Source organism: Diorhabda sublineata, chromosome 5 (assembly GCF_026230105.1).
Source record: "Diorhabda sublineata isolate icDioSubl1.1 chromosome 5, icDioSubl1.1, whole genome shotgun sequence".
NCBI classification, from domain to species: Eukaryota; Metazoa; Arthropoda; class Insecta; order Coleoptera; family Chrysomelidae; genus Diorhabda; species Diorhabda sublineata.
Window position 1 is genome coordinate 8,030,177 of NC_079478.1, and position 64,835 is coordinate 8,095,011.

The 64,835-nt window shown below is 30.5% G+C and overlaps 4 protein-coding genes across 5 annotated transcripts; 3 read left to right on the forward strand and 1 right to left on the reverse strand.

The window, feature by feature from the left end:
• The first annotated feature begins 3,075 nt into the window (after positions 1-3,075).
• Positions 3,076-33,922, forward strand: LOC130444018 (1-phosphatidylinositol 4,5-bisphosphate phosphodiesterase). Of its 2 annotated transcripts, none has more exons than XM_056778979.1 (19): positions 3,076-3,145; positions 7,529-7,708; positions 8,561-8,758; positions 12,669-12,748; positions 22,074-22,310; positions 22,578-22,772; positions 23,454-23,662; positions 26,021-26,215; positions 26,750-26,855; positions 27,811-27,940; positions 29,527-29,665; positions 30,357-30,514; positions 30,700-30,939; positions 31,093-31,320; positions 31,721-31,915; positions 31,971-32,025; positions 32,083-32,251; positions 32,821-33,082; positions 33,572-33,922. In XM_056778979.1, exons 2-19 carry the CDS (start codon positions 7,538-7,540, stop codon positions 33,827-33,829), a joined length of 3,225 nt encoding a protein of 1,074 aa, XP_056634957.1. In that variant the 5' UTR covers positions 3,076-3,145; positions 7,529-7,537; the 3' UTR covers positions 33,830-33,922. The 2 variants fall into 2 exon arrangements, with proteins under 2 accessions (XP_056634957.1, XP_056634956.1); XM_056778978.1 differs by lacking the exons at positions 3,076-3,145; positions 12,669-12,748 and adding exons at positions 5,669-5,818; positions 17,012-17,091.
• Positions 33,923-36,299: 2,377 nt separating this feature from the next.
• On the reverse strand, positions 36,300-46,291 carry LOC130444266 (phosphatidylinositol-binding clathrin assembly protein LAP-like). The gene is made up of 4 exons (XM_056779334.1): positions 45,127-46,291; positions 43,630-44,165; positions 42,293-42,567; positions 36,300-36,606 (listed from the first exon to the last, which is right to left on the reverse strand). The coding sequence occupies exons 1-4, from the start codon at positions 46,158-46,160 to the stop codon at positions 36,481-36,483; spliced, it is 1,971 nt and encodes a 656-aa protein (XP_056635312.1). The 5' UTR covers positions 46,161-46,291; the 3' UTR covers positions 36,300-36,480.
• Positions 46,292-46,979: 688 nt separating this feature from the next.
• On the forward strand, positions 46,980-51,394 carry LOC130443786 (tumor suppressor candidate 3). Its single transcript, XM_056778616.1, has 6 exons — positions 46,980-47,164; positions 47,582-47,872; positions 47,995-48,135; positions 48,675-48,969; positions 49,879-50,044; positions 51,307-51,394. Exons 1-6 carry the CDS (start codon positions 47,090-47,092, stop codon positions 51,320-51,322), a joined length of 984 nt encoding a protein of 327 aa, XP_056634594.1. The 5' UTR covers positions 46,980-47,089; the 3' UTR covers positions 51,323-51,394.
• Positions 51,395-52,749: 1,355 nt separating this feature from the next.
• LOC130444056 (protein-L-isoaspartate(D-aspartate) O-methyltransferase-like) lies at positions 52,750-55,802 on the forward strand. Its single transcript, XM_056779029.1, has 4 exons — positions 52,750-53,133; positions 53,189-53,444; positions 53,731-53,941; positions 54,233-55,802. The coding sequence occupies exons 1-4, from the start codon at positions 53,079-53,081 to the stop codon at positions 54,392-54,394; spliced, it is 684 nt and encodes a 227-aa protein (XP_056635007.1). The 5' UTR covers positions 52,750-53,078; the 3' UTR covers positions 54,395-55,802.
• The last annotated feature ends 9,033 nt before the right edge of the window (positions 55,803-64,835 follow it).

The following is a 64,835-nucleotide window of genomic DNA, read 5'->3' on the forward strand; positions in this document are numbered from 1 at the left end:
ATGATCCGAATGTTCGGTAAGTTAGCAGGATCAATATTATACCATGTACATCCCAAAATACTAGTGCCCTAACCTAGCCAGCCGATTTTTGCCTCGATAATGTCAGAATAACATTCAATCATTATACGAGGGCTAGGACATAAATCATGGCAACGATTTTTTTGTATACGTGTCGTGTGAAAGCGTGTTTGCAGAATAACAGATGGTTCTGTGATTGCTGGTAGTAGCGCAGCATGAAATCAATCAGTAGCATAACATACTAAAAAGAAGGTCAACTTTTATGTAAATCTCGGCAACACAAATTTAGTTCTGCTACCTACCAATCGTGACGCTAGTGTAATGAAAATGTGTTATTACTGTCAATCGTGAATTTTGAATTCCCATCATGTTTCCTTTAGATTTCGATATACAGGTAGGTAATATTATCAGAAATGTAATTTATAATTATGATTTCTTGTTGAAATCGGTTTGAATGGACTATATATATTTACAGTCAGATTGCAGAGCATAGCCCTAAACGACGAAGGATCTTAATCGAAATAACTGAAAAATTGATTGTTAAGTATTCTTTTCTGTAATTTTCCATTTTCGTATTTATAAACCTTACGTTTAGTCGAATTGTGGTAGTGCTCAAGCCGTTTCCAACAATGTATCCTCGCACCTGTATCCATCTTTTAATCTGTCGTAATTATGAAAAGCACAACAAGCTTTAATTATGTTTTGCACAAATACAAATGTACGTTGAGTGGTTCTTGATATTCTCCATTTGTTTAGAATGATTGTAAAACAACGTCTTGCTCTAAAGAGGCGGTAATTATATATTCGTTTTTCTTTGGTCAAATTTTCCCCGCAGGATGGTCGGATATCCACAGAACTAAAAAGGAGGTAGACGGTAACGCAAGCAGCAAACTTCCTCTTCGATTAATATCGTATATCTTGGGGGCATATTTAAAAAAAAACGCCAGATAATCGGTAATTAGTCGGCACAGCGTGACTTAAACCACCAAAGAAAATATAAAACGGATTTTCCGTGATCGGTGTGCACGTTCTGTACCACTTTCGGAACAAAGTTGGTAGTCAATAAACCGGGTGGTAATTATTCGTTCCGCAAATTTTTCGAAAGTGGCGAATAAAGTCAGCGCTTTGACGTAATTGCCAAGAAGTGGCCGAGTGTTTGCCAACTAATTTTGGTTTATTGGCATAATGTATTCTAATAAGCTGAATGCCTCAACTATAACAAGAGGATTATCTATATCGATTTTGGTCCCGGCATTTTTCATTTATTGAAGAGTGTAGTTTTTGAAAATCGTTGAGTATTTGTCTTCCTACATCTTCGCCTTCAAACATCTATACTTGTGAAGCAAAATCGTCGCGTGGCAAATAATTTTCACATGGCGCTAAAAATATTGTTCAATTATCAAATGATTTATGAACATACGAAAATGGTTGAAAACTTTTTTCTCATCTAGTGGTAAGTTTGGAGACAAAGTAACGAACATAGTATGTTTCATTTCATGTACTAAATCATCGCCGGTAAGCTAACCTCAACGTGACGAATTCCATAGGTTTGTTCTTGGTAGCTGCACTGGCAGAACTAGTTCAGGAACTGTACACTAAAGCGTTCATTGTAGCAGAACCAGCGCTGTTCTTAGTAGTAGTGCAAGAGAACTAGTTCACCCAGTTCACTGTACTGCTTGCACTGGGTCTAGAGTCAGTCCAGGCATTGGAGTGCAATAAGTGTTATCTGGAAACGGTGGCTCTAGATCTTCGTCATCGGACGAATATAAAATATCAAAAAGTACTGAATCGTTTTCCATTATTATTAATACTACAAGACCTAAATCATATCAAATAGCCTCAAATATAACAATCAATAAATTCTATACACTCATGAACTGGCCTGCACTGGTTCAGTTCCAGTGCAGCTATCAAGAGCAAACCTCGTGTTTTCGATTTACTAGATCCGTTACCAAATATTGGCATGCTGATACGCTTCTTTCTGGACGCAACAAACGGGCAAGAAAATAACGGCGGATATGCCCCTTTTGGTCCAAGTCATCAAGACCAATTTTGCAACACAGGGCATATTATTTAAAAATATATTACGAATCAAAACTTTTAACGAAAAATAATTTTACCGAACTGACGCGTTCAAACGATCTGTGCTAATGCTGTCCACCTTTTGCCCTCCCTAGTCGCTTACTTCAGTGTTGCCGTGTCGAACGCTACGTTGCCAGTCTCTTTGCCCACATTGCTACTCGGGAAAGGGACAGTGACAACCATTACAATAAGTATATTTTAAGCTTACTCAAAGGTGGCTTACCCTTCTCCATTTCCCATTACAGACTCTAAATTAAAAAAACGAGAAATAGTCATTGGCTGTCTCACTTCATGGACCACGCTTCTACTCAGGGCTTCTAACAATATAGGAGTTTTACAACCTCGTAAAACACCATATACCTTGCAGGAAAATTACTATGCTGAACGTTGATTGCGACTTGAGAATATCGCATTATAGTTTGTCTGAAATTCGTGTTTCAGAATTAGGTTATCTATAACCATACCGATGAACTCTTACATTCATTAAATACTCGTTTTCCCTTCACTATATATTAAAACTAAATATCGTTCGAAAACAATAATTGTATCTGGTCGATAACGTTTTAATGAAAAAGTAGAAATAATTAGCTCGGAAATACCTAAAAATATGTAGGTTTACAGAGTTTCCCAAAATGTTTTTATTCGTAGTCCACTTTCAGAGTATCGCCGGTTTCGGTGGAGCTCCTATAGCTACATTTTCAACAAATCCGTAAAAAATCTAACGACAGTCTTCTTTGGATCTAACGGTTCGTTTCGATCATTTTGGGAATCACATATTATTCAGTATATTCATAATTTTTTGGACGTTGTTTTTTTATTTCCTTTAAGCAATTTGCAGTTGAACTTTTCTGAAATCTAGAAATCTAAAACCTTCGTAATCGGATATTATTATTAATAACTTCGATATACTGAAATCTATGTTAATCTACTTGAAGTTATCGTTACATTTTGTTTTAGCCGGAAATGGATAAAAACAACTAGTTTAGTTGCTGTTACGTTCTATTCTGTTTGTAATTTTGTTACAGAAAATTAAGGATTATAATCTGTAAGTACGTTTTTCACATATTTATGATCAATTCGAACAGAACAAAAATCCAATGAATATGAAAATTTCGTAGACAATTACAAATTACAGTTTATAGTATAAATTTTATCATGGAAAAAATTTTAATTAAAGACATTTTCACTCAAGAATATTTCTAACAAGTACAGAGTAGAATAATACTCATTGTGGGTGATATTGTTACAAACGGGACCTCTTTAATCCATACTCCGTAAATTTACCCCCTGTTCGAATTCGTGGAGCGTTTGGATTGCAGCAAAGAGAATCTTTAGGGTATATTTTATGAAATAAAGCTAATGGTATAATAAAATTTTAAATGTATATTCATCTGGAAACTTAACATTTATTGAACTTTTTTAAATGATTTCAATATGAAGTGTCTGAAGGCTCAGTACTGGGCCCTATTTTATTTCTTCGGTTTATAAATGACATCGTCTATCTAGAAATCAGTGGTAAAATATGTCTTTTTGCAGGCGATTCTAATCTTCTATATCTCAACGTTCCTAAAATTAAAGTTTTATCATATAAAAATACATTGCAGCCTTTTTTATTAAATAACACCACCATTGACGTTGTTGAATCTGTAAAATTCTTAGAGCTTGTTGTGAACAATTCCTTGAAATGGGAGTTACCTATCTAAAAAATTAAGTTCCTCCTGGATTTAAAAGAACTGAACTTATCCACCTCCTTAACAGTTTATTATGCCCTTATGGAGTCGCATCTCCGATATACTATTCCCTTCTGGGGTACGTGTGGTGCGGCTCTTGTTCACAGGATCTTAAGCCGTGTGACTTCTACCTCTTTCCTAAAGTCAAATCTGCATTAAAAGGAACAAGTTTGTTGAAACTGTGTAAGAAAAAGCGGCGCGAGTCCTGAAGGAACTGACAGAGAAATATTTCCTGCACTGTTTCGAACAATTGAAGGAATAGAATATACATAAAATCAAAATAAAATATTTATGCTCCTAAATGTTCTTGATTTTAGATCTCTTCTGTTTTAAAAGAAGTTTTTTTTAATAATTTTCGATATAAATAAAAATTGACATTTCGATTACGCTAGATTTCTAAAATAAATTTTTCTATCACCAATCTCGTTATTTAATAGCCACACCTCGTATATAGCTATTACTCAGCTGGAGTGAACAATTAACAAAAAGAACTCATGTTAACATAAAAAAAGTGAACAAGCTGGAAACATCTTCGAAATAATTAAACTTACTTCAGATAATTATTCTCGAACACGATTCTCGAAATTAATAAACATGGATAACTGAAGACACTATGTTTAGCAGATTCTGCTACATAGAGAACGAAATCTTTTTCCACATTTTCTCAAAATGTCCATGTGGTTTTAATAGTAAACAGTGTAGTCAGTACTTCCGTGTTAATAAATTTCAAATTTCTATTAAAGTAGACGGTGAATTCTTCGTCCCATACAAATACGCTTGGTGTGTCATCGGCTTCAATTTTACAAATATAATTTAAATACAAATCATAACGAAACAAAAATTTTTAGCGTTTTTTAAGTCGAATAAAAAGTTTTAAAATGGAGGTAATTAAATTGTTCAATGTCTTGATGTTGTAATACATTATTTATTACATTGTAACAAATTAAGAAATGCATTTAGTACATTGAACCTAAACAAATTATTTAAAAACTAAAAATAAATATGGACCCTGATCGTTTTTGCCAGATCATATACTAACTCGATGTCATCTTCTTCTTCAACAAGGAAACCCGGGGAGTCGTAGAATATTTGTGCACCTGGATTGGTCAACAACTGCTATAAATGAAGGAGGACCTTCAATTTATCCGGTTCAATTCCCAGTTTCCCATTGGACAGATTTTCAAGTTAGCCTACTTCTCGTACAAACTTTCTTGACTTTTTCCTTGTACCCTAGTTTTCTACCAAATTCGGTTTAACGTAGTTCCCAAAGTAATTTGATTTGTGTGACAAAAACTTTGGATCTTTCTGGTCGACTTTCAGCACTCGAATTGGTCGTGTCGCAATAGGGCTCGTTTTAATGTAGACAGAAAATAAAAAATCAAAACCAATCGAAGTTAAACCTTCATTATTTTTTCAAATGAACAGTCACTCCGTCAATATTTGAGTGCGCTGCAAATGTGCAATGTGATATTACGAAATAAAAGTTTTGTATTGATTTTGAAAGTTTATAATTTCTCCATATTTACCGAGAGGTTATAGAATCGTTATGAGTGGCTTTAAAATAGATCCAGTTTGCAAAGGCTCAACTTAAATTTGATCCTTATTAAATGGTCTTTTGTTTTCAAATATGCCCATGTGTCTATGATCCTTCTCGCCTAAATAATAGTACAGTTGAAAACTACTTGTAATAATCAAACGGTTCCCGTAGTAACCTAAATTTGGCAAAAAAATTGGATTTTGATCGTTTTCCCCGCATTGTACATGCAATGGTATGTTACGTAAAAACGTATAGGATAGTTGACTTCAAGTATCGATTATTTAATGTAATTAACTTAATCAAACTAATTGAATAACCATGCTAACCGTTTTAAGGTTTGTAGTTCTGGTCATCTAATATATATATTACCCTTGTTTCAAAATCTAGTGATAAGAAATAGTGTTTTACAGAAAAACGGAGTATTTAGAAATTAGAAAATCTATTTTTAAAGGTAATGGTGTTTCTTTTGTATATTTACAAATTTTCAAGTATGTTCAAGCAATTATATAATTGATACGTTTGTTCACGTTTGAATACTACGATGTAATGAGTGTTCTATATCTAAAGTACAATTCTAGTAGATTAATTGAACTTTTAAGAATAAAATTCCTCATTTTTATAGTATACGAGGGCGGTTTGACGAAAGTGACTTTTCACAGGTTATTAGTGTTTGCCACTATTCGATAAATTTATCAACTCATAAGTTTCAAATAAATGGACTTAACATGATTATCACCAAGATAAAAGCTTTCTCAATCTGGCGACAGACTTGCTGTCATTTATGACGTCATAAAATTGGATTGTGTCCTTGAGTCTCTGCCATGTTTCTGATGTCATCTGTTGAAAGTTCATATAAATATGACAGATAGATTAGTTTCCAAACTAATTTAAATAAAACTGTTCTTTGTTTTGCCATTTTGAAAGATCTATATTACATAGCTCTGCCTGGAAAACACACTGTTTACTGCTATCACTCATACTTAAGGTATATTCGATCTCTGAAGACGATAACTTGGTTTGAGTCAAAGCTAGTATGGGACTGCATCGAATCTTTCAACTCAATGGGATCAAATAATAAAGTTACAATTATGTGGGTAGCTGTCTTCAGCAGATTACAGAGGAATTAACAAGCCGATGATCTGGCGAAAAAAAGCGAAACAATTTCTTTCATAGGACCACAACCTTCCAAAGTTTTCCCAAAAAGCCATCAAGCTATTGTCATAAAAATAGGGAAAACAAGTCAGACTCCAGGTGTGAAATATTCGAAGAGATTTCTTTCTTATTCTACAAACTGTGCTCAAAGAATTATCCGGAGAATGATCATATGAAAATCATCGGAAAAACACCAGACAGCTCTTGTCGTTTCCACATATCACCTGATCTGTAGTCGTTTATATGAGGAACCAAAATAATTCGACGAACACCTCATTGTGAGTAATCCATAGACAAAGACTACAGTACTTACATTCAAGCTTTTTAACGCCCGAAGAAGTAAGCCACATAGCCCCCTAACTGGTCAACAATCCAGAGTACACAATAGATCGAAGTGCTAGAGAGGTTATATTAGGTTAAGTAGATTCACGGCCTTTACGCACTAGCTCTTTCTCTTTAATATTAACTGTACGTGAAATCTTCAGAACATATCATCTATAGATCTGTGGTCCACAGATCATTTCATTTATGCTTGAGTCAAAAGCACTACTGCCCAATCACAAAACTGATATTCTAGCGATCAGAATCTTGATCTATCAACTACGTCCATTTATGCTTACTTCACTTCAACCACTTCAAAGTTTTTTTACGGAACTAAATTAGTTACAAAAATATAACGTTCGCAATAGTGAAAAACGCCTTTGAATAAGCGGCAACGTCGCATGAAATATGATAGATCAAGGTCATTTTCATTCCCTCCCTCTTCTAAACCAAAGTTAATGACAGGTGTATCTGAATTTATAAATGACAGTATGTTTATAACGTGTTTTGTAATTTGTGATAAATGAATAGATTTTTGATGGCCTTGCTAAGCAGGAGGGAAAAGCCGACGTTAATGTTGTTTTAATGTGAAAATAAACAAATATTCTTCCATTACAAAACAATGTGATATTAATACAAATGCAACATATAAATCATGGAAACTGATGAATAATTTTTATAAAATTAGGCCTAAAACATGACAAAGAAGTTCGAGTTTGATTGGCATATACCTATACCTGAGCCTCTTTTAACTGGATGTGTGTTTGATAGATGGACCGAGGAAAAGGATAATGTTGTCTTGGAACAACGAGCCCTTTTTAAAGTTGATCAGTATGGATTCTTCATCTATTGGAAAAGTGAAGGAAAGGTAGGTAAACAGAAATATGCTTCAAATATAACTATTATACTGTTTGAGTATTTTTATTTGAAAATCTTTATCTGTTTTGATTGTTTTGAACATATTATATAAAAGAAATATACCTGATATACATATGTTTTAAATATTTATAAGTTCTAGCTACAAACTTATAAATGAAATATTTTGACAAAGTAGTTTTTGCCTATAACTATTACATATACAACTATTATGTTTATACTAAGAATTTTTTTGATCAATGATTTAGCAAAGATAATTCCCTATACATAATGACCTAACACTGCAACAACTTGTAACTGTTTCATCATGTTACTGATTTTTCTTTGAAGTTTCCAAATCTAATTGTAAACCATGAACAAAAAGTTTTAACTGGAATTTGTTTCTGAAACAAAAGTAGTACTTATTTAGTAACTTTGATGAACATAAAACAATCAACAAGAAACACAAAAGCCGCTCAATGTTTCTCCAGTAGTAAATAAATATGCTTCAACACTTTATACTTAATAAAATGGATAATTTTTGTCCTGTTATCTATATATAATTCTGGGTTTATCTAGAAATAAGCATAATCTATTACCCTGATTTGTAGTGGAATGCAACTTTGTTTCCAACATTTTACAACTGATTTATTTTCGGGTTTATTCTTGAGAAATATAAATCATAAGAAGTTAATAAAATTAATATATCATCTGATTGTTGTTAAGCATACTGATTTTAAATGTCACTTTAATTAAATATTTTTGGATTCCTCAGAATCTGGTGACTAATGTATTCCATTTATAATTTTTCATATTAAACTCTACTACAAGTATTGTCAAATATTGAACTTATAAAAATTTTTAGGAAGGTGATGTTATTGAATTATGTCAAGTCAGTGACATTCGAGCAGGTGGTTTACCTAAAGATTTGAAATACCAAAATTTACTTGAAAGTAGACATGGACCAGATGTGGAGGAAAAATCTCTAACAATTTGTAGTGGAACAGATTACATTAATATTAATTATCAACATATTGTTTGCCCAAATGTAGAAACTGCAAAGGTAATTATAATTTCATTTCATGTTTACTGACTGTAGCTCAAAAATGAAATTTGATTGGAATCAAATATGGTTTTAACCATTGATTAATTTTAACCGACCAACCACGATGCAATTGATTTTAAATAAAGGCTGCAAACCAGTTGATCTTGCAACAGATTTACAATCAAAATAAATCTTTTAGAGTACATGGATACAACTTGTAATCAAAATTAAATCAGTTGGTGCAGCAGGGAAACCTAATTTTTCAATCTAGTCAGACTCAGGTGAGAAAGGCGTCATTGATTATTATTAACACAGCAGTCAACTCAGGGTACAGAGAGAGTATTGAATCTATTCATACCTAAGTCAAAATGTGAACTCTAGACTGTTCGTAGCAGCACAAGAACTGTCTTAGACAGATAGAACATTTACAGCGTGAATGTCAATAAAAAAAAACAAAATAAACATGTGATAATCAAATGAAACAACACATGCAATGCAACTGCCACTGCTGAATTATGGTTGCATCGTGAGTGGTTGGCTTTATAGTACACAAAACATATAAAATGTATTTCTAATTTCAAAGTGCATATTATCATATAAGAATTAGCCTTTCCTATAGTCCTCAGTATTCCATATATAATTATAAGATTACTTTGATCACATCTTGTCTCTTTTTTGAGGAACTGATATTATATCCAAAGCCAAAATATATAATTATTCATATTTGTGATATAATTGTATCTGTAAAGACAGTAGAATATACAAGGTACTTAGAATTCTGTGTACTATCTTAAAAAACTGGTTGAAGTCCAAAAATAAGAGGACTTCTACTTTATCCACACTTCTTTTAAACCTGATAAGATGATATAACCCTTAAAAGGAGTGGATTGCAAACTTTACTCTTTCAATTGTGTTTTGATTATGCAATTCTTATTATGGAATAGCTTTTAATATGTTAGAATAATTAACTTTATATCACCATCCATTTACTACATCAATATGAATATAGAGTAGATTTGGAGGGTTTTTAATTATTCAAAAAATTGTATTCTTTTCTATTCAAAAAGGTGTTATTGTATTGTTTCGATAGATATCACATGTTGATTTAATTGATCTTCAGAGTCAAGTTTAATGTAATCTTCACATATTTTTGAAATGTTCTTTCTTTTTTTGAATACACTTCTTTTATTTATTGAATTACCCTGTAGTCATATGGGAAGGGGTAGATAGGATTTTGTAATATAATTATAACTTATTAAAGACTTTTTAATAGATACTTATAGATGTTATTTACATCACAATTCTGTCTTAGTAGGGGTTTCATTTTATTTGGAAAATTACATTGCTACCTTTGCTATGTGTATAAATATGAATTTCACAATCGAAAACATTTGACAGATAATTGAAAAAATAATGTTATCAATTCAATCCTTAAAAGGGTTGTGTCTACTTTATTATTCAGTTTGAAATAGGTCCACATAAAGAAAGAAGCCTTATTTTTGGACTTTCTATCATTTATATAAATTAATGTACATAATTCTTATATAGAATTATGCTTATTATAAAGTTTACTGTCTTTTAAGAATAAATTATGAGCTACAGTCATATGATAGTTCAATGCTTTGATGATAATTGTTTGACTTATTTGATTGGTCTGAGAAACTAATATTTTTAATGTTTTGCATGAGAATTGATTGTCAATAATAATTCTTACTAATTGGAACATGCTTCTATATATGCCAACTTTTAAAGATAATCGAGTTATAAATGTTTTCCAAATTTTTGTTATAATAAGGTACATACATAAATTTGTTTTTGACTAAACAAAATTTATTTATAAAAAATTGTGGGACATGTAGATTTTTTAAATTAATTTATCATCAAGAGAGTCATCAGTTGCATCATGGTAATACATATACTTGTATAAAATTAAGCTATTTCATAATAAAATGTTCTGTTTTCTTTATTTGACTTAGTATTTGGCCTGTTTTAAATAAAATAATGCATAGGCAAGATTTAAAATATTGAGATGGAATTAGGATTTTGGACATCAGAACATGCACTTAATTTATTCGAAAAAATTCAGATTTGAGTTTTTACAGTCAAATGGGCCTCTTTTCTAAAAATAAATAATGAAATTTAAAATTTTTACTGGAGTAGCCACAACACTAACTAGAATTCAAAAAACTCGGAAATGGCATTTAAAATTGAAAATTTTACTTTTAAAATCTCACTAAATATCAAATTAATAAGAAAAATAATTTCATGTAGGTATAGATCAAAATAAAAAAAAATAACAGTGCGTCAAGTTTATGAATCGATATTGAAAATAAATAATAAATAAATTTTAATTTGAGTTCTCTAAAATAACAAAATATGGAGTTGTGTTCATCTTAAATGTGACACACTGTATGAACTAAAAATAATTCTGGTATCCTATTTTTTTTCAAATAAAAGATCTTTTACATTTAAATTCAGAGCTCATCTCATCCAACCTGCTAGTCAGGAACAAACCTAATATCACATACATAAACCGAAACATATTATGGAGATCATAAAAAGGTGTATTATATAAGAATTCAAAAAATTTCAATTGATCACTGGGCATTTAAATAAATTTACCAAAGCTTGTATAATCATTTCAAATAATTGAAAAGTTCCTTGACTGTCACATTTAAAAACCATGTTTATGCAATGGATAATATTAAATAAAAAACCTACATATTTCAGAATTTTCTATAAACTTTGGTTAGTACTTACACAAAAGACAAAGCAGTATATTGTTAAATTTTAAAATCTATTGTTCAATAAGTTTTTAATTATTGGTATTTCATTGACTGATTTGATGCAATTGTACATAAAGTTTGGTAGCATTACTCCATTTTCAATATAGCAGACCTTTAGCAATTTATCAAGTCTTCAAAATAACTGTAATAACATTTGTTTGTTTCTGTTTTCATCTAATCAAGTCGTCCCTATTTATTTTTTTTCTCAAAGTTACTAGTTGTGGGTTGAACTATTTGCCAAAAAATTACATATATAATTACATACAAGATTAAAATTAAATACCTTGCACTGGACAAATTTTCACTAGATATTTTTCTGAATACCAATATTTTGTTTAAGTTGGAATTTCTGGAACCGTTGGTGATATCCATACTGAATACACCCACAGTACACCAACACTCACAATTACAATGTCTGACAGTTTATCTTCAGTCTCTGAAGACGATAACTTTATTATCGAAACGCGCGTCTGACAGTGTAATTGCGAGTGTTGGTGTACTGGTTGTGTAAACAGTGTATTCAATACCAATATTTCGTGACGGTCCCTTTTTTTTCAAGATATTCTTCTAAAGTGCAATATTTTCTGCTCTTTTTAATTACTAATTGCCTCCAAAAGTCAAATGGAATTATTTGAATCTCCTTTTTCAAGAAAACGGTTCTCAATTGTTTAAATGTCGGCATTGGATCATTAGGAAACAATTATTTGTATTCTCCAACAATTTCTTTTACAAAATCTGAGGACCAAAAACATATGCGCTTGTTCACTATAAGACACCTCAACACTAAAATTCTGTCAATTTGACAAATTAGTAAGAAATACTGGTTTAACATTTCAAGCTAGATATTTCATCTAACAAGATTATTTTTCATACTAATCCATTAGATCATAAATTATAGTTTTACAGGTGTATATATCATATATAAAGATGTAAAGATTTTTACTTTGGTCATCAATGAGAATAAAGTGAATTTTGGATTATCTTGGTTTCAATCACTTATTATTTAACCCTATACTGCTGTCAAGTCTTGGTTAAAAACGATTTGTATGTACAAAATTTTAATTCAACCACATCCCAGTTTTAACAGACATTCTGTTTGATTGGCTGGTGGTTACTTGTTTTTATAAGTGTTAATTTTAAAGGTATGGTTGGATGGACTAAGAAAAATCACCCACAATGGGAAAGCAAATAATTTTTGTCCCATGACATGTTTGAAAAAACAGTAAGTCTGTGGAAAAATATCTTGCATGCATATCAACTTATCGAGCAAAATTAATGTTTCTGTTGTTATTTTTGTATATAATGTTTATGAGTTTAAGAAATGTTTACAGTCAACGTAAATAAATTCTTAAAATGCAAGAAAGCTGTTTTGCTATTGCAATGGAATATAATATAGTTATAGTGTAAAACTGAGTGTCCACCATGCTTCTAAAAGGGCAGTATGTTAGCTCTGACCAAGTATTTCTATTCCTATTTATAAATTTTAGTTAGGGAGTATGGTCAAGAATCATGTAAATCTGCAAAATGCCTATTTTTCACCTGAGCACACTTTTCGAATATGCTTTTGTGTTACAGGGGCTTTTGTAATTTATTTTAGACAGAAAAACAAAGATAATGTACGAAAAAAATGAATTATCATAACAATTTTCGCTGTAAAAGACCACGCCTATTTGACAGTCAGCTTTGTCGTTAAAATGTTGTAGATATTTCAGTATCAGTTTCCAATACAAATTACGCTTCTTTTTACGTAATAGTTCACCGTTTTGTAGCCTTTTAGGGAGTTGAGTAACAATACCATTCGAGGCCCATGGCAAATTAATTGTATGGAGCCGTTTCCCTCGCAATATAAAGAGCTCAATCGACGATAGAGTTCACGCTTAACCAAAAGCGGCCGTTTTTTATTGATTTATTACCTCCAACGTTAAAATAAGTTTGCATAATACTCGCTTTTGAAAGTTTTTTCTTCTCAAAATAGTTATTGAAATTATCCTCAAAAAACCAACGCCATGACCATCTTGCAGATAGAACTGTCTTTGTTTTCCTTTGAGCCGGTTCTCCCATTTCAGTCCTTTGTTTTGATTGCTCTTTTATTTCGGGTGTGAATTGATGGATCCATGGTTATGAAATTGCGCAAAAATTCTGTGAATTATTGCCAAATACTCGATGAAAACATTTGTTCCATTTTAAGCGAATGCGGCACTCATCTTGGGCACAGCTTTCTCATGTTCGAATTTTCAGTTAATGTGCGATGTATCACACTTTTTGAAATGCCTACTATGTCGCTAGCTCGCGCCATGTCAGTCAACGATCATCAAATACCATTTTGTGGATTTTTGTCAACATTTCTGGAGTCGTCACCCCATTTGGTCAACCACTGCGATATTGGTCTTCGCAGGTCGTACGACTTCGTTAAAACTGTGCTATCCAATATTTTACTGTTGATAACGAAGGAACAGTCTCATCCAGAGTAGAATCTAGTTCAGCTTTTATATTGGTTGAGCTAATGCCTTTCAAATAAAAGTATCACAAAACGATGACCAATTTTTTCCATGTTTACAAATTCACTGCCACACAAATTGAAACTTGAAACATTCGCTGTATAGATTGTGTGCTTTCTAATACAGTGGTGTTTTTCAAGCCACTACCGCCATCTCTAGGTCGGGCCAGATACTTCAGTGACCATCCCCTTAGTTTATGAAATATCTCAATAATAAAAACAAATCTATAACCTCTTATATAAAGCAAAGTTCTGAAGCAAACATTTTAATCTCAAAGAGGTAGAAGTTGGAGGGATACTTATTTAATCACTTCTGAGAAATTATGAAACTAAATAGAAGTTTAATTATTTGGTATTTTCTTACAAAACGTTGGAAAGCCATATATTTAGCCTGATTGAGACTGATTGAGAATAAACTTATACATAACATTAGTTTATGGCGGGCAGTTGTCACTAATAGAGTCGACAATCTAGCACGTCGATAGCCTTTTTCATGACAAATGTTAAATAACCTATCGACATTCTCTACTATTATTTTTAATGTCTTTTTCTGTCAATACATTTTGGTATATATTTTAAAAAATTTTCCACGATCGGTCATGGGGCTTTCCCCTGTACAAATTTCAAATTTGTGTGACCTCACAGCAAGTAAAATCATATAGGTTGTTTATGTATATTTGGTACAAATAGTCAATGTTGAATCGTATTTAAATGAGGGAGTCTTTCACAAAATGTTCTCTTTGTTTATTTCATTAATATAAGAAATACAAAAAATTGATAACAATATGAATTGAAAATATATGTTGTGCTATTTTTGTGTCTACCTTCTGCAAAATATAAATATAATTTATTGATTGTACATACTGAACAACTTGAAATACCGATGTCTTGATGTTATTTATTTCAAATTGTACAAATCATAACATATATCCATAAAATCAATTATTTCCACTACTTCTTGTTATAAATGCAACTTGACACGAAACAAGACAGCATGCAATGCAAGATGCAAAATGTCTTGATCAAAATCCTGCGCAGATGAAGCTCATCTGAATGATTCTCAGAATCTCTGCACTTTAAACTTTATCAACTTATGTCATTTTTATCGCATGCAAGTTGCATTTCTATTCACTTTTGGTTTAACGATGGCGTTCAGATTACCGGATTGATTGGAGTACTTTCGTAAAACTAACATTTTCCGTGGCGAATCATGTTTATTGATTTTGTAGCTGATATTTATATAATTTTTTTTGTATACTTTTATTGTGATAAAGGTAAATACCCTTCAAAGTAAGTAGTAGAAGAAAAAGTTATTAGTTTAGGTTAATGACAATCGTGATGCAATGGCAATGACCTTGCATGTCAAATAACGTGCAAGATATTCTAGGCAAGTCTTGCTCATCGTCAAGCGGTGTTTATAACAAAAGCTACCACTCTTATACATATCACAACATAAGCTGTTTTTTATGATTGCTAATACATTACATATTGTTCAATTATTTGATCGTAGGGTCTGTGAGCAAAATAAATATGATAGTTATTAGCGAACCCATAAAATAGTAGGCATAATCGTACATTTTGAACATTATTACAATTGTATTGTATCTACACTAGTGAGCAAAAAATCAACTCAAGACGCATGCCCGTGGTCAAAAGTCTCTAGCAATAAATCTGATTTGAGCATTTCAAAGCCAAGTCTTAGTTATTTTTTGGCTTTGGTAATGGGAGGATATCAAACGAGAAGGATTGTAATAAACACTTAAGAAAATACAAGCTTAAATTCGTCAAAATAATACTTAGTGTTTCCTCCCCTAGCCCTAAAAACATCGATTTTTCATGGATCGAATAAACTTCTTTACTTGATCTTGTTCGATGCCATCCCATGTTCAGTGAGCGTCGTTTTGAGATCCGATTTGTTGGCTGTATAGGATTTCTATTGCGAACCTGTAGTATGTGGACGGGCATTGTTGAAGTTTTCGCCTAAGAAACTTGTATAGGGAACAACGTGATCCCCTAAAATTTCTTCTATTTATCAGTTCGCCGTTAATCCCCTCGATCCACCAGCAAGTGGATAGGTTTTTGCTTCTATTGAAATGCCCGCCGAAACCATCCAGGAACCTCTTGCAAAAGCCACAAAATTGCGAGAATATTTCTTCAGGTCTTTTGTAGACTCGTCCTCTTTTATCGCTACCCGGCAGACACCCTTTGCGTTAGTCTGAAAAGAGAACGGAGCTCCATTATTCGTCAGTGCAATTAATGTGTTCTCTGGCAAATCATAGCTCGGTAAGCTGGGGTGATTTGGGGCCAGTAGCTGGCCTTTTTGCCTAGAGGTTAGCTGCTTCAAGTCTTCTTCTGACAGTCTAGCCACTCAAAGCCATTTCTCGCGTTTCTCTGAGCTCCCGTTGGACTTGAACACCAGCGAGGGTCTGATTTCTCAGCAATATACTGAGAATGAATCGGTAATCTCTCTCGGATGTGCACTTTTTTCTTCCGGATTCGCGTCTTTGATGAAAGTTATTAGTCTCTTGGTAATGACCGAAAACAGCAGAATGACTGGCCTTATTGCAATACGGTGACCGCTTGAACAGCTTTATCACTTGTTCTGTCCATTTTCAAGTAGTATTATAGTTTGTTGTTAACGGAGATGTGTATCGGTTGACGTTTGATGGCTAACTGATATTGGTGGGTCGGCAGATAACCTTTTATAATAGTCCTCGGGCTCAGTTTTTTTCCAGTGACTTGCGATTGCAGGGGTGTCGCCTGAGTCGATTTTTTTGCTCACCAGTGTATTTGACATCTACCATCTTAGCATAAACTGTATAAAACATCATAATCTTTTAAAGGGTCAATCTCAAATAAAAAAATTACAATCTGAACACTCAATTTTTTTATATACTGTGTTAAAATGGTAGATGTTAATAAAAATCTACGTGTGTATGTGAATGAAATGTTGCATTTTTTTCTTGCATGGCTTCTTGCAAATGATAGGCATGGCAACAGGGCTTGAGGAAAATCACTCATAATAATAAAATTGTGAATGTCTGCCCCAGAACAGTTTTAATGAAACAGTGAGTCATACTTGTTTATATTAATTAGAATGGAGGGATAAAACTTTAGTATATTTATAATGTGAAACTCATTTAAAATTTACAGTGTGTTTCAGTATGCTTTAAAATATACTATTTAAAAGCTTCAAGCTTAAGCTTAAGGCTGCAAATCAAGACTTACACATTTTTAGAAGATATTTCTAAAACAAAGATTTTTTTCTTTAATCCTTAGGTGTACTCAAATTTTCAACTTAATTATTACTTGCGATTTATCCCTCTAATAATATTGTACGAAAGTAAAAACTATCTTAGACAATATCCATAATAATGAAATTATACAGGAATTATCATTAACGATTAGAAATATTTTAAATATTTAAAATTGTTCTCAAAATGTTGAGATTTAATTTAAATTGCTTACGTAAAATGTTCCTTTTTACTGAGAATTTTTCTTTTAAATGTGTAATACTATTTGATGCATATTTGTCTTATTAAATCAATAATTCGTCTGATTAACTAATAAAAATACGTTTTTTTAGCCAAAAATCGATTTTATTCATCAATGTAATCTCCTTCAAGATCAATACAATCATTCCAACGCTTCTCTAAATTTTCGATGTCGTACTTGTAGAAAGATATTTGTCTTTTGCTTCAAAATAGGCTTTCGGTTTCATTTTTGAATATCCAGTAGTCAGTGGGGGCCAGATCTGGACTATACGATGAATGAGGAAGCAATTCGAAGTGTGATCCGTTCAATTTAACCATCGTTGTCATCGACTTGTGAATCGGTGCATTGTCTTCGACATATGAGGCCATTTTTCCTTGATTTTTGCATTCAAACGATCCAACAACTATATGTGGCATTCGCTATTGATTGACTCTCCCTTTTGGAGATAGTGGATGAACAAGATTCCTTGCGCATACCAAAATACTGAAGTCATAACCTTCGTAGTTCACTGTTGTGCGTTCGGACGTGATTCATCGCCTATAGTCCACTCAGATGAAGATCGTTTCGATTCTCGAATGAAATGATGGATCCATGTTTCATCCATTGTCACGTATCGACGCAAAAAATCTTATGTATAAACATGGCCAAACACTGCTCTGAATCATCAACAGTCATCGACTGTGAGTAAACGCGGCACCCACTTTGAAAACTTTTTCATTGTCAAATGTTCATACACAATTGTAAACACACTGCCTTCTGAAATCTTCACGGCCTCAGCTAACTCACGCAATTTCAATTCATAATTAGATATAACCAATTTGTGGACTTTTTGATGTTTTCTGGAGTTACCACCTCAATTGGACGACCAGAACATTCACCACATCAACAAATGGTTCTTTTCTATGGAGCAGGATAACACTTTTGAAGCCATTGCTGAGCTTGTACAATTTTTTTTTTCATCAAGAAGCAATAATAAATTAACACACGAAATTGTTTTCAAAATAACAAAAGTAGCTTCACTTAAGTGGCTGCCACTTTTTTCTGACTAATCGAAATGTTATGAAATTTGACACATAGTCTTTTGAAAGTTGGTACTTCATGAATGTTACATGGGTTTTACAATAACAGCGCCATCTGTGTATCAGTCACGCGATTTATTGAGTGATGTAATATTTAACTGGAAGTGTAGGAACTGTACTCTTACATCCTCCTAAATTGAGTTAAACATTAAAACAAGTAACTCAGCTCTTTCCAAATTTTAGGCTATTCCAAAATGCTGGACATAAATAGTTATTAAATGTTTAAATAAACAAGGTGTCATATTTTATCGAAGTGATGTAGGTTAAATCTCTACATTTCGAATTGAAGATTCAAGAGTTAAAATATCACCCAATATTTATATCTATAGAGTAAACTACTTCCTTTTACGAAAAAACGTGATAAAATATTTGTCGGGTGTATATACACATAAAATTAATTTTTTTTTGCAGTATCAAGCATCCCACATAAATTGACACTATTTTTGATTTTGATGAATTTTTAATTTTTTGTGTATTGTATCCAATATCCAGAGGAAAATAGAGATTTATATCCTAATCTATTTTAGTTTTTACTTTTAGCTACACATATATCTTGACAGAATCTGTTGTGTTCGAATTTATGTTTTTTTATTGTAATTATATAATTTCAAAGAGTCATACTTTATTTCTAGTTTGTACCAAATCAACACTCTCATTCTTAATTATATAATTACAATTCACACTTCCTTGCTGACAAAGGAAGTGAACCATTGTGCTTATTTATATCATTTCAAGCAAGAAGTGAAAGGAAATAATGTATGGTTGGGGTCATTTCAGTAAATCAGCGAGTATGTGTCTGACATACAGGCAGTTTAAACGAGAATAACATATATAGATTAGGTTAAATATTTCAAAAGCCGCTTCATCAATTTAGTGAACAGACTAAATCGGATCTTTGTAGTCATAAATAGATAATGAGAATGCTTATTTTTCATTTGAAGAGCAGTTATAATATTTGATACTTAATAACAGATTTTGTTTCGTTAAATGATAATTTTGCTTATTTTACTTGTCCAAAAGATAATTGGTGGATCGTAAATATTCTTTACTTGAGTATGCGATCACATTAATTATGTTTATACTTAATAATTACTTAGGGCTGCTGAAAAGGACCTGCAACTCTTAAATAATTAGAAATATAATAATAAAAATTCTTCAAATTCAGTTATAAAACGTATAGGAATTTAGTAGTTTGTATGCAAACGTCTTAAAATTAAGAAATGAAAAGATTAAAAAAAATGTTTATCCTAAAGGAATATTCAGATGAATCAAGCAAATGGAATGCCAGAAAAAATGTTTCTCTTGGTCAATTAAGTGTGATTAGTGACTATTTGACATTAAGGCTTAGCTTTTATCAAATCTACAGGATAACTTGCTGAAGTTTTATACATTTTAAATAATATAGAAGGAAATATGATTAATGATAAATATCAAACTAATGTCCGCCTCCATATTATTTAGACAGTGAACCTGTTGATTTAAATATGCTTAAATTTCAAATTTCTTAGATTACTTTGTACTTTATCTAAATAAATAGTAGTTTTTTTGGCTTGAAAAATACTGATATAAAATTTTTTTGACCTCCAAGTTACTGCTACTGTAGAGAAGTTTGTATTATCCAAAATTCTGATTTGTATAAAAATTTATTATAATATGTATAAAAAAGTAGTACAATTCTTTCACCTTTTTGATGGTAATATGTTTACTTATTTGAGTCAACCTTTTTCTGTTATTATGTATTCTATACTCAGATTTCACTTCATTTTCCATAAGTATATGCATCATAATTATGAATTCTACTGATTTCCATTAAATATCATCTTTTGTAAAACTCCACTTTGCCCTGGCACATATTTTCAAGCCTGCTCATCAATGTATTCTTGAAAAAGTAATAAGACGTGTATTCCCTACATTAAAATTAGCATTACCTCAATACTAAGCTGCAGAAGTAAGTGGGATCAAAACATCATACAAGAAATGAACTGTCATTGGGAATATGAATAGGAGTGTACGCGCCTTGAAAGCCTGGGCAACACATCAATCATTTTCCAAGCAGAAATTTATGTATTTGAAAAATGTGTCCAGTTCATTCTGTCATCCTGTCCTATAACCCAGCAGCCATTGTACCTGAACCCTCCTGTGGTATCAGCTCAGGAACAATAGAATAAGCATTGGAAAATAACATAGATAGGAGTAAAACCAATTATTTGAATAATCTATAGGGACTAAGACAGGTAAAGACTCTACTGGAAAACTGTAACCAGAACAACTCTACTTAGTACCTAACGAGGCACTGTCGTCTCATTGGCCACCTGAAGTCGCTAGACTTAGCAGATTCTGTGGCAGAGAGGATGGTACCCGTACCCACATTCTCTGGAAGTGTGAAAATAGAAGACGAAGATCTCTGGCAGCTGCAACCATCCCACATTCTGATCTTTCTAAGAGGAGTGCGATCAACAGATCAACTGTAAACACTGGGTTCTCCAGTATCACAGCATGAAAGGGGGAGAGAATAGATCCTTTGGGTTTTGGGTTGCAGTGTATATGACACCTCAATAGTAGTTACAAAATTAGCATATATTTGTGATTATAGGCATCAATAGATTGAGAGTGACATTGATAAAGCTTAAAATTAACGGTTTTAGTATCGATTCAATGTTAGGTTTAATATGTTTAATTAACGTTTTACTAAATATATTTAATTAGTATGTTTACTAATATTTTTTCAGAAGATCCTTAGATCCGATTTAGTCATTATACTTGTATAGAGAAGATGAACTAGGGTCTCAATCAAATGTGAATTGAAATAATATAATTGAATTACAAAAGATATCCACCTAAAAGAGAATATAAATCTGTCAAAATCTCATGCCGATAAAACCGGACAACATAAATTCGAATAGTAACTTTTATAAATTATTTTCATTGTTTTTTATAAGTATATATAACAAAAAATGTTTTTAATAATTTCATTTGGAATTCTTTGGTATTTAAAAAGCATATATCTAAATTACTAACTAGATTCTTAAAACTTCACGAATTAATTGCATCACCCTGTATGATATTTACTATCAGTAGTAAAAAAAGTCATATCTATCAGTTTTCAAGTCAAAGTTATATAAATTTACCATATACATTTGATTGGCCTCGATGTATAAATTTAATTTGAAAAAAATTATCTTATCTTTTTCTCAAACTTTAGTCCACTAATGATAAATTTCTGAATTACTTTCGTTTCGACTCTATCAATTGTTTATTCGGATAGGCAAATTTTTTTGTTAAATTGAATATTTTTTTAATTTCATATTTGGATAAGAGCTTCAATGCCAGCATTGTGTTTTGAGTACCAACTAAACCACATATCTTCACCTGTGAAAATACATTTCCATATTCATGTAAAAAATGTATCTAAAAAAGCTTTAAAATTAACCAAAAAATCGTATATTATGTATACATAATTATTTTATATTTTCCAGTTGGATGCGTCTCGGCTTTTTAGTAGATCAAAAAGGTAAAATACCAGTAAAAGTTATTGCTAGAACGTTTGCCTCGGGAAAAACAGAAAAACTAGTCTATCAGATATTGTCAGAACTTGATCTTCCATCTGGAAAAAATGATACCATCGAACCAGAAGCATTTACATTCGATAAATTCTATGCTTTATATCACAAGATCTGTCCTAGAAATGACATTGAAGAATTGTTTAGAAGCATGTAAGTTTAATATCAGTCGCAGGTCTGCAAAAAGGGCACTGACTTCTATGAGTGTTTCACAACTTCTAATTTTATTTATTGATCTGAAGTATCTAGAAATTTATATATTGCTAGCAGTGTTAAAACTTTATGTCATTTCGATAGCAATAAAAAAATAGTAAAGACTTATTAAATTGGCATATGAAATTACATTTTTGTTACATTTATATTTCAAAATTATAATTATGTTAACTGTACACTTTCTAATAGTAAGTACTAATATTTCAGAACTACCGGAAATGCGGATTATCTAAGTTTGGATCAGTTTATAAATTTTTTGAATGAAAAACAAAGAGATCCGCGTCTAAATGAAATATTGTATCCTTTGTATGATGAGAAACGTGCACAAGAAATTATAGATACATATGAACAAGATGAGGCATCAAAGGCTGCCGGACGACTTACCAAAGATGGGTTAATTAGGTAAAGTATAAGACACTGTAATGCATCTTCAGGCTAACCAATAATGGTTGACCATATTCTATGTATTAAAACATTAAAACTATTTATTATGCAAGAAAATAATCAATTAAACTTGGTTTCAATAATCTGACTACCCTACTTGACGAATGTTGAAATATTAAGAACCTCTTATCTGTTTAAAAACCAACAAAATCCTAGTGTACACAGAAGCTTTGAATAATTATATTTATGATCGTTAGAGTCACATCAATATAAACTAAAAGTAATTTAACACTTCAAGTATCTAAAATCGCTTAACTATGATGTTGGCTCCCATAAGAAGCTGTCAGTGCATAATAAATCTTAACGAATACAATAATAAATTGACGTTAGTTAAGTAAATTTATGATTCTTCATAGTAACATCAATATAAGATAAAAATTAAGTAATCCGAGACGAAACGTTAATGTAGAGTATGACACTTTGTATCATTTAATTAGATGATTAACAGATTCTAATAGCTCCCAACACAAGAAGTTGTATTTCTGTCTGGGTTACATTCGTGCGATGCTGCCTAAGTTTAAATAGGAACTTATTATGTCAGAACAAGAACTATATGTTGACTATAAATTCTTGTATGTAATTGCTGTTTTAGTTTTTAACTTAACATAATGGTGATTGAAGAGGTACATACTTTTTCAGATATTTAATGTCTGATGAAAATGCTCCAGTATTTCTTGACCGTTTGGATATATACATGGAGATGGACCTACCACTTTGCGCCTATTACATAAATTCTAGTCATAATACGTATCTATCTGGGCGTCAATTTGGAGGCAAATCTTCAGTGGAAATGTATAGACAAGTATTATTAGCGGGTTGTCGTTGTGTAGAGTTGGATTGCTGGGATGGTAAGATGTTCCATTACTTTATATTAGTTTTTTTTTTAATTTAGAGTTGTAATTCTCTCCAACCAAAGCAAAGTATCTTGTAATGACTTTCAACAAAAGCTCATCCTAATCATTTCCTTTGTTTAACACTGCCAACTCAAAAAAAAATCCTTTTGCTCTATTTAACTGTAATAGTTCACAGTGTAAAATATTCACCATACATTTTCAGCTATTTTCATCTGAAACTTTTTGTTAAATTTCTCCCAGCAATCTAAGAAATCTACGTTTTCTCCACTTGCTCGTCCTGTTTTGATGTTTTGTATGACTAGTTCCACTTCTTTTATTATTAGTTGCTCTTCTTCCCCTATTTCTTTTAATTTTGTATGTTCCTTTTTAATTCTAATGTAGTCTTTTATTACAAAGTAGTTACTCCATTTGTCTAGTATTCATTATATCCCTGTTTGTGGTTGATTATTTTTATTTTAGATTGCTTTTACTTCTTCCCCTAAATATTTTTATTTGTATATTGTATCTGTTTCTGTTACTTCTTCTCCAAGTTGTAACTTTGTTTTTAATCTTTTATTTTTAATGCATTTTCTTCCTCGTTTCATCTTTATCTTCCATTATTATTGTTCACGTTTTTTTTCCATGTCTTACTCTTTTCTTTCCAGCCATTTCTTATTTTCAATCTTCATCTTTTTTCTAAGGTTGGTTTTCTCATTTTTAAAATTCTTCGTTTATAAGTTTTGTAATTATCTCTTTCCTTCATATATTACTATGTTTGCTATAATCAATTTTCGTGTTCCTTGCTTCTAAGATTTATTTCAATTCAACTATCACTAATTTCTTATTGGTTCTAGCTTTATTTCTTGTTTAGACTTTCTGTATTGTTTTTGTTAATCTTTGTATATGTATTGAATAGTTTCTTCTCCAAAAATTATTATTAATGTCTTTATTGGACTGAGAATTCAACCCAATAAGCTATTAACCGACATTAATTACATGTTTTTACAGAAAATACAAATTGTTCTTGTAGTTTACACTGACTTTATATTATAATATACATTTCTTAACACAACTTTTTTCAAATTGTTTGATGTGGGTGCTGATATCTATTCTGCAAAAATCTATCATATTTATTTCGTTTCAACTTATAGTTGGATCTCCAACTTCACTGTTCCACTCTCTTATAATTGTTTTCTTTTACCTCATCTAGTTCTTCTGCTAGGTGCTACTGCTGGGTACTACTTCTCCAGTACCATTTATTTGTACTATGTTTATTATATATATTATCACCCTATATTGTTTTTTTATCAAATTAAGTCTTTTTATTTTTTTCTGTTTTTGCTTGGTGATCTTAAGTCCTTTTAATTTTTTCCCTTGGGTTGAATTTCAAACAACAAGGCTAGAACTCTTTCCATATTTCCTTCCATTAGACGTACATGTAATATACAAATTTTTCATGAGCTTGTTAGTTGCTGAGTGTACTTAATTTTTATAAATATATCGAACTCCTATTTCAACAGTGCCATATCCCCCAAAAAAATTGAAATTGACAATTCCTGTTCAATGTATCCTTTAATATGATGTTTACAGGATTTAATGTGCCTTATAATTAGTACCAACAGATTCCGCATATGTGTCACCATTACAATGAGTTACTGGCAACTGTATGCACCATAAACAGTACCGTAAGCCAGTAAGTCATCTCATTTGGTCAAGAAATGTTACAAAAATTAAAGCTGTAGTACTAAAACCCACACTGATTTTTATAATATAAAGAAAGTTTTAACTTCAAATATAAAAGTCGGGAGATACAAGGAGAAACCCTTTTCCTTTCAATTGAAAACCTCCTATGAGAGTGAAGATTTCCAAGAGGTGGTTATAAGAAAAAGAGGGAAAAAAATGACTAATTTGGTTCTGACCCCGGACAACACGACTAATCCAAAGATTTATGATCTTTATATGAGGCCAATGTGCTTCCGAAGTTTCATGTTGCTTAACATTATTTTGTTTTATTCATGTTGTTTTTGCTTATATTAAACAGAGATTCACTTTAGTTTAAACATTGTTGGGTTTGATATTTTCGTATTATTTTCTTAAATTAAACTGAATAGTCATATTCCGTTTTCGCCTAAAGTCTAAATAAATTTAACATCAACAGTAGTGCTATATCATTAAAAAAACATTTTTTTAAAGCAGTATGTAGATTTTATATTACATTTTACGCCTAAGTACTGGATTAACTGATCCAGAAAACATTTTTGTTTTGACCTACTTGTGAAATTAGCATTTATAACCTTATGGCACTATTGAAATAGAGGTACGATATATTGGTCTAAAATATATAACAATCTTTAATATAAATACTTTTTGTAGGTAGAGGTGAAGATGAAGAACCCATTATAACACACGGAAGGGCAATGTGCAGTGATATTTTATTTAAAGATGTTATCTATGCCATTAGAGACACCGCATTCGTTACATCTGACTATCCTGTAATATTATCATTCGAAAATCATTGCTGTAAATCCCAGCAGTACAAATTGGCCAAATATTGTGATGAAATTTTAGGTACATTATTCACAACCGTTTAAAATGAATCAAGTTCTTTCAAAGTTTTAAAAATCGACACCGTTCATCTTCTTTTATCAAATAAGTAAGATAAAACATACAAAGTGTGGTTATTAAATAACATGAATGACTAATTCATTCGGGACGTGTACAGCTTTCACTGTTTCCTATAAACTCAAATCCAGTTTGTATTAGAGATAAAAGACAATCAATAAACGATCCCAGTATGCTTAACAAAGAATACGAAAGTAAATTTATTTTTAATGTTTTCTATGTAAAAAGCAAGCACAAGAGCACCCGAGTGTGGAGGTGCCTGTGGATATTGTTCTTGAAATTGAGTAGGCTGTAGTGCTCAGAAAGACGTGCCTTGGTAGCTGATTCCAAAGTCTTGTAAATTAAACTTGAAGTTATTTTATTAAGAGTTATAGTCAACTAGTTTTGTTGGAGATTGTGTTTAATTTTATATAATAAATAACAATTCTTCATAGTTTGTATTGTTTCATAGTTTTATTTGATAAAGGTGTAATTTTTCAGGTGATCTACTTTTGAGAGAACCTTTAGAAGAATATCCTTTAGAACCAGGTTGTCCCTTACCACCACCAAGCGCTTTGAAAAGAAAAATATTGATTAAAAATAAAAGGTAATTGATTATCCATCCTATATAGTGGATGTTTCTAAATTCGGGAGGTGATTATTCGAATTTCTTGGCATCATAAAAAAACTTTATCAGGTATTTTAGTCGAGGTATTTTTATATCTTTGCACAAAACACGATTTTAATACCGTTTTCCAGAATAATCAAAGTTTAATACTAACGCTTATTTTAGAATAACCAAGAGAATAACTGTCGTATTTACTTTGTATCATATGTCCAATGTTTATTTTATACCTATGACATAATGCAATATGGCGACCTTACTGAAATGTTTATAAAACCTACAAAATTTTTGAACTTTCAATAATTTTTTTCCCTATAAATATTGATCAAACAATTGAAGAAAAAACTATAATAAAAGTTGTATATAAACTATCCAAAACTATTTTTTTCTCAAATCATGCAAGTACCCTGTTTTGTGGCATGAATTTGAGTTGTATTGAATTAATTTTTTTTATACATTCTCCAAACTTGAACATAAATTTTTTATTATCTATTTGGACAGTTAGCATTTTTTCTGCTTTCGTTTTTTTTTTGAACCTTTCCTTTTTTTGTGATGATCTAAGGATGTACATACGATATCAATTTGAATTCAAATTAAAGTCAATCACATAAAAAAAGTAGCACATAACTGTTGATTTAAGAGAGATAATTGAATTTGAAATGTCATTTGACCAGTTTTTTAGAATAAACTTCTATAATATGTTAATTTGACCTCAAATAAAATAAAACTTGTGAATAATTTTTAAAAAGTTTGCAGCTTTTTTAAGAAAAAAATATGTCATTGCGTTGGTTTTGTATTAATAAATAATGAAGGCCCAATGGATTACATACGATCCGGTTTAAAAAAAATTGTTGGTTTTTATTTAAAAATTTGTATTAGTCACTCCACATTATATATTTTGTAATGCTATATATGTCTATTTATATATTTTTGTTAGATTAAAACCAGAAGTAGAGAAACATGAGTTAGAGTTGTTTAAACAAGGTCAGTTTGTAATTGAAGATGAAGAAAAAGAAGATGCAAATGCAAGTGCTGATCGACCTATACCACCAGATGCAGCCCTCGAGGTAATTATTAAAATTCTTAAATAATATATAATTTCATAACAAATATAAATAATAAAGAAAATAGTCAATATAACTAATGAGACCCCAAAATTTTTTGTACTTTCTACTTATAACTAGAAATGTTGGTATCTTGAAATAATGATATCCAAATGTAAACCTATAATTTAATTTCTTTAGAAGAATTTTTGATTTTATGTTCTGAAACATAATCATTCCATTTGAGACTGTTGGCAAGTTCATTGAATGGCTCTAATTTTCACAATTTCATCTAATTTTGATAAATCTCTCAAATTACATAAAAATATTATTAGTATTGTGTTGCTAAATAACTAAAAATTTTTTTCCAAAACCACAGATATTACATAATTAATATGTATTAATATTTTTTTTTTCGTTCTTTATATCCCAAAAAAACTTCAAATAGCATCATGAAAATTTAAAGATAGAATTTCTAACACACAAAATAATGATGTAAAATAACCTTATCCCATAAGTTTCTTGAATTATTATGTTTTATAAATTTTAGTTTGAAAAGTTTTTTCAGAACTTGTTACACTCGTAGGAATTGTAACAAACAACTTACTATGAAAGAACATATAATAATAATTTTTTTTATTAATAACCGTAATAAGTCTAGATGAAAGTTATACTAAAGTTTCTTAATTTCAACCTTTGATTTAGAAATTGTGATACTGGTGTAGTTTCCAATGCTTAATTCATCTGATGTTAGTCTTAATGGGGAATAAATAGGGATTTCTTAAATACCATTCTGAAACAGGAATATTTATTACCTTCTATATTGATGTTATGATGTTTTTCCGGAAGAAGTTATTTTTCCTTTACATAAAGTGAGACGTTATGTTTGAATATTTAAGATTAGATAGTGTTGCTTAGAGATATTTTCCTTGCAGAATCCAATTTTTTAATTTCTCCTCGAGAAATTGGTCTACAAATTGTATGGTCCTATTTTACAGAAAATTCTTGAAAAGAAGCCGATCGATTATGTTGTGTGTTAAGTGTCCGAAGAAAGTTTGAGGGAATGCTCTCTTTAACCGTTATTTTAATATTTCTGCTTTTTTAAGATCACAGATCCTTGAAAATTACTAAAATTTTGAGCAATTTTATGTTTTTATGGGCAATGGCAATGGAATTTCTTGAACTAACGTCATAAATTATTTTTTCAACACTTACTAGGTAACATAATTTTCAACTATTTATATATGGGCAAGATATATATATTGGATAAGTATTTATCATATCATTTGGTGATGTTCTAATTAATTTGCGCAAAAATCACTTTTGATATTGGGTTGCATAATTGATTTGCTCTAGCTATAAAATATTAAACTTTGATAAAGAAGCTGGCAATACAACTATTTAAATTGACCCTTCCTCATTAGGGATGGTATAAATCATATGTGATGATCATAAAAAAACTGAATCTTTCTCAAATTTATGTAATGATTGTTTTAAATGTAATATAAAAATCCTATTGCTTCTAAAATAAGGATGCTATTTTTGAGAATGTTTCTATTTTTAATAATTATACGAATTTCAATAAAATACTTTTCTGCAATTTTTTCCAGAATCCTCCCGAAACCGGTGAAGGAGAAATAGTACCTACCGTCGTTTATACAGGCTCTACTACAAATGTTCACCCTTGGTTGAGTTCAATGGTAAACTATGCACAACCAGTCAAATTTCAGGGATTTGATGTAGCAGAACGTAAGTTTGTTTTCAAACAAAAATTACATTTTATTCAACAGCAAAAGCTCAAAAACCGTATTTTTATTTGTAACAATATTAATAAAATAACTTATTTTATGGATTACGGTATAAATTTCTTTCATTTGCTACCTGTTGAAGATAAACTAATATTGTTTGTTTCAACGTTAATAAAACTTTATTTTTATATATTTTTTTAGTTAAGTTAGTTAATATTGACTATACTTATTATTATTATGATTATTAATCTCAATTTGTTTCAATTTCACTTACTTTTATATTTTTAAATATTCATCTCAATAGGCGAAAGTTTCCAAATTTATATTTTTAGCATTCACTTATGGAAATTCCACTGTTTTTTTTTACTTTAAAAATATGCCGCTTTCCGTGCCGCTTATATTAGCCCTTTATGGCGAATAGGAAATTAGTACCTAGAATGTAGATCCCTAGGTACCCAAAATGAATAAAACTGTCCTGGGTCATCTAAATATAGATGATTTGTTATGAAGGCACTCCCATCATTCTGAGCTGCCATCAATATTTTGGAATGGAGATGCAAACTTACCAAATTCTGAAAAAGTCGGTCTCTGCTACTTTTAATAATTTATTGAAACCTAAACCAGATAATTAAAATAGGAATTTGAAGAATGAATAATATCAAGAATTTATCTAGAATTATAATATTTTTTAGAAAAAAATGTACATCATAACATGTCCAGCTTCTCTGAACCAGCAGGTCTAAATTATTTGAAGACTCAAGCAATTGAATTTGTTAATTACAATAAAAGACAAATGTCCCGTATTTATCCCAGTGGTGCCCGAGCAAATTCTTCAAATTACATGCCTCAAGTGAGTAGTTATTTCATTTGGATTTAATGATAGATGCACTAGTGTATGGGCCTCTATAGTTCCATTTTTTTGCCCTTTTGATATAGATTTAGTATTAAAATCATACATTACTGTATCGAATATTTAAATAAGTACTGTTATAGAAATTTACAAATAGTATCTAAACTTTCTTTGATATATTTAAGGTATTTTGGAATGCTGGATGTCAAATGGTTTCATTGAATTTTCAAACTTCCGATTTACCCATGCAGTTAAATCAAGGAAAATTTGAATACAACGGCAACTGTGGCTATCTTTTGAAACCAGATTTTATGAGACGTCATGATAGAACTTTTGATCCGTTTGCAGAATGTCCGGTAGACGGTGTTATTGCTGCTCAGTGTTCAGTACAAGTAATTGCTGGTCAATTCTTGTCAGACAAAAAAGTAAGTTGAATTCACATATCAATTGCACCATTTGTTTGTAAGTAATAGGTCCATGATTTGTGCGAGATAAGACAAAGGTAGGGAAATACTAAGTACTTTTGATTTTTTATAAAAAAACAATAAGGTAATTATTGTAAATTTATTATTTTTTAGGTCGGTACATATGTTGAAGTAGATATGTATGGTTTACCTACTGATACAATTAGAAGAGAATTTCGTACAAGAATGGTACCTGCAAATGGTCTCAATCCTGTGTATAACGAAGAACCGTTTTTGTTCAGAAAAGTTGTGTTGCCCGATTTAGCTGTTTTAAGATTTGGAGTCTATGATGAAAGCGGGAAACTATTGGGACAGAGAATTCTACCTCTTGATGGTTTACAGGTAAGTTGTACACTAAAGGGAACTATTCGATAATAACTATTTTAATATTTTAATTCATGAAGTAGTGATAATTTTGTACTTTTAGTTTCAAACCATTTGTTTCATTGCACGTGAAGTAAAGGTTCAAAAAACTATAAAGTCATCAATTTTGCTTAGAAATGATAAGGTGTATTTATTACTAAACAAAGGATGTTATTTGGGGCTCGAATCGCCCAATCTCCTGGTACTCTTCCTTCCTATAGATAATTGTTTTCGAAAAAATTGAATTATAATTTTTTTGTATTGTTGTTTATTGTAGATATCAAAGCAAACTAATTCTTAATTGATAACGCTTGGAATAATAATATACTTTTAGGACATCATATTTTAAAGTATAATATCTAACTTTTAATATTTATAGGCTGGATACCGACATATCTCCCTTAGGACAGAAGCAAACTTTCCAATGTCGCTTCCCATGCTGTTCTGTAATATCGAACTTAAAATTTACGTACCAGATGGATTCGAAGATTTCATGGCTGCGTTAAGTGATCCCAGAGGTTTTATGGGAGCCCAACAAAAGCAAAATGAGCAAATGTCATCAATGGGTATCGAGGTATATAAAAAAAATTTTGCAATTATTAAAGGAATAATACAATGTCATATTTTAGGTAACAGCAGATAAAACTGCAGAGAAGAAAGAAAAAAAAGAGGAAGTCAAACTTGGTAATTTTTTGTTATTGTTATTATGTATATTTCAAATAATTTTTTTCTGAATTTCAGTATTTGAACCTATCACCATTGAATCAATAAAGCAAGACAAAGCTTTTCAAAAAACTACCAAAAAACAACAAAAAGAATACGACACTTTAAAGAAAAAACAAACCAAAGAAAAATTGGCTGTTCAAAAAAATCAATGTGCTGCCATAGATAAGTTAATTAAAGGAAAAAAGTGAGTAAATTTTGTATAGGATACTTTATATATTTATAAGTATCACTTGCTTGGTCATTTATCTAGTCTTATTTCACACTTACACCAGACACTACAATAATTAACTTATTCACTACTTTTCTAATTTATTAAAAATTCGCCTGTTACTTTTTACTTATATCAGAAAGGAGTTTCTAGAATTAATATATTAATAAAAGCAAAAAAAATAAATAAATAAAAATGCCTTCCTAGAAATTGGTTCCGAAAAACAATATAAACAAATCGTCGCTACGATAAAAACGTTATAAAAACAAACATCAACGCATTCCCAGATCCGGTGTATTCGCCAAATTTTAGACTTTCATTATAACTGAACAAAACCGGCTTCACGGTCCATGTCGTGGACAAGTTAGTAACAATATTGTAAATCTTAGTTTTTCCATTTTCCTATCGCTACTGATATACTTAATTATTTGTTTCCGTTTATATGGTATTTTACTCTTTCCTGTATTTGGACATCAGTTGTGAACAAATCTTTGATTCAATTTTCATAAATAACTTCAAATTTATTCAAACGTTTATGTTTTAAGTAAAAATGAATTAGTTAACGATCCTGCCATTCGTAAAATGGTGACAGAGCAGACGTTGGAGTGGAGTGCTTTAATGGAAAGACATCGTAAGCAAGAATGGGAGTTTTTGAGAAATCAGTTGAATGATCAAAGAGATTTACTGCGAAAACATATGGAAATTCTGCAGTCATTACAAATTAAACAACTAGATGCCAAACATGACCGAGAAATGAAGGAGCTAAGCAGTGCACAAGCTAAAATTTCTGTTGAAACAGCAAAAGAGGTGATTTTTTATGTTTACTTATGGTTAATTGTACATACAGGACTCTTGTTTAAGTACTGATTGATTATGATGCTAATGAAGTTACAAAGAAAGGAGTGAAATCAAGTGTAACAGTTGAGTTTATTATGACTTTCGTGATATTCTATTAAATTATTAATTACATTGGTTGATTGAAATAAGTTGAAGAAAAAATAGTTCAGTCAAGAGAAAAACAATTTCTGTTAATTCGTGAATGGATAGGAGAGAGAATTTATATAATAGTAATTATAATTTTTTGTAAAAACAATATTTTTTTTTCAACTTACACTTACTTCAAATCCAGTTTATTTCTGAGGTTAAATTCAATTATGTTTTTTTCTGCATGTCATGTTTCATTATACGTTTTACATTAAATTATGTGAAATTAAACTCTCTGGAACTTTAGTTTTCGAGTTGTCCATTTGGTTCTATCAATACTGGGAATAATATTAGTTTTTAAATTATTTTTAGATTGCAAATGACAAGAATCTCAAAACCAAAAAGGATAAAGACCGAAGATTGAAAGAAAAACAACAAAATAACAATAAACGTTTTGTTGACGAACGCAAAACAGCTCAGAATAAACAGGGACGTGAAAAAGAAAAGTTGCAGTTGACTCATTCGAAACAATTAGAAATGTTGTCGCACGATATTCAAAAAATGATTGATATGTATAAAAATGAAGAATCTGAATACGACCTATCTAGTAAAAGTGAATTTTTTGCTTAAATTTGTAGTTTTAATTATTTGTTAAATGTATTCCATTAATATTTTTCAAATGGATAGATTTCAAAGTCAATAAAATAAATTATTAACGTCAAACTTTGTTTTTCTTTGATTATATAATGATTCTGTAATAACCATGACAGCAATGACTTGGTTATAGAGACGTGCATCACGTAATTATGAAAATTCCATCTTAGTTTCTATTTAAAATTTGTTTCTATATCAACGTTATTTTGCTGATGGCACATAAACCATTGCAACTTCAATATAGATTTGTTTTCTAAGAAAAAAGTTCATTTTCAATCATGTTTAAATAGCATCTACTTTGTTGAATATGTGTATTTAAGGATCGTTTTTGCGCTGTGACAATGTTTATATCTGATCTATTGATCCCACTCTTTTCAGGATGTGGGATGGCTCTAACTGCAATAAAATCACTTCTTCTATTTCATACGTCCCCAGGTGTAATGCTTTGGTGTTACATAGTCTCTCACTCCGAGAGAATGTGGAGAGAGGTTTCTTCATCTTTATAGCAAAATCTGAATTTCTTACGGGCAAGCATTTTTTTGAGATCAGCGAATAGGCAATAATCACTGGGGGCTTGATCTGGACTATATGGCGGATGAGGAAGCAATTTGAAGTAATTCGTTAATTCCATCATCGTTGCCGTCTATTATTGACTTACTGAGGGGTTTCCTCTCCTCTAAAGACACTTTTGTGGTAGAAACTTTTAAATTTCGAGAAAAAGTTAGATTTATTTGGGATAATTACAGTACATGCATCGTATCACTTTCTGCCGATGGATATTTCACAAAAATTCATTAGAAGGTATGCGGTTACTTTTCGAGCAAAAAACTGTCTATAAGAATGATGAAGTTAATAGTTCTCGACAAAACTGTAAAAAATAAATAAACGGAAACATTGAAACAAAATCTTGCTTTTTCAAATTTTATTATGCTTTATATTTTTTGTATACAATATTTTTCATTGGGAGTGATTAAAATAAATTCCTAATAGCGAGGATTGTTCAAAAAACCAAATGAAGTGCAGAATAACTAACGTTTTTTTAAATAAGTATTAAAAGACGATCGGATGTAAAATTTACCTATTCTTTGGACTCTATTGGCACTATAAGTGGACGTTTAACGATCATTTAATATTGATGTAACAAAAGTACAGTCAACACTTTGGAATCGAATCCATCTTACCACATTTCTACTTCTAAACTGAACAAAAAATAACAGTTTTTTATAAACAAAAAGTTGGTAATGGGTATTCGACATATTTTTAGAAAACAAACTGTATAGTTACAAAAACGGTTATTTTGAACAAACCCCGTATATTGCACAAAATATTTTTTTTTAAATGATTGTGAAAAATAATTATACATGATCACAGATAACGCATGCTCTTCTGCTTAAAACAATACTCAAAAAGTGCTAAATTACAATTATGTTACTATTAAAATTGATTTTAACATAAGAAATATATATCTAATTAAATTAGAAGCTTTTACTATCAAAAAATCGTATATTATATAATTGATATACTAATCAGTACACCACAATTATTCTACAGAAACTAAGTCAGTACGGTACATTTACAAATGTGGCTAACCCGCTACATTATTGTTCATTTATGTAAATTTAGTTGTAAGTAACAAATATAGAAATAATTTCAATAACTTAATTTTTGAAACGAATTGTGACTAGAGTATAATTGCTGCAAGCAATATTAACATTATGAGTATTAGAAGTATTTCTTCAATCGTATTTGTCTACCTCTGATTTAAAGGAAAAAGATAATAATTTGAGAAAATTTAAAAAAAATAAGTGACTTGTGTTTACACTCTTCTTAATCTAATTCTAACCAATACTAGAGTATACATTCAATCTCAAGTCGAACCATAAATTCACGAAAATAGCATTGACAATTTGATATACTTGATTTGAAACAGAAATGGAAGCATTTAAGTTGAAGTTTCAATATGGTACCATATGTGATAATCTAATTTTATTTAAAATTTCAATTATTTTTAAGATATTTTATGATGTGTTTTTAGTCCAGTCATCTTAGGTCAAATTTAGTTAGGTTAGGTTATTCCATGTAAAAACTTGTATTTTGGCACACCTGGATGGTCACAAGTTTTAAAATCAGGAGTGATAAGTCACAAAAATCGATTTTTTTTACATTTCTTGCAAATATCTCGTTTTCTGTGGGTTACACGCTATTTGTATTCATTATCAATATTATACAAAATCAAATTCTCTACAACTTTGGTATTAAACATTTTTATACTTTTTTTTAAACGGAATAATAACTTTAGAAAGTAAATTAATATACTTTGTTTTTCAAATATGCCAAACGTTTTGATAACGCAGTCCATATTCTGGGATAAATTATAAGACATTAGGATATGTTACCATATACTTCATCCCATATGAATACAGAGTATTTTTGGAAGTTATATTAGTTTTGTTTTTTTTTCTAATTTATGAATCTATAAAATACTTACATTCCTGCAACACATCAATTAGATAAGAATACAAATTAATGTTTCACGACTCAGAAATATTCTGCTTTATGTTGAATACATAACTGTTATTTAGAAACTAGCTGGTATATGAAAATACTTGAAAAATAAGATTCTCAATTCATCCCTTTAAAAAGAGTCGTAGGTTACTATATTGTTTCAAAAAAGTGTTCATGAACAGTGGCGCAATAACTGAGATGCCAGGGAGTCTTGATACACCTTCTTTTGGGGTGTCCACCCATTTATCCTTAAAACAAAAGGACCCATTTTAAAATTAAATCAAGCAGGCAGAAACTGTATTGACAAAGTCATTCATTTCTAGAAGAAGAAATACTTCACATACCAAAAAAGCAAATTCCTTCTACAAAAAAAATTGAACAATTTGTATACACTGCAATCCTTATTTTACATTTTTATAAGATATTATTTCTTTATTCTCATTAGATGATATTAAAATTTGAAGCATATTTCAACAATTTATATTATTTATATATTAACTATGAATTAAACGAGAATGTAAGAATACCTTATCAATTTATGAAATAATATCAAATTATGTTCATTTTCGTGTTCCTAAATTTTTTTTGATAATTGTATCAATATTAAACGAATCTAGTAAATCACTTCAAAATAGTACTTAATCCTAACTATCTACTCTTATGGTGTAAAACTCCAAAATACTGTCTAGTCTCAAAAAATCTAATGACTCAAGTAAAACCTACTTTTAAGCACAAAATAATTTTAAAAACAGAGTGCTTCAATAAGAGATTAATATTACAATTTGATGTCAGTTTTTGTAGCTTATTCTAGATGCTATATAGTCTTGAAAGCCTTTGGTTTATTGGTGGAACAATTTACAGAAATTACAATGACAAGTAACAACCCCCAATTTGTTTTGCTCTTCACTTCACTTAAACAATTTTTTTAAAAAATGTGTTACCGTGTGCTAAGACAGGTTATGAATACTCAATGCCAACCTTTATAAAGTATCTTGTGTCACCTCAAATGACCCCTGGGTGTGAAATATATACCCTTAACCAATACAATTTAATACTGACAACATGCATGTTGATTTTTTAATTAGATACCGGGCACTTGCAACACTTTTAATATAATAAACACTATAGCTTATGGCTAGGTATGGAAAGTGTCTTACGGCCATAAAAAAGTTTCTTATGATCAGATTCTAACAAAATTTCTAGGATTAGTATAAATAAGAAAATATTTAAAGAGACTAAATAAAAACACAATAGTGTTAGTTATAATAGGACCAGTCGAAACTTATGCTGCCGAAACATTTGTTACAGAAAGAAGAGAAACTGCAGAAACAGAGCATAATGACACTAATAAACTAATAAACCAGGAAATTGAAGAGATAGATATTAAATGAGGAGTTATAGTACAATTTTACTAATCGAAAAGAATTAAATGCAATGGACATGTATGTAGGTGAAATAAATCATCACCATTAGATACCACTAAATACAAGAGTTGATGAAGAAAGAACAATTGGAATCAGAAAATATAAAAAAAAACAAGTCGTTAGAACTGCAAAAAAACAACAGGACCCATAGAAAAAGAAAAATATTTAAAACAATTTTGGACGAATGCACCACAATAAAAGGATTACCAAGTTCACATGAATAGCTTGAATTTCCTTGGAAATGTTTGGCTTATACACATTATTGTGTTCTCATCATATTATCTAAGATACTATCTTGAGAATTGATGTTCATTCCATATCTTATACAAAGTTTGTTGACATCTCTCGATTAGTTTTCTATCTGTTATTATCTTGGTTATTTTGTCTATAGAACTTATTTGGTATTATCCAGAATTCATATATCAATAGTGAGAGGAGATCAAATAATCTAATATTGAGAATAATGTTTCTAGCACTACAAAAAAACTTTCCTAAGCAATCTTATCTCAGATTAACGATATAATAGTTCTGAAAAATAGATAGGAAGTCTTTATTTGTTAAGGTTCAACTTCTAAAATTATGCAGTCTTCTATTATATTCGATTTACTAGAATCGCACAACGAAATTATTTAGGTATCCCTTTTTTCAACACGATTTATTTAATAAATCAGCAAAACAAAAACAAAGCATTTGCGGTTATCTCCAGAATTATGATAAAATATATTAGAGGAATAACCTCCTACGACTAATAACAATAAAACATAAAAAAATATAAATAAAATAGAGAGAACACTATAAAAATAAATATATGGATGAGATCACTGTTTGTATCCCAACATTCTTAATATATTTTGAAAAAAAAAATATCACAAAGCATATCAACAAAATATCAGGTGTTCTTTTATACAAATTCGTATTTATGGATGAAGTGTACATGATGTCCCAAACTAATTCTTATTCAGACAAATTTAAGCCAACATGACTGCTACTGTACTTTCATTGAAGAGCACGAGTAAAGTTTATTGGAAAGACAACAAGTGGCCGAATATAATGTTCTCGGAAGAGTCCAGATTTTGTTTATTTTGCAATAATTGATGTGTTCCAGCGTACAGGAGAATGAACATGGAGAGCCACACCAACGTGGTGATCATTGGATAAAATCTTCGAACCACTAGGTACTTTTCGCTCCCTTTATAAATCCACCTCCATACAAAAATTTTTGATTCAAAATTTCCAAACACGTTTCATAAGATGTTTTTGTGAGAAAGAAGTATCATAAATAATTAATTTCAAATTAGTTCATAGTTATTGTTTGATTCAGGGGTTCATAACGTGGTTTATTTCATGTGTCTCCAAATTATATTATAGTATAGTTATGGATGTTGTCTGTTTCGTTATCTCCACTTGAATTTTGGTCTATCAAAAAATGTTTTTATAAAAAACACGGTATTCATTGAAACATGCCAAAAATAAAAAAAAATTGTTTATACACAGTATAAAATTGAATTAGTCCAGAACATCTACAAATATGGCCAAAAATTTCATTAACAATTAATTCAATTGAATTACAAAAATCTATAGTTAAATCTGAGTATTTGATAACTAAAATTGTTTCCTAGGCCACGTTATTTTTATATAACACTGTCCAACAATGAATAAAATTTAAGTGTGAAGCATAACCACAGACTGAACAATATTTGAACATTTATTTAAATAACATTTTGAATAATTTTCACTTGTCGTGATCATTTTCAGCCACCAAAAATTTTACTCACTAATGTTTGCCCAAAATATTATTTCATCCATTCACTTTTAGTAATAAATAACAAAACAAAAGTTGAACATGCATTTAACACAAAAAACGACACGATTTTATTACTTCAGTGGACAGGGTCGTCAATTAACAATCCAGTGAGTTAATAGTTAATGATATACATTTACACATATATGCAAGTAGGACTAAGTGCTAACCTCAATCCATCTGCTAGTTACATATAGATTCATTGTAGATATTAGAACACCCAGTAGAGTAAATAATTTATCATCATTTGAACAGCTTCGCTACATACTACTTATATTGTCATAAGGTGAAGTTTCTTGAGTGAAATATAACTCTTTTACATTCGGAAATCATCTTCAAAACTCTTCAAGATGTTATGTATTTAAAAAATGTAAAATATGTAAAAGTTAACAGCTTATTTACATTGATTGTATATTGGAGTTTTTGTGAGATGATTCACCTTATGCCATTATCAGAACAATTAACAAACACTTTTTTGCAGGTTCAGAAAACATATTTTTGACCAAATCAATGATTTTTGGACACTTTGAAAACGTGGTTTAAGCATAGCAAAAATTTGTTAAAGGATATATTATAGTGGGTGTTTTGTAAGCCAGACAGAACAAATAAAAGAGTTACTTAATGAGATCATTTTTGACATTTTAATATTAGTATACTCTAGCAAATCACCATGAATATCAAAACAACATATATAGTAAATTCAAAACTCAAAAACATTTTTAATATTTTCTATCTAAGAATACTTCTTCAAGACATTTCCAATTATTTCTTTCTGTAATCCATTCCATCAATGTCATATACTAATGTTGGTATTATACCCCAGCTGTATGTATCCAATCTCTTTAATAATTTAAATTTTCTTTGTACACAATCATGGCTTATCTCTATTTAACACTGTACTACAATTAAGATTGGAAGAACTTATTTTTTAAGTTGCCAGGTTTGATGTATTTTAATTTTCAGCATCTACTAAAATTAAGTTAGAATTTCTGAAACTGTTGGTGATATTCATACTAGACACTACCACTACACCAACACACAATTACAATGTCTAACGCGCATTTCGATAACCAAGTTGTCATCTTCAGAGACTGAAGGTAAACTAAAACCTAGTAACTTGAATTACCTGTTTTAAACTGAAGTTTCTCACCAATAAACCTTCTCTCATGAAAATTAATTCCAATGGAAAATCTTCTTTGGTGGGAGTCTTCGCATTTATTCCTTGACTACTAAACTATAGAGCGGGCTGTACGGAATTGACCCTTTGTCCTTATTTAAGCTCTTCTTAGATTTAGCAATTTAAATAAATATTATTAATGTAAAAATATATAAAAATGTATCCAATAATAAATTGTTGGATGCATATGAAAGCAATGATATCGAAAAATGTAAGAAAAGCTCAAATAAGGACAAAGGGCCAATTCCTTACAGTCTATAGTTTAGTAGTCAATTCAGTATAAAACAGGTAGGTCAAGGTTTTAGTTTACCTTCAGTCTCTGAAGACGAAAACTTGATTATCGAAAAGCGCGTCAGACATTTTAATTGTAAGTGTTGATGTAGTGGTAGTGTAAACACTGTGTTCAGTATCTACCATAATATTGTCCCAAAGACATTTTTTTATAAATCAGAGCTATTTGACATAATCATACATACTAATCTAAGTTCTTAAAATTATAATTAACCAGAAAAGTTCAATATTTTTGTGATTGTGCTGTTTTATGAATATTGAAATTTATTTGGAATTACATACTTAAATCTAGCATTGAACCAGTATGATAGACAATGAATAATGGTCCAGAGAGTAATTTTCTACATATTGCTGAAGTATTTGTTAAGATGGAATCGAAAGAATACATCAAAGACAAAAAATATATTTTTTCCTCCCCTTAAAATAATGTAGATTTTATGTATACTAGTTTTCACCACTCCCATTGGTTAGAATATGATCAATAGTGCTACATAATGGACTATTACCAGTTTAAATAGAAAATGTTTTTTGAAATAGTTCAATAATCAAAGTTTAACCACGATAAAATGAATCAGATTTTGATTATAGAATGTAAAGATTATTTCTGTTTAAATATTCTGTTTCCTTTGTGTTGGTTTCCTTATCTAAACGACAAAATATGATGAATAGTTTACAAAATTATTTGTATATATATAACAGATAACACATCCTTCTAGCGAGTAATTTTTTGTCAATAATCTAAAACACACAGGCTATATAATGTTTTATTGTAGCAAAACATTTAGATTTTTTCCGGTACAAATTGTTCTCCATTGATTCTAGAGATTTATCAAAAACTTCGAAGGGCACTAGATGTACAGAAACAGTTGAAAAACACAAGGTTGTTATTAATGAAAACCAAATGAAATATGACGAAAAAATAATAAGAAATTGTCTATTAATATAAATTCAAAATTGTGTTTTTCACTAGTGGATAGAGTGATGCTTTATTTGATTTATAAATGTGAATACCACTTCAATGATAAGATGATTATGAACAACATTTTAGAAGAAAGTTTGGATTACAAAAAAAAAGGATCTCGAAGCTTAAGAATTGTTTGTTAATTGTTCTAGATTTTTTAAATGATCAATTTAAAAAATGGTTGTCTCATTAGGGTTGCTAGCATTTTACATATTTTGTTATTACAGATATATATTCAATATTTTTTACATTACAATGCTCCAAAGGGATCAAAGGTTACCTCCTGTTGGGAGGACCCAACATTCATTTTTGGACTTCCCATCACTGGTTTTTGCATTGCAGTAAATTGGTTAACTTGTCCCAACATAGGTTGCATCGGTTGAGCCATAACTGGTTGACCCATTATGGGCTGACCCATCATAGGTTGTGCCATCATTGACTGACCCATTGACTGCCCTACAGGCCTATAGCCTGGAGCAGTCATTGGCTGCCCTTGCCAATTTCCAGCAGGTTTCGCTTGATTCTTGGGAGAGTTCCATTGAGAACCTCTATTAACTGTGGAATATAAACATTAGATTGTTATAACTTTATAGAATCAAAATCAGTGAATTGCATCAAAAAAATTTAGTTTTAAGAAAAATTTTACCTCAATAATAAACTGTAAAAGTAAGTGGGATCAAAACATCATACAAGAAATGAACAGAAATGCCATTAACATTAACCATATAAGATTGTGTATATATTTCCCTTTTCCAATTATACCTTCTAAGAAACAGAACATATCTGAGACAGATAATCGGTTGAAGTTTTAGTTTTTCTATATTTAGCTCCATGTTATACCTTCTTAGGAAGGATATGAATTTCATGTAAAATCCTACTAGTTAGTTTGCTATATTATTGAATGAAGACTTAGTCACCTTAAAATATTGTTTTGTTTTACTGGGTCCTGTAGAATTAATAAAAGTATGGATCCCAACTTTTACAGATATACAGATGCAGATATTATTTTTTATAGACCACAGATTTTGTTTATAGAATTATTTGTTGGTTGAATTTATAAATGAAAGTAATAAATGCAAGGTGTTTCAAATCACAAATATTTAGATTACATTGAAAAGTTACTGATGATTAATTTTATTTGGAAAATAAATGGTTTAATTTTACAATATGTAAGCAATTAATCAGCTTGCATTTTTAATCTAGTTCAAGGTCTTTATTTCATATAAACAATTTTTTGAATTTAAGTATGTATGTTTGAAAGTTTGAAGGATTAAGTTGAATTGAGTACATCAAACATACATAGTTTGTACAAACTCTATGTTAGTCATAAAATATTTAACCAAAAAACGATCTCTCATTTGAAATTAAAGAATTTCACATAATATAAATGACAACAAAAGTTCAGTCATACATTTAATCATATTTTTGGGACCAAAAATAGTTAGATTTTTCCCAAAATTTTGTAAATTACATGGCATTTTATAATGAATATAGCAAGTGGAATTTGAAAAACGTTTCAGTAATATTAGGATAAAAACAAAATCAATGTGATAATGTCAATGCAAATAACATACTCATATGCTCACAATAATATTTATATTAATTATTAACACTTACCTGAGTCCATAGTCAAATTATCAACCAAAGATGTTAAACTAGACTCTAAATCTCCTGTAAGTAGTTTAGCTGGGGCGGGTTTGGGTGGCTGAGGTGCAATAGGTGGTTGTTGCATAATTTGAACATTGTTAGACTTGGATTCCCCTAAGGGATCAAAGACTGAAGGTTCATTTGTATTGAAGAACCCACTTAAATCAGTAGAATTTCCAAATGGTTGAGCTTGAACTGGTGGCTGTGCTTGAAATACATTGTTACTAGTAAACCCATTGGCACCCCATAAATTATTGTCAACATTAGTTGTTGCTCCAAATGCATCTTGTCCTATTGGTGCTGTGGTAGTAGGAGCAGAAAAATCAGCAAATGGATTACCACCAAGAGAAAGCAGATCATCAAGAGCATTGGAAGATTGTGTTGGTTTAGCAGCCTCAGGTGGAGGTCCGCTGGAGAAAAGATCAAGGATAGGTTCACTCTGTGCTGCAGGTTCATCACTTAAAAAGGGATTTGTACTTGCAGCAGATGGAGATCCAACAGTTGCTCTGTGATAAAAAACATTGATCTTTTTATTCAAGAGATTTATCAATATAAAATTAAATAAAGTACAATATAACCTGTTCGTAGCTCATAATGAACCACTGTGTAAATTCCTCTAATGTATCCAGCCGATCTTTTTAACAGAAGTATTTAATAACTGTGCACTGATAGACACAATCCATTTTGATACTAAGATGTGAGTGTCTCAAATTCTGGCTTTTACTGTAGTACACATTTCAACAGGTTCAGTATCTAGAGTGAGTGTATATATAATAGGTTACTCAACAAAATCCATTTTGATACTAAGATGTGAGTGTCTCGAATTCTGGTTTATATATATGAGATTATAAGGGTTAGTGTTGATGTAATTAAGTTAAAAATATAGAGGGTGAAGTATAGAGGTTAATACATTTTTAAATTGACACCTTGTATAAAACAAAATAGTAAAATTGACATTTTATATATTGTAGGAGAAAGAAAAGACATATAAAAAAGAGATGAAGGAACTTAAATATCCATATATGTGGTTCTTCAGTTACTATAGTTATTTGCAATTTTCATTTATTCCAATTAATGAATAAAAAGATTCAAATATATATTCATGTCTGTCAAGTGATAATTGGCCTTAAGAAAAAATACAAAAAAATAATTCAAAGTAATACAAAATATAGAGGAATTTGTAAAAAAACTAATTAAAATGGAATGAATAATACAAATTTTCACAATTGATAGAGTAAAATGATATTTATAAAACATTACCGAATGATATTTTATTCATTCATTATCCACCATAACACACAATCATAATTTTTATTAAAAATATGCATTTCAAAATATAAGTAGATATCTATGAACTTTTTAATTTCTTCTAATTTCAATTAGATTTTTAAATCATATCTTTCTGTTGATGTATTTTTTAAATAAATAGATGCATATATCAAACGTTAAAGGAATACCAATGCTTACCTATAATGATTTAGAGCTGCTTCTTCTTCAGCAACTGCTGCTTGTTTAAATAAGTCATCCACTGCAGTTCCAAAGGCATTACTAGTATTTGATAAAGCAGAAACTCCAGACTTAACATTTTTCTGTGTAGTGGCAGCTGTTGGAGTATTTCCCTCTAATGAAGCCAAGTGCTGCTCAAGAGCATCTAAAAGACTGTTTGGTGCTCTTGTAAGATCTGGAATATCTCCTTTGTCTATGCCTATATTTTCTGCAACTTTTAGGAATTCTGCTACTCTATCCATTCTTATTAAGAATTTTTTGTATAAATCTAATGCTTCTCTACACTGTTTTTTGTTCATTTCAAAATATTTTTCTAACAGATTAATTACACCATCATTGTAGCAGGCGAAAAGCCTGATCAAATCACGAAACAGCAGCATGAAACACATATTAATTACACCATTTGTGAGATCATTTGCAGTACAATCAAACTCTAAAAGAGCATCCAACTGATTTTGTAAAATAGGAAGAGTTTTAAGTAGATTCTCAGTATTCATTGTTCTTAGAGTACCTTCTTCTTTGCCCCTTTTTACTTTACAAAAATCAAAAGCCACTGACCTATATGATAGAGCTTTTTCATTCAAATATTTGGCATACCTTCTTATAAATGGCGACATATCATAACCTGTACGTGCTCCTACAGCACTTTGAACTCCTGTCTTATCTACAAAATTCGAAAGCTGGAAGGACACATTACTAGAAGCTAAATATTGAGTAAATCTTTCATTTCCATAACACATTATATGATGTGTAGTAATTAAAGCTTTAAAAACTACTATCCAGCTTGTATTTTGGGATCTTTCTATTAATAAATTGGCCATTTGAGGAATAGATACATTTGGTTCATTAGTACAATGAATTAAATAGTCTAAATGCTTTTTCTTGGGTCCTAACATCTCTTCTGTCGTAGCCTTACAGACTGATTTTGCGAGACCCTGGCCAGCTATGCTGTGTTTTGCTGCCAAGAGACGGTCATTGATAGTTTGTCCAGCCATTTTTCTTCAAGTAAATACTGCACTAAATTCACAAAATATTTTGGTTTAAAAATAATCACTCAATTTACACTAGGTCGATCATGTATGAAGTAAGAAGTAAGGCCGAGGCCGGTGACACCGATCAATAAACTAAAATTTAAAACGACCAGTATAGACAACACACTAAACAAAAAAATTGTACCAAGGTCGAATATACATTCAAATACATTTATTTGTTTCTAAAATTTCACAATTTTGTTGGATAATGGTAGACAAATTCAGCTTTATTAAATATTTGCTGATAATTGTGGTTACCCAGTTATGCATCGATGTGAAGTTCGCAAGTTGATTATTAATAATAGTTACAGTCGGACCTCTGTTTGATAGAAAATTCTTGTTTTTTAATGTGAGGAATCTAAGATTTGGGAGAATATATATAGTCAGCAAGCAAAGACTATCCACATTGGTGAATAAAAAAATACTCAAAAGGCGTTTATATTTTCAATTATTTTATGGGAATAAAGTTAAAACAGAGAACAACTGATGAAATAATTATTACTATAAATAACATGAGCGTATTCAGACTTAGATTTTCTTGAATATTTCAACAAAATTTTAATTGAAACGCGCTGTGGATACGTGAAAAAATTCTATAATCCACATACTGCTTATAGATAACGTGAAAATTTTCGCTTATTTGTAACCGCTTTCAATTTGTAATATAGTTGCCCAAATATTCCAGTAAAAGTTTTCCATTCTTTCCATCTGTAAGTATTTTTTTATACGTTCAGCTATACAGTCAAAAATTTGGTGTTTCGAATTTGGCATTTATATGATGTCAGCACTGTTTTTACCCTATCTCTCTGTCACTCGTGATGTGTTGGCCGCAAATGAGTGGTTATGTGTTACATTAAGGTGTAAATTTGGAACAAGTAGAAAATAGAATTAAAATGAAATCCTTATATTTGTTGTTATTTTTTATTTTATTGGTTATAATTAATGTTACTGGCCAACAAAAAAGACAGGTAATTATTGTAATAACTTTTTGTCACAAACTTTCAGTTATTCTCCCCAACCACATATTTTTATGTATCAACTACAGCATTTGTTGATTCCAAACTTTTATTTGAATTTTTGTTTTTGAAGCGAAATAGCTAGAAGAAAAAGATTAATTGAATTTATTCAGAATCGACTATTTTCTACTTAATATCTGAGTTTATTATGAAATATTCATTCCTTATTCTGTATACAAATATAATTTTATCACGCTGAAAACTATTATTTACATGTAATCATTTTCGTTAAATAAGAATAGTTTTTCTTTTGTAGATACATCTTAAAAATAATTTTGTTGAATCTCATTAAGTTAGATGATAGGGATTTTGTCCATTTTGTTTTGCTGGATCACAACAGCTTTAATATTGATCAATTTATTTTTTAAGCCCCACACAATGGCTGAGAGAGTCCAACAGTTGACAGATATGGCTAATAAAAGAGCAGTTTTAAGATTCAATGCAAACAAGTTCAAAGATTTTGTGAAATCTTCACCAAGAAACTATTCAGTTATTATTATGTTCACGGCAATGGCTCCTCAAAGACAGTGCCAAGTTTGCAGACATGCAAGTGATGAATATACAATTGTTGCAAATTCCTTTAGGTATTCTCAGTCATTTTCAAATAAATTATTCTTTGCAGTTGTTGACTTTGATGAAGGATCTGATGTATTTCAGATGGTAAGTATGTTGGAATTTATTTCTAATTTGCCAATAGTGAAATTGATTTATCTTGAAAAATTATCGTATTATCAAAGATATATGTATAGTTATTGGAAGCTGTAAGTTCTAATATCTTTTAGTTAAGATTGAATACAGCCCCAGTATTTATTCATTTCCCTCCAAAAGGAAAACCAAAGAATGCTGACACAATGGACATACAAAGGATTGGTTTTTCTGCAGAAACAATTGCAAAATGGATAGCTGAAAGAACTGATATACAAGTAAGTTTATTATTCCTTCATCAAAAATAAATCACATTTAACCCCTTTTCTGGCATAAATTTTCTAAGTGATGCGCTAGTGGGTGTCATCTACTGTATTTTTACTTCTGTTAGTTACTTAATTAATGAATCAAACGTTTTGGTTTTTTGCTTTTGTTTTATTTACACTTTGTACAATTGAATTATGAATTATAAGTTTACTGCTGGTCATTCCTTAACTTCCTAATTGCTCTGAGAGAATCGTTCAATTTGCCAGTGATACAATATATTCATTTTTTTGGTGTAAGGAGCAAATTACTGAAAAATGGCAGATAGTTACTTTTGCCAGTGATATAAAATTATAATATTTACCTTTCATTTCAATTTTTTGTTTATTTCACAATGTAACTCCATATATTTTTAAAGCACTAAATATTGTACTTAAGGTACTAGAAATATAATTAGCTTATGTTTTATGCAAATATGGGCCTTCAGCAGTGAAATGATAGATATTAAATTCGATCAAAATGATTTTTATTCATAAAAATTATTTATTTTTAGATAAGAATTTTCAGACCACCAAATTACTCTGGCACTTTTGCATTAATAGTACTTTTTGCAACTGTCGCAATATTTTTGTACTTACGTAGAAATAACTTGGAATTTTTGTACAACAAAACAATGTGGGGAATGGGAGCTCTATTCTTCTGCTTTGCAATGACCTCAGGTCAGATGTGGAACCATATTAGAGGCCCTCCTTTTATCCACAAGTCTCAAAGTGGATCTCAGATTGCTTACATCCATGGATCATCTCAAGGACAGTTTGTGTTTGAGACATACATTGTTATGTTTTTAAGTATCCTTTTTAAAACTTACTATATAATAATACCATAAATTTATACCTTGCAGCTAGCTACAAAGAGAAATTTAAACAAACATTTTATATGTATAATGAAAAGAACAAAAACAGATTATAAAAAAATGTAAACAATATAATACACCAATGATAAAATTTTATATTGTTAGTAGAGATTGGTCGAAGTTCAGCAATTTAAGCGGTTGAGGCATATATGGAGAGAAGGAAAAAGCATTCAGTATAACGCAATAGGTGGTATAAAAAACGCAGCAGGCCTAGGACAAAGAGATGAAATGACTTGAGCAGAGAAAGAGTTATAAACTGACAGAAAAAACAGGAAATAGGAAGTTGTTGCAGGAAATAAGCAACAAGGTATTGACATGAATTATAGGATTCAAGAGGATCTAGAGAGAGTGTTTGCGGCGCAAATTATTGTTATTATTATAGTAGAGCTCGGAAAAAACAATCTAAATGATGATTATTTCCTGAAAAGTATCTGAAGTCATAAATGCTTCTTAAACCCAGAAAGTCCTGATGATATTATATCCTATATGGCTTTTATCAATTCTTTTATACCCTACTTAACTTTTTTCAATCCAACATCAATCAGAATCAGAATTGCAGGACCATATATTTAACAATAAAAAACAGCTAAGTCTCAAACTATAACACTCTTATTGGATAATTTGTAGAAAATTTGAATTATCACACAAAAAAAACGTCTAGTGTGTACAAAACAATTTTGGAACCATTATGGACCTAGGAATGTAACTGTGGTGAACAAGCCACTTAATATCAAAACTCTATTAAGATTCCATAGTAGATCAATTGTAGATGTAGTATCAATTAAGTGTTTTTAGATAATATATGAGACTAACAGTTACAAATTATTCCTTAACAAAACTTTAGATGCTGCTGTGGTATTGGGTATAATTCTGTTAACCGAATCAGCCAGAGGAAAAGGGGATCCAAAGAAAAGAAAAATTTTTGCTGTTATAGGTATAATTCTAGTCTCGGTTTTCTTTTCTCTACTATTGTCTGTATTTAGGACAAAAACACAGGGTTATCCTTATAGGTGAGTAATTTGGTTTTGTTAGGATAATATTGTATTTAAAAACAAATTTAAGCTGCATTAAGAATACTATAAAACATATGTTTATCCTTTATTTTTATATCATTTTTATTCAAATATCACTTTTCTATTTTATCACTGAGTAAAAATTGTATACAGTAACAGGTTTACAGATTTGCCGCCTGTTGGTTCTATTCATCTTATTTTGCCGCCTCTACAAACCTCTGAAATTCGATACCTCAGTTCACAATTATTTAAATTACAGTTTTTATACATAAAATTTCAACTTCGTAATATGAGAATTGAGGTTTAGTACAAGATCCTTGATTATTTCCATGGTAAAAAATAGTTAAAAGACATTATTATAAGTAATCTTAGCATTTTTGGAATTCCACTAAATCCAGACAGGACCGGCTCCAGGGCGGAGAGAAGAGTATATTTTAAAACTATTTAACAATTATATGAATAATGCTTACACAACAAGTAATATGTTACATATTTTTGTTACCCTCAGTTTAGCAACAATAAAATAATTCTCCATTCTTTTTAAGCATGAAAACCTCTCACGCCTTTAATAATTATTAAATTATAATACATTTAAGTATTTAGTATACTACATCATAAACTTTATTCAAATTTTTCATCGAATTACTTTTATTTCTGTAAAAATTTAAAAACTCGTCTTGTAAATAATTTTTTTTAGATTTTGTTAATCGAAATACAAATTTTTTAACAAAATTTGCCGCTCTAGCCTATTCAGCCTGCTGGTAAATCCACCACTTAGTGTACATGACTAAGGAGTATCAGAATTAAACTTTATTTTTGTTATTATTGATATATAAAAAATATAATAAATAAATGGAATAAAAGAGTCCCTCAAAAATCAGTATAAGTTTTTGAGAGCCCAATTACAAAATTAAAACATTTACATTGTTAAGAATAGTTGAGGAACTAGTTACAAGAGAAAAGTTTGATTGCTTACAGGCGTTAAGTTACTTACATGATTTGACATTCAAAATATCTTTATGGATTTATTTAACAATTTGCATAGTTCAAAGTAATTTCTTTCTTCTTAATAACATTTCTCACAAGATTGATAAAAATTTGCATAAAATTCATTATTTTATCAAAGCAATGACAATTATCATAGAAACAGAAAATTTTTAATTTCTTCCAGTTTTTTTCTTCAAGGATAAACCTTTTTAAACACCTCGTTTTGTTAATTATTTGATGTGAATTTTAATGAATTATTGTTTTTATTGCAGTTTCCTCTTTAAATGAAGTTGCAAAGAAAACGATTGTATGATGTTATAGGCTTTAATAATAATAAAGTTTTGTTACAACAGTTTTCAACATGTGTTTTATTTTGGAGGTTTATAGATTATTCAGTATATCATTGAATAATTGGCACAATAAAAATAATACTCGTGTAAAATATATATTTCAAACAACAGTGCACATGATAAACTTTCATTTTAACAATGGGCAAAAGAAACTCTATAATGTTACAATGCAAATGAAAATATGTAAGGAAAGTTTTTGTCTTTGTTATGATCGTCCATGATCTTAAACTAAAATTAACATCTCTAAAGCAAATAAAATGGTGACTGAAGATATTCATTCAAATCTGAAAGAGATTTATATGTGTCGATAATCAATTTGTAACATTTTTTGCTTTTTATATTAAATATGTGCTATAAGGCATTATATGGCCTATAATGTTTATTATAGGCCATATAATGCCATATTATACCTATAATGTTATTCTGTTGTCATAGAGTTAATATTAAATATATAGAGAGGAGCATGTAAGTACAATTGTAGTGGATCTTCTTTCTCTCTCTATCAATAGTTTGGGCCCACTTAAACAAGCCTCGTTTTTTCTATTATCTTCAACATTAACTCTATGGTTTTTGTTCTTTTTCTATAGTGAAGTTAATAAATAACTAGGTCAAAATTAATTAAACATTACTAAAAGAGCACGAGTTGTGAGAGAATCTCAATATAATGTATTTTCATATATTACTAATTTGAGAAAGTACAAGGTAATATCATTGTATAAATAATAGGATAGTAGGTTAACCTTATGAGGATATCATTTAACTGTATGTCGTAGCTTGAATTACGTGTTTTCTTAGCTTTGGTTGCCGAATTACCCCAATAACAGATTGCGTAAGTTCCGAATATCGATGACCTCTTCAAGAAAGGACATATTGCACAATTGGTGTTCCCTACGCCAGTTTCATCCTAATGCCGGACAATGCCCATCCACATAATGCAGTATTTACAGGATGTCGAAATTGTCGCTATAAAATGGCCAGCGCGTAGCCTGTACTTAAATTCTATAGAGCGTTAATGATATGTACTTAAGGAAAAAGTTCGAGCTGAAAGCCTACATTAGCCAGGTTTTAAATATTGTTATAAAGTACAATAAAAATTAAAGATTATCTTTCGTAAACAGGTAAGGGTGATTGTAAGTATCTGGATGTCTACATAAAATACACCCAACATATAATATAGATATGACTTGAGAAAACTTACAAAAATTATAGAATCCAAGTTTCTTCAGTATTTAACTCACAGAACATACCCAAGGGTATGCTATGTTAGGATATGTTGGATTATAGAACATATCCAAGTTCTGTGCTTCAACCTAATACTTTGTGTTGGACTTATTGGCTCATACAAATACACCATCTATGTGTCTATTAGCTTAACCACTTAGTCTCACCCGCAATTCCCTCCATCCCTTGGTCAGATATTTTTTCCATACAGAGAATACATAATTTCTGAACCATAGGACATATCTGAATCTACGGAATAAATTAGTTCGAATCTATAAGTGTGTAAATGATTAAAACCACAGATAAATGAATAAATTAAATTTATCTATGGTGTACGAGACATTTATTTTTTGACAGTTGTTATGTCAGTGTCATATTTAATGTAAAAACCGTAATATTTTGTAATTTTCAAACAACCCAAATTAATTGAAATTTGATGCTTCATTTAAATTTTGTATTACAATAATTACAATATGGCGTGGAGATCCCACGGAAAATCCAATTTCGAATTAGTGAGGAACTTAAAAGGTAAATGAACGTATTAAATTGAATTTGCAAAAATTTTAACGTTTTTATTTTCTAGGCAATGGTATTATTAAAAGTGATGTAGTTGAGCAGGCTATGTTAGAAGTTGATAGGGGCTATTACTCTAAAGCAAGCCCTTATATGGATGCTCCTCAAGGTATTGGTTATGGAGTTACCATAAGTGCTCCTCATATGCATGCCCATGCTTTAGAACTATTAAAAGATAATCTAGTTAATGGTACAAAAGCGTTAGATGTTGGTTCTGGAAGTGGATATCTTACGGCATGTATGGCGATCATGATGGGAGAGAAAGGGTATGTATTATGTTAGTATTGATGCTCTATAAATATTGAAATATACTTAAGATCTTCTCAAAATTGAATAAATGTCCGAATAAATGAAAAGAAACAATAGTTTTATATTCTTACTAAGAATTCTTTTCACGCGATAAAAATATAAATTATAGAAAGTCTAAGTAATTTAGTGATTTGATATTCAGCTTTTGTGAGCCTATTTTTTTATTGTATAATTATATTATTATTGATAGTGTAAGCTCAGACGAGTTCTAGAGAACCAAATTGATACATATTTTATTTTTAGAGTGGCAGTTGGAATAGATCATATACCGGAATTAGTAGAAATGTCAAGATCAAATATTCAAACTGCAAATCCTGATTTATTGGAGTCAAAAAGAGTTCAGCTTATGGTAGGAGATGGGAGACAAGGTTATGCCGATTTAGCACCCTATGATGCTATACATGTTGGTGCTGCTGCTCCTACTTTACCACAACCATTAGTTGATCAACTTAAGGTAAGTGTAACATTTCAGCAAAACAAGGTTGCAAGTTTTTTAATTTTTAACTCCTGCAACTGACTAAGATAGGCCAAATGCATTCTAATGGATTTTTTTACAGAATCAACCTTTTAATAGTTTTAGAAATCCTCACTAAAATTTGCAGTTGGTTCTAATATAATATTTTGTTTTATGAAATTTCAAACTTTTATAATTAATTAAGGAAAAAAAATCAATGCATACTCAATGTTTGATTCAATTAATGAAACCTGTACCTCAACTGAATGATGAATGAATTTCTATTTTCAGGTTGGAGGAAGATTAATAGTCCCTGTTGGCCCTTCTGGTGGAGATCAACAATTAGAACAAATAGATAAATTATCAGATGGAAGTATTCAACGAAAAATTCTTATGGGAGTCGTATATGTACCTTTAACTGACAAAGATCGCCAATGGCGTAAATGGCTGTAGTTATTTTTATTTTGCTTTATTTACTGTCCTAGTCATTTTTTTAAATAACAGCATAACTCACAAAATTTGGAATATTTCTAAATAATTGTATAATTTCCCATTTTGTTATTAACACATAAAATGTCATTTTAGACAAAGCAATCCGTTATTTGAACTATCACTCTCATATTCATACCAGACACGTTTGTCCAGCTTGGGTAAAATTAGTTTTCTGAACAGCATTTATACGGAAATAACATTGGAGGGTATATAATATTGAGTTTAATTGCATTGGGTAACACTATATATATACTGTTGATCCACAGTATAGCCAGAAATAAATAGTACCTAACTTGTAATTTTTTATTGTTTTAAGGAGTACATATGACACTTCATAACATGTTCTAAATGTGCTCCTTCTCACTCAAGACAGACTTCATACCAATATTCCAAGTTTGACGAAATGTTATGGAATAAGGGTTGTATCAGGTCTGAGAAGAAGGCTTTAACTGCATTTTTATATTCATTGATGGTTTAAAAACGACAGTTTTAGCCAAATGTATGTAGAGAATGTGAAGGATAAGGAAAGTCAGTAAATTGTAAATGAATAATTTCCTGAAGAAATTATGTCCACAATAGAATTGACATGATCAGAGACAAAGCGTATTAAAATTTGTATGTACTTATTAGGGTGGGTCAAAAAAAATTTAATTTTTTAGGTACTGCGAAAGTATCGTTCAAGGAGATGAAAAAAAAATTGTGGAAAAGTTTGAGCCCTTAATATCGATATTTATAGGTGCCTCATCGTGATAACTATATCTACATGTTCTTCAACTGAATTTATTAATGCAGAATATTGGTTTTTGGTTGACGGATCTCGGTTTTTCCCTATATTAACCACAAATAAAACAATTATTGTGATAAGCATATAAGTTTGGTTATGTATTTTATTTTAATTTGACAGATGGCGGGATGGATTTTGCTCGTAGAACACAGAACTATTGCTTTTTCAAGTATTTTGTAACGTTGCCAAACTTGTACCTAACTTCAGCGCGTCAATATAACCATATTGTTAAAAATTACCAGGTAGTTCAAACTGAACAATACAGAATAATCAACCCTGTTTAATTATATATCGATGTAGTTATAAATATATTAATAACCGAATGGTTACAAATAACCGAAAAGTTACAGAATAGATCCCCAAGAGGGTTTATTTTTAGTATAAAACTTTTTTTTTGAAAAACTGCTATGCGAGATAAGCCCCATGGAGTCATTATTATAATTAAATAATTTTGTAGTAACTAATGATATGCAATCATTATAATTTAATAATATATTAGTTAAAAGTGAATTGTACTTAATTTTTTGTTATGTTCAAATGAATATTATTTTGATTTTGTTTTTAAGAATTAAACGTTTCAAAATAGTTATATTATTTTTCAAAAATTTTATGCATTGGCTATGTAGAGTTATGGTACCTCTCTTGATGCGCCTTATAGACCGACATAATTAGACGCGAATTAAACGTAGTGAGTGCAGTGCAAAAAATCAAACAATAACAGTTGAAATGGTTTGGACACATGGAATGAAGGGGGACAGAACAGTTAAAGTCATGTGCGAAACTGAAACAAATAGAAAGAAAAGAAGAAGCAGGCCTAGAAGGAAATGGAATAGAAAAATAGCAGAAAACCTGGAAACATGAAGAGTGAACTGGAGACAAATAAAAAGGAGAAAAGAGGCAGGCCCGGAAGGAAATGGAATAGAGAAGCAAAATATACAATTAAATGGAGCAGAAATATTAGCTCTACACCTGTGGTAGAAGAGTTTGCGGATAAGTAAGTAAGTAAGTTCTTCTACAATAAGTACTTACTCTTGAAAAATATGTACACGTCGTGAGAAATGAAACAATATTATGAAATCGTGAAACTTTAATATCTCAATTGAATTCATAATGTATATATTCATAGTTTAATACAAGTTGTAATGTTTTGTTTCAAAGTTGCAAATACATGAAAATATACTACTTAACATATAAACAACAAAATATTGCAGATAATAACATTAATTACTCTGCGATTTGTAAATATATTTTAAATAATTTTTCAAAGGAAACTGGTAGCAACTGCAATTTTGCGTTATACAAAACGTATTAAAACATATTAAAGCAATGAGTGGAACATTAAATAAAAAATAATTTTATTTCTGTTCAATATTCAAAATTCTGTTCAAAATTCGCGTTTTATATTTTTAGCAAATTTGATGATGATTTTATATTATTATACAGAATAATTCAGGTCAACGTACAAACAGTTCAAAGGATTACTATTCTAAACCCGTGTTTACCTACATGGGGCCCACGCCCCACAAGTGGGCGATTCTAAAATAGACTCTGGGCCATTTAAATGCAAAAGCAAAATTTTAAATAATTGTGGACAATAAATATTATTAATTCGTTTGACGAGATCAAAATATCAACTGGGTTTTTGTAGTCTTCAAATTAACCTCCCTGCGGTAGACGGCAGACTCGGCGTAAATCCCCGGACGCTTTAAAATCCGCTAAACAACGCATTTGTTCGCATCTGAATCAAAGATACTCAAATTTATGATGAAGGTAAGCTGAGGCCACTTGTAAATAATCTGTGGTCCGATGATGCTTAACAAATAAAGATCCTTGCAGGGGCACCACCCGACTCGGAAGCAGTTTTGTCAAACAAGTAGCACTGTAAGCCAAGACCAGTCTCAAACGAAATGGGATACATACACAACATTTTTCACGGATTTGAAGGCGCAAAAAAGATTCTGCTTTTAATTTAAGTAGTTTACAATTTGTTATGTTTAGGTCTTACTTTTTCTCATATAATAGCCAAAATTCATTCACTTCTAAATATTCTATTCGTAAAAATTTCTCTATTTATATATAAAAGAAATATTTTCCGATTTAAAACAAATTGATGTTAGTGGATTTGTCTGATATATCCAGAGGAACTCGCAGAAATGAAAAATGATGAATCAGTTTCAACTTTAGATTTTTAATATAAAAGGAATGATAGCACGACTTTGTTTGTTACCGTTTTTATCAAATATTTAGCATAATGTGGAGTCAGTGCTGTAAATGATTTAGTGGTAAAATAAAACGTCTGGATATACTAGTATAGGGAGACTTGAGACTAAAGCTCACCAAATTGGAACCTAACATCAAATATCTGTACAGCAAGCATCAAGCCCAAGAATCTCACTAAATTTAAAATATTAAATTATTATAACAAAAAATCTTTACTAAAATATTTCGAATTTGAGTTTTAGTTTTTCATTATATGTATTGACAATTTATATTATTAATAATTTCCTATCCTAAAACCTATCATTCAAGCGTAGATGCTAATATAAGTTAATTCACTTCAAGGTGGTATGCGGGATTTTTCAGGCAGTTTTTGAGCGCGCATAGCAAGATATTTTTTAAAATTACACAAAAATAAATAGAATAAAAAGTTTCCGGCAAGATGGACATATTTTAGCCCTCATCATGCACTTCAAATAGGTATTCCAAACCCTTCCTGCAAAAGAAGAGGTTTGCGTGAATTTTTGTTTTGTTGAAAAATACCCATGGGGACAATTCTCTATCTCGTGCGCGTTTTTTTGAGTGGTGTAAGCGCTTTAGTGAGGGCCGAGAGAGCACTGAAGATGACCAGCGCCCAGGTAGCCCTGTGACTGTTTCAACTCCGGAAACAGCGACCAAAATCAACCAAATTGTGCATGCAAATCATCGAATGAGTATCCGGATAATTGCCGAGGTTGTTAACGCCGATAAAGAAACGGTTAAAAAAATTTTACACGAGGAATTATACATGACAAAAGTCAGTGCGAAGTTTGTGCCAAAAAATCTGACTCCTGACCAAAAGCTCTTGCGTCAACGGGTCTCTCAGATTTTCTTGAAAGGTTAGAAAAAGATCTGCTTTGAAAGGGATCCGATTTGAGTCGATGGAAGCAGTAAAGCAAAAAAGGGAGCAAGACAAGAAAATTACCATCAAATGCAATGAGAAACTACTAACAATGTTTCTTAAATGTCTTGTTTAGATTTTGTTTTTATATAGTTTTCGGTAGAAAATGTGAAGAAAGGTTTGTTTCATTTGTTTAATCAATTTATATTATAAAATATAAGAATACGATTTATTTAACGATAGGAAGATAAGATTTACTCAACAATACAGTTTGCAATTGTCACATGCCGGTTTGCACCGCACTTCTTAAGAACTAAGTACTTAACCGTTAAACAGGAACACCGATCTATTAAGCACGGTTGATTTCTTTTCGCTCTAGTAGAGCTCGCACTGTTTGGCTTGAGGTTATAGAAGAGTCTCAGTGTGTTTCCAGTCGAAGTAGAAAGTGCGTAAGTTTTCGAATTTACCAACCTCCGAGGTTATAGTGCACGGTTTTCAAAGATTACAGGGTCTCACAAGCCGGTATTTTCGTTAAGGTAAGTGATTATGCCGGTCTCTTATATCGATATTGACGTGAAATTAGACTAAAGTTGAACGATATAAGTGATTATTCGTACAAAGAAACTAATAAAGGCTTATTGATTCTATCATGCATTTACAAGTCGTCCAGAGAATCTCTAAAGACCTAAATACAGGGCAGTTATGTCGGAAAAGAGATGCAACATTTTGATACAGGCGTTGCGTTTTGATGACTATTCAACCCGTGATATCGATTGTACAAATTTATAGTTCCTGTGCTGTACCTGACTCCTAGATTTTCTAAATACGTACAGTTTGAATTTTATAATAAATATATTTTATTTATTTATGTTTTTTTATTTTTTAGTTACCTTTTTTACCACTTTTTTTTAGCTAGTTCATTTGAGGACAAAATAAAACTAACGACACCTAATCATTTAATGGACTATTGTGAAAGTATATAATAAAAAAAAGTTCATATAAGCAATATTAAATTCAAAAGTTGTCCAAAATTAATGAATTATGATAATATTGCTGTCAGAGGAAAAACCATTGTCAATAGTGGAAAGTTTTGATTAAAAGTAAGACTACCGACTTTCCAGACCTTTGTTCTTCTTGTAAGAAATGACGAGGGTGCTCCGGTCTAAGGGTTAAATGTAACTTGAAATTCTTAGTTTGTTTGCACAGACCGTTAAGCCATGATTAACATAGTAAATCAATCCTTAATTTTAAGTCACTCTCGATCGGGTACTTAGGAGTTCTTGGCGATAAATCGAGAACATAACTTCCAATGTTTTGACGTTTGTGTGTAACTTGAAATATTTGTCTGTAATGGATTTTAGAACAAACGATATTTTTGAGGACGATTCTAGATATAATTGACCATGGATTTCCCAGATTAAGATATTCATATTCAGATTATTTCCACGAAAGGAAAGAATTAATTTAATTTTTATAAACGCCGTAGATTAGATTTTATTTATAACTCAATATCCATTAATCACAGTTATCAGTGAGACGTTTATTGTTGTTCCTTCTATAATTGCGGGGAACAATCAAACTTCGTTAACAAGAACGTATAAATAATGTATAATCTATGTAAACTTTATTGACGTCCGTCAAGATTTAAAATTTCTAGTGTTCTACTGAATCGTGAGGTTAAACGCACTGTATTAGTCGTGCGGGTATCCAATCGTCGCATTCAGCGTACCTTTTTGCAACTGTTATACAATCCCAGCGGAATTGATCGGTGACACATACGTTACAAACTCAACACGTTCTGAAGTGAACGCCATGTTTCGGAGCGCTTTTAATTTGTGCTAGGTACCGGAAGTAAAATTTGTTAAATCGACTGTGTTCTTTGGTCAAACGGCATGTTGTAATCTTTCTTAAAAGAAAAATGATTGAATTCGTATATGAAGGTACGAAAAATGAATTGGAACTGTATCTAATTATTCTCTTTAATTTCGATTTGAAATATAACAACAATTGTCCCATTCAGCGGACGTAGCGCATATCGCTACTGCTACCTAACGGTAACGATCGGGAATATGTTGAGCGTTCGCTGTCAACACTTTTTGTTTTTTGTGTCTTGTTAGTTCATGCAGGGATATTTTCAAACCAGAGGTTGTTTTTGTTGCTTTTATTGAACTTAACAAGTTTCGTAGTAGGTTTGTTCCAACCTGCTACTCGGGACCGTACTTGGAACCGTTATTGGAAGAGCTTATAGATATTTTCTGCGCAATCTCCGGCTATGAACTGTACTTGTTATCCAAGTATCGAAAAGACCGTCCCGGAAACGGTTCACTAACAATACTCAAATCGGTTGGAACAAAAATAAGAATCGTTACCGCCGTAATCGTCACCGTACCGAGAACGGTTTTTTGATGGGTTGGAACGAACCTAAAAAGTCGTAAATGTGGTACTTTGTCTAGTTTCTTGCGCTGAATGCGTCCAATGTGCAGAGTCGTACATCATCTTTTTATGGTTGGAAACACATAGTGGCGACTGTGTGCCTAAAACCGAAAGGTATAGGGGTAGGGCCTAAAGCCCAAATATTGAATATGTATTCGAATGATACATATTTTATTTTGTACCGTTATGGTTTTTTTCTTTGGAAAATATATCCTGAGATAATTGGAATTGGATTCTGAGTGAGCGATCAGCAATTCATCCATTGTGCCTAATCCCTATGAGGGACAATTCATAGGTTTTATTTCATATTATAAAGACCTACTTCGAGTGGCAAGCAAAAAAGCCTATATATATATATATATATATATATATATATATATATATATATATATATATATATATATATATGTCTCTTGGTATCGATGTGTTTTTTCCTGCTCTCCTTCCCAGGACGTCTTATCGAACTCTCCACAAGAAAGTGCAATTGAACAATACGTTTATTGGAGTGTCCTCTTCATCTTTGCCTCTTGGACAGCATTATGTGTGATGCCCGTCGTCTTGAGGTACTTTGCTGTATACCAATGTACCATGATGTACAGGAAGTCAGAATGAATTTAGGTACAAACCTTGCAAATTAAAATCCGACAAATCATTTTAAATATATTTAATGGTAAAAGTGATAGTTTCGGTAATTTTTTAATGGGTAATTATCAAAAATCAATGTCTCATTTATAGAATTATCACGGAAGAAGCTGCTGTGGGTTATATTTAAATAAAAAAAGGTGTAAGGAAACATTTACTGACATAACTATGTAAAAGTTTGTACATAGAAAAATTTAGCAAGTTATCTAGATTACACTTAAACCAATGTGGAGACATTGCAGTCTAATGAATTGTGCTTTTAATCACACATCTACGTAAAGATTTGTGCATACAATAAAATTATGGAAAACTGAGAATTGAGCATCAAGATAATGAATGGGTTACTTTGAATTTTGAATGTAACTAAGCTACCCATTGAACTTCATAAAAATCTTATTTAAAATATATTTTCATTAACTTATTATTGTGAACACCTTTTAATTGCAGGTTTTATTAATTATCAATTATCTAAAGGTAGTTGTACAATATTTTCAATTTTGGTTTATAATTTTTTGAAATTAATGTATTGTTTTAAGTACAGTACTTATAAATAGAATCGAACAAGAAACATTGGACTTAAAAAGTGGCAATAATTTTATTATATAAAAACATACATTCACTTTTTTAATGTGCAATAATTTCACACGGTTAATTTTGTAACTTGATCAAGCTAGTACAAAATATAAATAAACAGAACATGATGGGACCATTAGAATACAATTTCTATTAATTAGATATAGAATATGTGAAAAATATTAGCGTCTGTTCATTAGAATGATCAGCATTTGAGTATACTTGAACTATATAGTATATAGTAATTCAAGGACGTACAATAACCAAAAACGTGAAAAACTCATAAAACCTTTTTTAAAGCACTCTAAAAAACCTTTATTTTGATTTTTAAAGAAGTTCGTAGCATCAATACTAAGAGAGTTATGATGAGAATAATGTCGATTCCTATTTTTTCGTTGGAAAAAAAATTATGAAAATCTCACCCTCTCTTCCACCCTATTTGAAAAAAGTTGTTGCCAACTTCCAATTCAATTTAATTTATGTCCTAATAAGTTTAAAGTACTTATTTTTGAAAAAATTTTTGCTTAAAATCGCACTTTCTTCAAAATAACTCAAAAACTATTATAATGCTTGAAATATTGTGTACAAAAGTACAAAAATGTACGTTTTTTTATTCCAAAAATTTTATCGATCCATTTTTTTTGCGTGCGTTCGCGCAGAGCACCTTTTTTTTGAACCTTTTTAAAAATAAGACCTGAAAAAAATTTAATTCAGATGAGCTTATAGTTTTAAATACAACCTACAAAATGTTTTTTTAAGGACTTGATTGCTTAAAAGCTAAGCGAGCTATGGGGCAAAAACCAAAAGCATATTTCTGTAGAAGTTAGAACATGCATATTGTTCTAATTTCCCAGTTCTTTTTGATGTTTTGCAACTTTCTTTGCCAACCAAAATAGGGACAGTCTTTGAAATTAACGAATTGGTTTGATCGTGATACAGACTACATAATATTTTTCATCAAACAATAAATGTTTACTAGTTGTTATTATTTAACTAATGTAAATTCTCTTTTTATATACTTATAAATTATATCCACAACAATCAAATACCCTACTGAGAAATGCCACTAAATTCCTTGTCCGAAATATAATGCGAAAGGTTTACAACATACTTACAAAAATCTTACATTTCAATAAACATTTAACAAATAACATATGTTTTTAAATTCATGGATAGATTTACATTGAAAGTTATTTTCATGGACTCCACTTTATAAAAAAACGAATAACTTATTAATTCTGAATATACAAACACTATTTTGAATCGTATTAATATACAGGGTAAATAAATATTGATTCAGTAAAAAGGCTGATCATTTTTACATTATATCAAAAGGGAAATCTCGGATCAAACTGAGAAAAATTTGTAAATAAATCTCTTATATGTTTTAGTTCATGTTTATTAAAGTTTTTCAGTAACTAACTTAGAATAATAAAACGTTACGTTCATAAAAGTTGATTATTATTTTGCAACCACCCTACTGCAATTAAATTAAAAATGATCTACTTATAAAACTTAGCCAGTCAAAATGTCCATGGACATACCACCAGATGATTCACAAGTACTTGTAGATAACAATAATTGACTCGAAACGTAAAATACTCGATACGAATGTGCTAGAAGTCCCTGTTCTCTTCTAGAAATAGCGGTAGTTGCTTGAAAATGTTTCAAGTTTGAGGAAATCTGCTTAGTATTTGTTTGGCAGCCATCAATAGTGAAGGTTTTCAGTGAATTTGTAAATATGGAAAAATTGGTCATTTCAAAGGCATTAGCCCAATCAATATAAAATCTGAATTAGATTCTACTCTGGGTGAAGCTGTTCCTCCGTTACCAACAGTAAAATATTGGGTAGCAGAGTTTTAACGAGGCCATACGATCTACGAAGACCAGCATCACATTGGTCCACCAAATGAGTGTTTGGCAATGTTTCACAGAAATAAAGCGAAATTTTTGCGCAGTTTCAGGCGTCAGTATTTTGGGATGCGCGTGGGATAATTTTCATTGGAAAAGAAAAAAACTATCGCCGGTGTGTATTATGCGAAGACAATGTACCAGCTCACACATCCGTTACTGCAATGACCAAAATTAATGAATTAAAATTTGAATTGCTACCTCATGCACTATAATCGCCAGATTTAGCCCCCTCGGATTATTGTGTCAGAAAATGGGACAAACAACTTGTGGAAATCTAATAATTATCTGAAAAAGTATAAGTTGTATCATACTGAATGTAATTCTCATAAAATTTCGAAAAGTTTTCTCCTTCTGTTTATCCAAAATTGATGGTACCTTATCAACTTTTTTTAACTTGTTGTTCGTCAACAAAAATAATATGTTTTGTTCACCATATATGTAGTGGTGGATGTAGATTCAGAATTAGACAATTTATCCGCGACACTTTTATAACTTTGAAACTAAAATGAGTACTATGAATCGATAATTAAAATATTAAATATTATTTGATACATTTGATTTGATGGACCCAAAAATACTAGACAGAGAATTCAATATTAATTAATATTAATATGTGATTCGGTATGACGGTATGATGAAACAATAATTATGAAATATTTTGTACAAATTTATTCCTGCTTAGGATCAGTTCAAAAAACTTGAAAATACACTTTTATATATAAGGTTTATGGAACAATCCTTCAGGAACTCAGAACGAGCCAACTTCTCAACAGTGGTACCATTTCTTTCAGTGGTATTAATAGTGTTAGGCCCAGAAGGAATAATTTCTTGACGTTAATTTTTTGTCAACATCATTACAATATTTAGAGCAACCTAAATCAACGTTACGTGCATTGTAAATATTTTTCTTCTTCTCCCTATATTGTGAACAACGCATTTTGACACTTTAATTACAGTGT

What these genes read in the sequence shown, in the direction of transcription:
- LOC130444018 (XM_056778979.1), top strand. Translation starts at nt 7,538, where the DNA reads ATGACAAAGAAGTTCGAGTTTGATTGGCATATACCTATACCTGAGCCT. An exon ending in GAAGAATTGTTTAGAAGCAT is followed by an intron (nt 22,311 to 22,577) that starts GTAAGTTTAATA and finishes CTAATATTTCAG; the next exon opens with AACTACCGGAAATGCGGATT. An exon ending in TACCTCTTGATGGTTTACAG is followed by an intron (nt 31,321 to 31,720) that starts GTAAGTTGTACA and finishes TAATATTTATAG; the next exon opens with GCTGGATACCGACATATCTC.
- LOC130444056 (XM_056779029.1), top strand. Translation starts at nt 53,079, where the DNA reads ATGGCGTGGAGATCCCACGGAAAATCCAATTTCGAATTAGTGAGGAAC. An exon ending in ATTAGTGAGGAACTTAAAAG is followed by an intron (nt 53,134 to 53,188) that starts GTAAATGAACGT and finishes TTTATTTTCTAG; the next exon opens with GCAATGGTATTATTAAAAGT. An exon ending in CATTAGTTGATCAACTTAAG is followed by an intron (nt 53,942 to 54,232) that starts GTAAGTGTAACA and finishes TTCTATTTTCAG; the next exon opens with GTTGGAGGAAGATTAATAGT.
- LOC130443786 (XM_056778616.1), top strand. Translation starts at nt 47,090, where the DNA reads ATGAAATCCTTATATTTGTTGTTATTTTTTATTTTATTGGTTATAATT. An exon ending in CTGGCCAACAAAAAAGACAG is followed by an intron (nt 47,165 to 47,581) that starts GTAATTATTGTA and finishes TTATTTTTTAAG; the next exon opens with CCCCACACAATGGCTGAGAG. An exon ending in GATCTGATGTATTTCAGATG is followed by an intron (nt 47,873 to 47,994) that starts GTAAGTATGTTG and finishes AATATCTTTTAG; the next exon opens with TTAAGATTGAATACAGCCCC.
- LOC130444266 (XM_056779334.1), bottom strand. Translation starts at nt 46,160, where the DNA reads ATGGCTGGACAAACTATCAATGACCGTCTCTTGGCAGCAAAACACAGC. An exon ending in GCAGCTCTAAATCATTATAG is followed by an intron (nt 44,166 to 45,126) that starts GTAAGCATTGGT and finishes TTTTTATCACAG; the next exon opens with AGCAACTGTTGGATCTCCAT. An exon ending in TTGGGTCCTCCCAACAGGAG is followed by an intron (nt 36,607 to 42,292) that starts GTAACCTTTGAT and finishes TTTTGTTTTAAG; the next exon opens with GATAAATGGGTGGACACCCC.